This window comes from Quercus suber, unplaced genomic scaffold (genome assembly GCF_002906115.3).
Source record: "Quercus suber isolate HL8 unplaced genomic scaffold, Cork oak 2.0 scaffold_72, whole genome shotgun sequence".
Lineage (NCBI taxonomy): Eukaryota > Viridiplantae > Streptophyta > Magnoliopsida > Fagales > Fagaceae > Quercus > Quercus suber.
In genome coordinates this window covers 853,205-925,293 of record NW_027069537.1, presented here as the reverse complement: position 1 = coordinate 925,293, position 72,089 = coordinate 853,205, and the positions used below count along the sequence as shown (strand labels likewise).

The 72,089-nt window shown below is 32.1% G+C and overlaps 2 protein-coding genes across 2 annotated transcripts; one reads left to right on the top strand and one right to left on the bottom strand.

The window, feature by feature from the left end:
* Positions 1-24,693: 24,693 nt before the first annotated feature.
* Positions 24,694-25,311, top strand: LOC112008476 (uncharacterized). The gene has a single exon (XM_024040804.1). It carries the CDS (start codon positions 24,694-24,696, stop codon positions 25,309-25,311), a length of 618 nt encoding a protein of 205 aa, XP_023896572.1.
* A 38,769-nt stretch (positions 25,312-64,080) lies between these two features.
* LOC112008474 (uncharacterized) lies at positions 64,081-65,034 on the bottom strand. The gene has a single exon (XM_024040802.1). It carries the CDS (start codon positions 65,032-65,034, stop codon positions 64,081-64,083), a length of 954 nt encoding a protein of 317 aa, XP_023896570.1.
* Positions 65,035-72,089: the final 7,055 nt, after the last annotated feature.

Genomic DNA, 72,089 nt, shown 5'->3' with positions numbered 1-72,089 from the left:
CGCGAAATCAAGTCGCGACGTAACGGCCTGGCCAGACTGAAAAACGTCAGTTTTTGCCAAACAGGGCAAGTTGGCGACTTGATCTCGCGGCTTGGCCAAGTCGCGAAATCAAGTCGCGACGTAACGGCCTGGCCAGACTGGAACTTTTGTCCTGTAGCGTGACAGCTGGCGCGACCCTTCAGCTTCCTAGTATGCCTCTCACGTGACTGCCTTTCGCGGCTTGCCAGTCGTGAACTACCCGCGAGTCCTAGTCGCGAGACTTTGTTTTTCTTGCACACTTTTGAGCTTTTCTTCACATCTTCTCACACACTACCCTTACAATTTTTCCACCTAAATACAGGGTTACTAAGTGCTAAATTACAAGCAAATTGGTCACGGAATAAAGCCAATTAGACGGTTGATTAAATTCAACCTTACAACATCCAAATGTAATGAAATTTTACAGACCCACTCCCCTAGATGTCTAGTATATACCATAAAAATTTCAGAGCTAAAGCATAAAACCATGATTTATTAAAAATCATATAAAGCAGAATCCTGAAATCTGTCCTGACAAAAATTCATGCAACTTAGAAATTAAACCATTACTTTTATATTAATCCAAATGCTGTGAGATCACTTCCATTACAACTATATGTGTCTTAGGGTTCATAAAAACTACTCCAAGCATACTTATTCATAGAAAATGATTTAATACATGTTTTTCTTATTGTAAACATCAAATCTGTTACAGTGACAGCTTTAGCATATGTTCTTACCAAAATCATCAACTAATAGCAATTGACCTTCATTTCATTTGGGTATTTTTATGCCTATACTATACATATTTAATACCTTAATAAGCATCTAATAGACCACAATATCATCAAACTTTCAAATTACTAAAATAGAATCACAAGTTCAACTTTTAAAATCAGATTAGAGAATAAAGAAGGGAAAATAAACAAAACAATCACACCATCAAAATACCCACAATCAATTGAAGTTTTATTTACTTACCCACAAACTTTGAAACTGAAACCTTAGGGCTAATTGTTTAATTTCTTCTTTAAAGTGAGATATGTGGCTTCGGTGGGAGAGTGAGAGAGAGGTGTTGTCGTGTAAGATCAAAGAGAGAAGAAAAGAAAGAGCAAAAGAAATGAAGCAAGAATCTTCTAGTACAACAAAAGAAAAGATACGGGAATTGACTTTGGGGTGGGGGAACGTGTAATGCTATGGAAAGAAAATATCACAACCCACTTTTTCAGCTTTTGGCATTTATACTTTTCACCCCTTTATGAGCTTATATTTTTAGAAAGGCCCAAACAATAATATAACTTTACATATAAGCTCTTACCTTTATAAACTTCTTTCCATAATATTAAAAGAGCATATATGTTTTATAATATCACAATATCATAGCTTCATGCCCTTAAAAGTAATTAACATAATAACAAGTATATAAACCCATAAAATTAATTATGCAATTAGGTTGGAGTGTTACAGGTAGGCCACGGGTCAAGGCTTTCAAAGGGTGTAGTTTGGTGGTGGGGAGAAAAGGGGGTCTATTCTAGGTTCCCGCTTAAGCTTTTTTGAGAGAAATGTCCTGCTGGGATGGCATCTCACCCAAAAGAGGTAAATATGGGTTGGGACCACTTAATGCATGCCATAGAGGTATATGATGAGGTAACTTAATCTTTATCCAGATGGGTGAAGTAAAAACTGAGAGAGGTAAGAAACAAGATAAGTAATTTTGTTTAGGAATGGAGAGTGGTGCAATCAACTCATTCTGAGCAAAGGTAGTGGCTGGGCAACTGGTAGGCTAGTGGGCAGTCTTGGTAGATACCCATAAGGAGCCAAAAATAGTTGAGGGTAAAAATGGTAAATTCCACAATGGCAGATGGTATAAAAAGGGAGTAGTGTGAACAGTGAAGAGAATAGGAGGAAAGGTAGAAAGAAAAGAAAGAATAGAGGAAAATAATACACAGAGAAAAACCAGAGAGAGGAAAAATATGAATAGTAGGAATAGAGGCATGCATCAATAGACCACTTTTTTTTCTCCTTCTTGACAGATCCACTCTCTGAGGGATTGAGAATAGAAATTTAAACGATTTAGGTCATTTTTCCAAAGTGTGTAACTTCTATGGTAAGAGCCTTTCTTGAGGTTACCCATTAGGACTGTAATTGGTTTGGTTCAGTAGGTTTTTTTAGAGCTGGCCAACCAAAACCGAAAATTTTGATTTGTGAAGGCCTCAACCGACACCGACCGAAATGGTTGGAACTCAATTGGTTTCAGTTTCGATTGGTTTTTGGTCGGTTGTTGATTTTTTGTGCCTTGATTTTGGGTCGATTGGACCTTTGGTTTTTTCTCCAAAATTTTTCTGTTTGGGCTTTTTTTTAATTTTTTTATTTTTTTTAAATGCAGTATTCAAGCCAGTTTTTTTTTGGCCCTTTTTTGGCTTTTATGCTCTTTGTTATTAAGCCTTTTTTAGAAACCTATTTTAGGCCTTTTTTAGGAACCAATTTTGGCCTAGATTCGGGCCTTTTCTATTTTGGCCATTTTTAGGAATCTGTTTTGGCTCTTTTTAGGTCTTTTTACACATCGATAAAGCATTTTACAAACAAGAGAAAATCACAATCTACTTTTGCATTTTACATTTTTCATAACCTGCTTTTGCTCAACGACAAAAATCCAAAAATACTCATTGTAGCAAATTCCAAAAAAAAAAAAAAAAAATAATAATAACAACCTGTTACAAATTCAAAAATCCAAAAGTACACATACATCAGATTCATAAATCACAACATATCTAGATTCATAACCTGCTTTAGAGCTTCTATTATTCTCATTAAAATACACATATCACATATTCATAAATCTAAAAATAACTTGTCAACAGTATATAAGCTGTCAACAATACATTTGCACAACCTGTTAAGTAGTCAACACAGATTCATAAATCCAAAAATAACTATATAACCTGTCAACAATACATTTGCACAACCTGTCAACATAGATTCATAAATCCAAAAATAATCTAGAGCAAAAAATTGCTCTAATGCTCAAACTAATTCGTAACTTGTTACAGGTACCCATCAAATACAAACAAGATTAAAAAATAATTTGTACAAGTCAAAATAAAATAACTAGTGCAAATTTCATTACTTCATTAGTAATATATCAATGTCCACATATTGTCCATATGTCAATACCTATATAATAGCATTATAGTTAAAGACTCAAAATAAATTGGCCGTATGTCATTGCCTATTGCTTAATATCATATATTGTCTATGTATAGGCTACTGTCAAGCTCAAAATAAAAGGCCATTTCTATATGTAGACCACTGTCTATTAGTGTTTAATAGCAAAAAGTCCATGTATCAATATGTCAAGTTCACACATCAATATGTTATCAAAATAAAAACTAACAAAACCCAATATGTCATCATCAGTATTGCTCGTCCAAAGAGCAAAGTGCAATCTTCAATCATCAACTTCAATAGGTGTTAGTGTGGACATGTCTAGTTTCGATGTTAATGTAGCATCATTCACAAGTTTTACAAACAAAAAAAAATGAAAAAAAACATAAAAGTCACTTGTACAATAAAACAATAAATATGCCAAGAATCCAAACATTTAGTTTTTTTTTTTTTTTTTTTTTTAAAAAAAAAAAAAAAAATTAATAATAACAACCTGTTACAAATTCAAAAATCCAAAAGTACACATACAGCAGATTCATAAATCACAACATATCATAGATTCATAACCTGCTTTAGAGCTTCTATTATTCTCATTAAAATACACATATCACATATTCATAAATATAAAAATAACTTGTCAACAGTATATAAGCTGTCAACAATACATTTGCACAACCTGTTAAGTGGTCAACACAGATTCATAAATCCAAAAATAACTATATAACTTGTCAACAATACATTTGCACAACCTGTCAACATAGATTCATGAATCCAAAAATAATCTAGAGCAAAAAGTTGCTCTAATGCTCAAACTAATTCGTAACTTGTTACAGGTACCCATCAAATACAAACAAGATTAAAAAATAATTTGTACAAGTCAAAATAAAATAACTAGTGCAAATTTCATTACTTCATTAGTAATATGTCAATGTCCACATATTGTCCATATGTCAATACCTATATAATAGCATTATAGTTAAAGACTCAAAATAAATTGGCCGTATGTCATTGCCTATTGCCTAATATCATATATTGTCTATGTATAGGCTACTGTCAAGCTCAAAATAAAAGGCCATTTCTATATGTAGACCACTGTCTATTAGTGTCTAATAGCAAAAAGTCCATGTATCAATATGTCAAGTTCACACATCAATATGTTATCAAAATAAAAACTAACAAAACCCAATTTGTCATCATCAGCACTGCTCGTCCAAAGAGCAAAGAGCAATCTTCAATCATCAACTTCAATAGGTGTTAGTGTGGACTTGTCTAGTTTCGATGTTAATGTAGCATCATTCACAAGTTCTACAAACATAAAAAATGAAAAAAAACATAAAAGTCACTTGTACAATAAAACAATAAATATGCCAAGAATCCAAACATTTAGTTTTAAAATTTTTTTAAAAAAAAAAAAAGAAGAAAGAAATAGACATTCATATTTTTTTTTAATATAAAAAATAATAGTCATACCTCCATCAAGCTTTTCAAACTCTTCAACATCATCCATGACAGCTCGAATGCTAATTGGAGCTGATGAAGAACGGAGCCAATTTTGACCACAAATGAGGGCTTCCACCATAAGTGGAGAAAATGAACTCTGGAAGAGATCAAAAACACGACCAGTTGTATTAAATGCAGATTTTGAGGCCACAATGGATACTAGAATTGCAAGAACATGTTGTGCAATTCTTGAAAGCACACGGTTCATGGAGAATTAACCTTCTACCAAGCCAAAATATCAAACTTCTCATCCAAGACATCTTCACAACTCTCTGCCAAGTATTTGTCAACCTCTGATTTGATATTTGAAGAATCAATACCCTTCAAGTGCTTCTTAAATCCCATCATCTCTCATTGCCTTCACATCCACAACCAGACTAGAATCATCTCTCTCCATTGATCCACTTAGTTTTTGGCCTTGGGCTTGTGCTGTAGCACTCGCACTACTACTCTCCACCTGATTTTGAGTATAAGCATCATACAAACTCACCAAAACAACCTTATTCTTTTTGCCATATCAGTAGCCTTTTAGTTCTCATACAAAGTACTAAAACAATACTCAAGATACCACAACTTGTATCGAGGATCAAGAACTAACCCTACATACAACAAGTGATTTATATTATCAAAGTTCCCCCAATACTTTTCAAATTTGTTCTTCATGTAATTAGCCATTTTTTTCAACAAATAACCATCTTTTTCATACTCAAAGTCAATTGTGTTATGAATTGACATGAGCCCCAGAAAAAAAAAAAAAAAAAAAAAAAAAAAAAAAAAAAAAAAAAAAAAAAAAAAAAAAAAAAAAAAAAAAAAAAAAAATAACATAAAATTGCTTTTTTTTAAAAAAAAAAAAAGAAAAAAAAAAAAGAAACTTCATTTTGAAAAAAAAAAAAAAAAAAGAAAAAAAGAAAAGATTTTTCCAAATTTTGTATCGAACTACGTCTGGACTTGATCCTCTATAAGAGAGGTACGTAGGTAGCCTTTTCAAAGGACCAGTCACAATCACCCAAAAAGAAACTTCATTTCAAAAAAGATTTTTCAAAACTTTTTTTTCCAAATTACGTCTGGATCTGATCCCTTATGAGAGAGGTACGTAAGCAGCCTTNGAAGAAGAAGAAGAAGAAGAGAAGAAGAATTAATAGTGACATAATTAGCACCCGAAAACCACAAGGTTGCATCATAGAAAATTTAAGAAATTTCAAAAAGATCCTAATCTTTTCCCAATCCACATCATCCATTCCCAAAGCAACCTTATGTTTATCATTCCTTCTTCCTTTGCCTCCTCTCTAATTGTCCTAAAAGATAATTTAGATCTTTTTCTTCCATCTCTCAAAACCTTTTAAATACTCCTTGGCCTTCTCCAACATCAAATAGGTGTAGTTCCACCTAGTGGGCACATGTAAGCACAATTGACTTTTAAAGCCAACTTTCCTTCTCTGCACATAAATGTGCATTGTCTTTGTGGAGATGATCTCACATATTGCTTGGATTTCCTCACCTTCACTATTGTCTCATCTATTTCAGTTAACCCTTCATGAACAATTAAGTTCAAGATATGAGCACTACACCTAATATGCAAGTATTTATGCCTAAAATTGTTGCCTTCCTATGCTTAGTCTTTTCTTTAGTCTTTTCTTGAATAAAAGAAATGACCCACTATTAGACGCAACATTATCAACTATAATAGTTAGAATCTTGTCTATCCCCCAATCAAGCAAACATATCTCAACAATCTTCCCAAGTGTTTGACATTGTGATATCCTCCCCCCCTTCAATAGTAGTGAAATGACTCTAAACAAAAGATCTTTTTTTACCAGTATTACTTGCTTTTGGTGGGAGTGGGGGTTTGCCTTTGTGTACATGCACATTGGTTGCCCCTTGACCTGCTTTATTATCAAAAACTAACTTTGCAAAAAGCCAAAAAGCTTATTTGTTTTTGCTTGAAAACATAAATAAAGGAATTTACCAGCTCCACCAATAGCTTTTGTATGCCGGGTTCAATGTGGTGAGATTTGATGACATCATAAGGAGGGAAATAGAACTCTCACTACACAAAGTCTATTATTCGGAGTAGTAAATTGTATTTGGAGTTTATTGCAAAAAAAAGAAAAAAGAAAAAAAAAAGTTTATTGTATAAACCTATTACATCAAATTTTATTACAACACTCTGGATTATAATGACTCTAATGTTATTGCAATGATTATGAAATAAATGTTCAAAATGTCTCTTTAAAATATGATTTCAACCTAGTCGGGACCTACTATACTTAGATATTTTAGGTATTTTGTTACTATACTTATTTCGAAAAGCATCTTAGATATTTTGTTAGTATATTTACTTCTTTAGAATGGAATATTATTAGTATCGTTATGGCCTGTTATACTTGGATATTTTATTACTATATTTAATTCAAAATTCAATTTAGATATTTTGTTACTATTCTCAATTCTCTAAAATAGAATGTTCGTATCGTTCAAAAAGCTTCTTAGATATTTTGTTCCGATACTTACTTTTCCAAAATGGAATGTTAGTGTAGTTTAATTCAGCAACATTTATTTTAGTATCACAGAATTCTTCTAAATGTTACATCTCTACAAAGATCAAACATGTAATTCTTAGGTATTTTTAACATAAAATTATGTCTTGAAAATTGGCATAAAAAGTATTATTTAAGGTTTACAAAGTTGCACTTCCTTCAATCGCAATATTGAGGTAAGCACTTGAACAAGAAGTAGATTTTAGGTATTTTGAAAGTCTGCCTGTGTTCGTTTTTAATGTTTTTGAGCAAGATCTTAATGGCTTGTACTTTAACAGGCTTTGTCCTGAAACCGCTAGAGTTTCTTAGCTTAATGAATAGCCTATTTCAACCAAAATATATATATATATATATATTTATATATTGAGGTAAGCACCACAAAGTTCATCCAAAAAACCATTTGCACTTTCAAATATAACAACCAATTTTTTTTCTATGCTAAGCTGAATATGTATAAAAGTCAGCAATCCTTTCATGAAACAAAACTTTTGGGATTGCTTTAGTTGAGGGATACGAAAAGGTACGAAGAAACCGCTTTAACAAAAATGTTCAAAATTCCTCTTCAAAAACTGATTTCAAGCCTAATCACGACCTACCATGCTTAGATATTTTAGATATTTTGCTACTATATTCAAGTTCAAAAAACATCTTGCATATTTTCTTACTATACTTAGTTCTCCGGTGTAGAATATTCATATCATTCAAAAAGAATCTTAAAGATTTTGTTACTATACTTAGTTCTTTATAATGGAATATCTGTGAACTTTTATTTTAGTACCCTAGAATTCTTCTAAATGATTCATCTCTAGAAAGATCAAACATGTCACGCGGTTTGCATGTTTGTTGAAAAGAGTGGTGCTAGATTGCTCAAATCCTCCTCACATATGACAAAGTTAATGTATGAGCTAAAATTCCAATGTGGCCCAAGCCCTTATTAATGGTCAAGTATTTTGTTCTACTCAACTAATTTTTGTTTATTTTTGGATAAATGTGTCTGAAAAAATGTTAATACTTGATAGAGGATTGGTAAAGAACTGTGACATAATCAGTTTTTGCCTTGAGCTCCTCAAGTATGTGATAGCCCTAGAAGATGGGCTGCCTACCTCCCTTTCATTACTGAGCATTGTTGAGTATTATTTTTTGTTGAAGGAACAGTAGCGGTGCAAGATATCTCACTTTCCCAGCATATTAATTGATGATGAAGTGTATAAAAAAAAATTGATGATGAAGTGATCACAAGAGCCAAAAGTAGTATAGAACGAGTCCTAATCTGTGGTTTACTCGACCCACATGTTCTACAAAAATCAGTTAGTTGTAACCTTTTTTATTGGATAAATCATAATTGATGAAGAGGACACTTTCTGCAATTCCTCAACTTTGTTCTTCTAATGTGTGCTTCTATCAGATATCCATTTCATTGTCAGAACTCAATGTACATGTTGACCTTTAAAAGATCCTCATTTACAGATTCCTTTGCTCACCAATGTATTTGTTGATTAACAGATTCTTGTAACAGTTTTTTAGTATAACTTGGTCTACTAAAGGATTTCATTCTACCAAGTATCACTCAGCGCTAAATATATGCAAATCACCCAGTTATATGTCTCAAAATAAATACAATTGTTTTTGTACGCAATGTTGTTAAATATAGAAGTTTGGATAAGAAAAATACCCCTGTTTTGCTTTTTAAGACAACCATAAAAAATTCAGTTCACTTAGTTGCGCTAAAGGATTCTCTTGGGGATGGAGACTGGAGAGGAGTTCAGGGAGGAAAATAAAAGAATTAGAAGAGGGATTCCAGGGAAGAACATGTAAGAGCAATACCGAGCAAGTAATCCCTCTTTGCTCCCATTATTTCTTCCATCTCCCTCCCACCAACTACCTGTGTTGTCCCATCTCTCCTCTTTGATTACTTCACTTCCATGTACCTATCTCCTTTGCTATATTCAAATTGGTCGATATACCACCATAGAAGTCTCATTGAAAATACTATTTAAATTGATTATAGATCATGCATGTTATGCCTAGAATCAATATATTAAATATTTACACACAAAAATAAAAAAAATTCAAAGACCTAACATTTTTGCCAAAAAATCAAAAGCACACATTTGTGAGGCTGATAGATCAGTCCCTACTTTTGAATCGCATAACTCAGCTTGGTGGTTGAAAATCAAATACAACTCATTAGAACTCCACAAAATTTATTTAAACCAAAAAAAAGAAAAAAAGAAAGAGAGAGAGAGAGAGAGAGAGATTATATATTCGTAAAATAGAGAGAATGGCATGGGATTAGGCGAAAATGAACCAAATTATGACCAGTGAAACTTCAAACTTGAAATTTGAGAGAGAGAGAGAGAGAGAGAGAGAGAGAGAGAGAGAGAGGCATTCCTGTCTTGTGTTAGCTGAAAATACCAAAATGGAACCAAATCCCCCTTTCTTTATTATCTTTTTCTCTATCCCTCTTTCAATCTATTCTCACCTTAGAATCCATGTAAGACTTAAGAAGAAAAGAAGCCAAAGACATCCAAAATACCCATTTAATATCAATACCATAAAACTAAAAGACCCAAATTAGCAAACAATCAAAAATTGAAACCCTCACAGAAACATATACAAACACAGATTTAATATATATGTATATATGAAAACTTTGAAGAAACGAAAAAAAAAAAAAAAAAAAAAAAAAAAAAAGAAGAAAAAAAAAGAAAAAAAGAAAAAAAACTTACTGGTCGCTCTTTGTTCTTCCTTCTGTCTCCCAAGTTTTTATTTTTTATTTTTTGGGATAATTACAGCAAACCCACCTGAGGTTTGGTCCGTTTGCGTTTTGCCTACCCATGGTTCAAAACTTGTCACTTTGCCCACCTCTACTTCAATTCATTACCCCCCCGTTACCCACCTCACCCTCAGATGTTAGAAAAACACCTTTTTATTCCAAATTAGAACATAATACGGATCAAATAACACGAACTCACTCTCTTTTCCTCGTGAGCCCCAGAAATGCGAAAATCCCTGTAACTGAGTTGGGGTTTTGATTTTTCTGATCGTGCTTTTGTGTGAGGGTGAGGTTCTGACTTTGGGTTATCTTGAGGCATTGAATATTCGAAGATAGATCATCTGCAGGTACGACATTTTTGCTTTATGGTTCTAAGCTGGGGTTTTAAGTTTTGATGATAGCTTTGATTCACAGGAAGTTGATAATCGATGTCTTCTTTGAGTAGAAATTACTCAGGTTCAAGTGGGCATATGTGTACATATGAGACTTGTGTGCTGAGAACAAGTCTGACAATGGATAATTTTGGGAGAAGGTTTCTGGGTTGTAGCCGATATAAGGTAAGTTTAATTTTTACTTAATTTAGTTGATTCACGTGAGATTGAAATGTAATGTGTTCAATTCAATTTATTAACAGGTTGGTCTCAAGTGCCCTTTCTTTAAATGGATTGATAATCCCACTTGTATGCATGGGAATGAAGTTGCCCATTTGGTGCAACAAAAGCTGGATTTGCTGCGGAGTGAGTTGCAACTTGCACATGAAAGGGAAAGAGAAGCTACCCAGGCAGCAGTAGAAGTTACCCAAATGGTAAAATTTGCTCAAGATAGGGCAGCAAAAGCCACTGAGAGGGAGAGAAATTTTCGAGCTTCCTTTGTTCAAGCCAGGGAGATAGCAGTGAGAGCTTTAGAGCAAGAGCGAAAGTGCAAAATTGCACTAATTGTAATACCCCGATTTGATTTTATGATCATCACCGTCATCGGCAATATTAATATAGAGTTGAGGTACTATATGTGTGTGCTTAGTAAGATGGGAGTAGACAATTTTTGTGGTGTTACAAAATAGGTGAGAAGATTAAAGTTTTAGTGCATACAATTTAGTGAGGCAATTAAGATAATAAATAAATAAATAAAAGATGAAGGTATTTTATGGGCTTCTTGGAGACTAAAGAGATAAGCTTAAGTGGATTTTAAACTCTAGCCCACTACCCCACCAAGCCCACATTTCTGATGTGTTAAAATATAAGTTGGAGGAAAAGATAATTAGGATTTGGAATAAGAAGGGTTTCATCACTAAGGAGGCTAGAAGGTGTATTTTTCCTTGGAGTTAATTGAAGAGGCAACTAATTGTTCAGGTGTGATTTTTCATTTGTTAGAATCAAAGAATTTAAAAGAGTTAGTGATTTGCAAATTGTTAAAAAAGGGGTATTTTTCCTAGAATTGTTAATTACATTATTAAACCTTGGATTGCCCACTGCCCAGTATGTGGGTTCTTGAACAGATTCATGGAATTTCAATTTCCTAATTCAAGAACATGGCTGTAAAACTCCAATTGTGGTTAACATATATAGATATATTATAGGATGGCTTTAACGTTAGAATGGCTTTAAGCCTTTAACGTTGTTCCGTAGGGATATAAATATATATATAAACCAAGATTTGAGCCACGGGATATCAAGGATCTATGTTTATGGTATATGCCTTCCTTCGGATATGTACACATATTATATATTTGAAGTCAATGATTTTGCCACCGTGTGTACCCATGAACATAGTCATGGTTCAAAATATTATTAATGAATATGGCCTTCATGTTTTCATCGGAGTTATATAATTAAATCCTAGGGTCCCTATAGCTTGTATTCTAGAACAAGTCAAGATTATAAAGATTAAATAATGTATAAGAGTTTATTTTCCGTTGGGGGTATATATCAAATCATGAGTTTACAATATATTGGCCTGGAATATCAATTGTGGTTATAGAAATTTGTTTAAACTCTAGTAGTACAGATTAGTTTTGGGGAAATATTGTTGCGGTGGGACTTTGATAAGGAATAATAAATAGCTTAATTCAATGGTATATGTGAAAGTAGTTTTCACACCTGATTTTGTGTAGGACAGTAGGACAGAAAAGGGTTGTAAGGATTAGATTTCGTGATTACTGATTAAAGCATTCTTTTGTTTAGAGCTTACGGAAGATTAAAGCGTTCAGCTGTGTTCAGAAGTACTAGCAAGAGAGGTAAGTAATTATGCATAATATGCATAATTTTGTTCATTAGGTTCTTAGATGTCAAAGGTTTTCAAAAGTTATGTTTTTAAGCTTATGTCTTCTAAAGTCTATCAAAAGTATTTTTACAACTTTGAAAGAGAAATTTTGACTTTTAAATAATGTTTTAAAGAGAAACTTTGAATTTTAAATGAAGTTTTGAACATCTAAGTTTCATTTAAAAGATGATTTCTAATATAAACTATTTTCTGAAAATAATTGAGTTTCAAAGTAAGTTCTCTAAAAAGGTTCTTGTCTTTTAAGTTTGTTTAAAACTAAGTGATTTCAAAGTCATATTCTTATTTCCAAATGGTATTTAAGACATTTCTTTTAGCAAATTGGGTTTTCAAACTTACTCAAGAATTGTAAAAATATTTATAGAAACTCTTCAGTTCTTATTCATTCCCTAAGAGAGTCAAGCATCCTTTGATTTATGTTCTATTCAATATTGTGATCTTTGATATGCCTCTGTATTTGGAATAACTGTTAATTTCAAGTAAATTATTCTATTTTGTATAAACTTTACTTTTGTGATATGTGACTCATAATAAGTGATTTTAGAATTGATCAGATATATCAGATATATGTATAAATCCACTCACAGGATTGTATGTGAGAATATGTGTTGATCCCTCACCAGCAGGGGTTAGATGTTGGTATTCGCTCACAGGATTGTATGTGAGAATATGTGATGTGTATATGTGACACTGTGCTCTGATCAATTATATGTATGTGATGGCAAATGATTTTAAGATGTGATTACATATGTATTAAGTAATTCATTATATGTTTTGAATAATTATTTTTGATATCATTGAATGAGTTTGTGAAAAAAATCAATATACTCATGCTTTGCTTGACTTTATTCCGTTGTGTATTCTATATAATTACTTACTAGATGTGGCTCACCCCATCAATTACTATTTTTCAGATTGAAGTGTAGTTGGGAATATAGGATCTTCTAATCGCTTTGTAAGGTGCAAGGTTGAGCGTGGAAGTTGTAGGCGATTTCTATATTACTTGAAGACTTATAGAATTTTAGTTATCCTTATTTTGTAATTCATGATTTATATTTTGGAGATTATTTTCCAATTTGTGGAGTTTAGATTTTTGTAAGAGGTTATTTATTAAGAGCATTGTTTCTTTGGAGTTTTAAATTATTTTGGATTAATTTTACTTTTAGTTGTGCAAGATTAGCAAGTTAGTCATGCATCTAAATTCATGTTCCATGGATTTGGGTCGTGACACTAATTCTGTCATGGTTTTTTTCTTTTTTAATTTTAATTTTTAATCTTTATTTTAGTTATGTTGTTTTCATGTTTTGACTCAAGTGAGAATGTTGGAATGATGAGATTGAGTTTGCCTGATGGGTTCTAATATAAGCTAGTCCTCCATTGTATTGTAATAGAACTACGAAAGAATTTTTTGAGAATGAGAACTATATAAGGTGGTAGATGCTATTGGCTTGAAGCCACTTAATAATATAAGTCTTTTTAAGATAAAGTGTTATTTATGTTAGATGCTGCTGGTATTTTTGTTTAAAGTGAATTGGATACTTATGAGCTGTGAGCTGTGAGCTATTGGTGTTGGTGTTTTGTTGGATGTTGTGAGCTGTGTTGGTTTGTGCATAAAGTGCATTGTGTGAAGACAATTGTGTTGAAAGTGAATTTAAAGTGCATGACAATCTGTCAACTTGCAAGAAAAGACAACAAATGCACACATACACCTGCTATTCAACACATACACCCTACACACATAAACAAACTCATATAATAATAACTCATATAACAAACTGCAATAATCAGAATAATAATTTTGAACACCTATCATTAAGTTAGGAAATTGTATACATATTTTAAGGTGGCATTGAATAGTCTTTTATCAACCACCAGTAAATATAAGGCATTTGGTCCACCAAAATAGTTGCAGCTGCCCAATGTTTACAAAACTTCTAAAAATATAAAAAGTGTTTGAATAGCTATATAAAAAAGTGTCTTGCCATTGTTTGCCCCGCCATTGTCTACAAACTACATAAAACCCTAACACTATATAACCCTAATACATTATACATAGCAACAAAAGTCTCTTGACTTAGTCTTCATTTACTGCCCCTGCCCCTGCCTCTCCCACCATAACTGGCTTTTCCACATCTTGTTCTACATTTCTAAGCCCTAGCTACATCACCCTTTCCTCTTAAAGCAGCTCCTCTGGTAGTAGGTGGCCTTGTAGGCTACAAAGTACAAGAATTCACATGTTAGCTACCAATATCACAATTTTATGAATAAAACGTCAAACCTAACACTACAGTACTTGTGATGACGGTGCTTTATTGTCCTATGTTTCTACAAGGGTGTGTGGTATTGGTTGGCTTGAAGAGGACCAAAGAGCTCCTCTAACTGTGTACCTGAAGTCTGAAGAGTACCACTGACTTGGGTTCTGTGACCATGGAGTTGGTGGCCCTAACCATGGAGCTTGTGGCTGTGGAGCTGGAGCTTGTGGCTCTGACCTTGCTGCTTGGTTGGATAAGGATAAGGCCATAGTGTAAGGCTAATGTGTTGGCGGTGGCTGAGCTGAGGATTAGGTCTGTGATGAAGATGGGGCCTGGGATCCTTGTCTATGTGTAGAAGGCCTTCTACTTCCCTGTAACCAAATATGAGCATATTTTTACAGTGTCAGTTATTGGCATTTTGCATTTGAATAAAAAAAATTTGTAAAAACTTACAGATTTCCCTTTCTGCAATCTCTGCCTCCTCTCCCATGGTATCTCACCAGTAACATTGGCCTTGCATCCCCTTACATTGTGCCATTCCTTTTGACACATTCCACACCTCACTGGTCTGTTTGCTCTAGACACCTTATAAGGGTTCGGCTCATTAACATCTCTCTTCCTCTTTATGGGTGGCCTGCCTGGTGGCTTATAGACAATAGGTGCAACAGGCTTGGGTTGGCCATTTGACATCCACTCAGACTAGCCAGGCATAGGAGGTATGGGTCTCTTGTATGTCTCCACATAAGAATCATTGTAGTAGCATGGATGGGAGTAGTCTTCTGGTTTCTCACGATTCCCAAAAATAGCTGCAACTCCATGCTTGCAAGGGATTCCTGTCAAGTCCTATACTCTATTTATCAAGTCCACCACATGCCTTTCCCTCTCATTGTCAACCTCATACATAAACCTCCCAGAAGCCATTGTACAGAAACCCTTACACTCTAATTTTAACTGCTCCAACTTTTTTTGTATGTTTGGATACAGTTTGCCACCAAACTTTTCTATGCCAGTCTTCCTTATATACAGCTTGCTCATAAGCCTAACTCTGATCCACTTCAGCATTGATAAGAAGAGCTTGTCTTTAGCCTTCACAATCGTAGAGTTAAAACTCTTACTCAGATTATTTACCATACAATCTGTCAAAGCTTTTGAAGAAATGTGGGATCTGGTCCACTATGCAGGCTCTATATCAGCCAGGTACTTCCAATCTTCTTCATCCAAACTTTTAAGATGGTCCATCCCTTTCTCAAATTCCCTGGCTGATGTTGTGCCAGCATATCTCTATAGTACACTCTTCAACTTCATGCCCTTGTGGTTAATCTTGAAGTTGTTGTATATGTGCTACACATAATACATGAGCTCCACAGTTGGGAATAGAGTCTCCATTGTAGGTAGAAGGCTTTGTAATCAAGTAAGCAAGTAAGAATTCAATGTTAGTAAGTAAGCATGTAAAAAGGTAAGCATGTAATGAAGTCATGAACATGAGCTAGATGATAATACCTTTTGCCTGTCACTGATGAATACCAGATTGAGCTCTGCTCCAAGAACCAGATCCAGCTATCCTTATTCTCTTGCTCAACCACAGCCATTGCCATTGGGAATATATTGTAATTTCCATCATTGGAAGTGATAGACAATAATTGCCCACTAAACCTACCCCTTCAAATGGCATCCATCCAGCCCAACAAAGGGTTTACAACCACTTAGAAAGCGAACCTTCTGGGCATTATACCTAATGTACATCATTTTAAACTTAGGCTTTGCATTCTCATTTTCCATCTCTGTTTGCAGAATCACCCTACTTCCTACATCTGTCCTTAATATCATTTCTGCATAATCTCTAAATAGGCCATACTGAGCCTCTTCATTCCCAGTAATCAGCCCCCTAGTTGCGTTCCTTGATCTATACACCTGACTAATACTTAAATCAATTGAAATCTTCTGCATTACATGGTGCTTAACACCTGAGACCTCCCAATTAGAATTTTTACCAAAATCCTCAAAATACATCTTTGCCACATAAGCTGATGTAACTAGCCCATTTTTAAATGTTAGGGGGCAGGTACACTCAGGATAAAGTGTCTTGATCTCAAATGTGCACTCTCCAATCACTATTGAGGCATAACACCTTCATCTATAATTGTTCTTACAATGTACATAAATCTTCTTCTTCTCATTCAACTTCCACTTGACATCAATGTGATGCTGAATCACATACTCCCTCAAAGCCTTCCTAAACACCTGGGAGTTTGGGAAATTCATCCCTTTTGCCAACCTAACATTTTCCATATCAGTTCTCTCATTGAACTCCAAATTGCCAGGCCCCTGTTCATCATCAGAACCATCCACACTTGCAATATCATCCTCTAAAGCTGGTTTAACCCATTCTTCATCTAAATCTATGTTTGGACGAGGAATATTGCTTGGGCTAGGTGCATCTGTGTTTGGCTGAGGTGTATTAGTGTTTGGATGAGGTGTATTAGTGGTTGGAACAGTGTTAGGCTCATATGGCACTATGTGAGGTGGAGAAGACTTAACAAAAATGTCATCAGTAAAGTCTTCTCCTTCTAAACATTCATTCAACCAATCAAACTCCTCCTCCAAACCATCACCCCCTGTAGCAGCTCCTGCACCACCCCCTACACTAGCCCTTGCACCCCCTATAGCAACCCTTGCACCAGCTCCTATACCAACCCTTACACCATCTGGAATTTCAACTGCAAGTGGAGCATTACCACTCTCCACATATAGTATGATGGTGTCTCTTGGCCTTCCCTCATTAGGCTTGCACATGGGTACCACATCTTGATCATCTTGTATAAGCCTTAAGTCTTGCTCTAAGTTGCCCCTAGGACCTAAATAATGAACCTTACGTGGTTCATCAATCCCCAATTCCTCACATATACCTTTTATTTCAAAATAACTAAGCAAATCAGGATCCCTATACACTATTTCAACTTTCCCACCTAAATATTCTAAACTAGGGTTCCATAGAAAAGCACCCCCATAATGTACCTCCAATTTCACTTCCTCATCATCCATCTGCAATAACAAATTACCATTTGACACGTATACAATTAACAATTAAAGAATTGTAAACAACAAAAGAGTAAACAGTTGCATGTTTCTGTTTTGCTTTTGGGATGCAACACACACAGAGGGACCACATTTTTTGCTTTTCTTTTGATTCTGTTTTACTAAATAGCACATGCAAACACTAAAATTTAAAACTAATAGAAACTTGGGTCCACTATGAGACACAATGACCACGACAGACAAAATAGCCATAAACAAACACAAATCCAAAGAACAAGTGGTCACATTTTTCATAAACATCAACAAACACAACCAATATTCTCATTCCATTACATGTAACATTGACCATTGATTGATTACTCAAAAAACAATAAAACAACCACAAGCCCAAAGTAAAAACCCAAACAGTGACTGATTTCTTACCAGGATTTTAGTCCCTTGAACAACTCGTTGCTCGTCTAGGTTTACACTTGCAACACTATGTCAATATCAAATGTAGAATGGGGAATCTACAGGGATTTTCGCGTTTCTAGGGCTCGTGAGGAAAAGAGAGTGAGTTCGTGTACCTGTGATTCGTGTTACGTTCTAATTTGGAATACAAAGGTGTTTTTCTAACTTCTGAGGGTGGGCTGGGTAACGGGAGGGTAACAGATGGAAGTACAAGTGGGCAAAGTGACAAGTTTTGAACCACAGGTAGGCAAAGTGCAAATAGGCCAAACCTCAGGTAGGTTTACTGTAATTATCCCTTACTTTATATATATATATATATATATATATGTATGTATATAAATTTGATTTGAGTGAGCAGATCTATGTGTTTGTTTGGATCATGGCGTGTGCATCCACGTCTGGCGCTTTTGGGCTTCTTTTTATTTCATTTTATTTTTTTTTAAGTCTAGCGTCTCTTGCACTGTTCATGTAGGTAAATGCACAATAATTTCATTTATGAACAGTAATCAAACAATAATTTTTTATTATTTTCAGTTTTCAGCCAAATAAATGGTATCCAAACGCACACCTAGTCTAAAAAGAAAGTAAACAAAAAAGGAAAAAGAGAAAGGACACGGAGAGAGAAGATATTTCCCCTCTCTCTTGCTCTCATTCGCTCACTCCTTAATTGTTATCTTCAGCCAAACTCACCATTTAAGGTTACTGTAGACAGAGTTATTTGCTCTTTTTTTATATAGTTTTTTATTTATTTGATTTTTTTAGTTAGTAGATATGTGTTTGTGGCATTTGACGTGGGTAATATAGCAGGCATTTAGACAAAGTCAGGTTTCAAGCAACCCCTAGGAAGCACAAACACGAATACGAATATTGGTACGAGTATAGGTATGAAATGGTGACACGGCAATTTTTGAAAAAATAGGTCACAGGTATGATAGGATGCATCTATTAAATAATTATTATATATATATATATATATTTTATTCATATTTCTATATATTATTAAATTATATAATGTTAAACACACACACACACACACACATATATATATATATATATATCAAACTAAGAGTAATAATGGATAAAAAAAAAAAAAAACACGGCTAGAACATGCATGCAGAAATATTCGAGAAATGTCAAGTGCCTGACATGTGTCTGAGACAACTGCTTTGTCTGACAATGCTGGACATTGTTCCATAGTGCTTGCTTTCTTTTTTTTTGAGACGCTAGAGATTTCCTACATTGTTCCAATTAAACCTCACTAAATTGCAAATGTCACAATAAACACAATTAAATTTAAAAATAAAATCTTAATGGTAAAATAAATTCCTTCTAGCCTTTTAGTTCTACTAAATCCGCCCCTATACTCTCAGAAATATAGAAGGTCTGGATTCAAATCTAGGGAAGCATGTCTCCTTACTCTGATGAAAAAAACGAAAGAAAAACTAAAACAGAGCATCAAGACCTTCTATATGGTCTGTGCCAACTGACTGACAAGTACTGATGGATTGGGCTGCTGCTTGTTGGGTCTGGGTCCAGTGTAATCATAATTTTGGTAAGCGATTGCAAATAATAATTTTCAGTGTTTAAACACTAAAAACAGTGAGGAAAAAAAAAAAACATGTTTGATGAGAGTGTCTTTTTAAGAGTATTTAGTCACGATTCTCAATTTAGGGTGTTTAAACACTGCATTTAGAAAACTTTTCATACCAATTTTTAGTTTTCAAGTAACGTTGTTTAATGATATTTTTGTAAATATTTAGGATATTTTTGTAAATATTTAGAAAAGTGTGCCACCTACTTGAATAGACCTAACATCAACTTCAACTCTCTGTCCCTCTCTCACATTGACCAAGAACCTTCTCTCTTCTCTAATAAATATTAGTAAAATAATTGTAATATCAAAAAGTACCAAACACTTTTTTTGCATATAAATACTTTAAACACATGTTTTTACAGTACTTTATAAACCATAATTTTCACATTATTTTGAACACCAACAAAACATGTTTTTTGCATTATAAATACTTTAAACAAAAATTTTTACAATAATTTTTAAATCACAATTTTCACATTATTTTGAATACCAATACTTAAAATCTGCTGCCTAACAGAAAAGTTGCTAATGTGCTCAACCGCTAGCCAACTTAAGCAATTGCCTAAGGCCTTAAATGAAAGACGGCCCAATAAATGAAAGACGGCCCACTATGTAGCTTTTCTCCTTTTATGTTTGCTTGATTTTACTTTTTTTTTTTTTTAAATTTTTTTTTTAATTTTTATCTACTTAATTTATTGACTGAATAATTCTAAAGTCTAAACCCGTGTAAATGCTATGAGTGTACGTTTGTCCGTGTAAAAGAGAATCTGAACCAATTTTCAGTCTTTTATCTGGTCCCAGACTTGCATTATCTAACTCTTAGTACGTGTTTCTTATTCGTTTACTGATCACCTGCATATGATTCGATGACTTTCTTCTTTTGCTTTTTGATTACTTCGGTAAACTGGTAAAAAAGAGTGAAGCGGATAACTTTTCAAGTTCTCGTTTTTGGGGGGCATTTGGGAATGGTTGAAAATAGTTTTGGTTTAAATAATCTAGTTTTTAGTTTTATATCACTTTGGAATCACTTATTTATTTTTTAATTATAATTTTTTATGTTTCTTATTCGTTTACTGATCACCTGCATATGATTCGATGACTTTCTTCTTTTGCTTTTTGATTACTTCGGTAAACTGGTAAAAAAGAGTGAAGCGGATAACTTTTCAAGTTCTCGTTTTTGGGGGGCATTTGGGAATGGTTGAAAATAGTTTTGGTTTAAATAATCTAGTTTTTAGTTTTATATCACTTTGGAATCACTTATTTATTTTTTAATTATAATTTTTTAATTAAAAGTGTGTCAAAATATAACTATAATCAGCTTGTACTTTTAAAAAATGAGAAAAAAGTAAAATTTTAAAAAACTGTACATAAAAGTTAAAAAGTAAAAAACTAATTAATAATAGAATCCTAAACACACATTTGTCTTTTTAATAAATTAGTTTTTAGCTTTTTGTAATACATTTAACATAAAAGTTATAATTTTATTTTATAATACTATGCAAATAAATTACTGAAAATAAGCACTTGAGAAATGTAAAAAAAGAAAAAAAGAAAAAGAAGAAAAAGAAAAAAGGGTGATATAACTACCTTTTACCATTTTATTATTTTTTGTTTGCTTTTCTTAACTATTTAAACTAAGTTTGGCTCATTTTCTAATTTGGTCCATAGGTATTCCTAGTGTCGTTGGAAAGATAGAAAGTCTAATTTCCAATGCCTTCTTTTTAGCACAATTTAGCTCATCAGTGAGAAAGTTACAAGTTACAATCTCCAACCAATCTTGGGTTAAAAAAAAAAAAACCTAACTCAATCAAGTTGTAGAGAATTTCACATATTTCAAGAAATTATGTGATTTTTGGATCATTTTTGTGTGCAGTGTTGTTGCCTGATTTTGCACCAAAAACTGCCAATGAAACTTTTATATTTTTATGCATTTGATTGACTTGATGACCTTTTAAACCTCATTTTGGCTTAAATGAGGTACCATTGGAAAGTTTAGAGCCAATGCTCTTCAATGCTATATATTAAGACTGTACTTAAAGTACTCTTCCAATTTGAAAGTTACAAGAGTGTGAATGTAGGAACTCGAATACTTTTTGGTCAAAATTTCACTTTTTTTATTTTCATCAATTTGGGCAACTCATTCTAATTCCTCAACTCATAGCCCCTCATATCATAGGGTTATTTATTTATTTTTATTTTTTAATATAATTTTTTTTATGCTGTTTTCTAACGATGCCTCATTTTCATCAATTCAACATCATTTGACCTTGTTTTGCCCAAGGACAAGTTGAAGTTTTTTTGGCAATTAGTAGAATATCTAAATCGAAGGCAAGTTCGTACGTTTTCTTTGAAAATGATGTTTGTATCACTCCAATGAAATTATTAGATTCCGTGTCAAAGTTTGGTCAAATTTGTTTAAATTAGAATTTGGTCAAATCATGATAAATTAATCAACTTGACATCTGGTAACTGGTTAAGCTAAGCAGGTGTTTAATTTCAGTTAAACCCAGCTAATTGGTCAATGTCTAAGTTTGATTGTAAATTAGCGATTTCAATGTCTCTACATTTGATCAAAGTGAATTATGTCGGCCACTTTTGGTTCTGGATCTCCCAAAGCAGTTTTGAATAATTATTATAAAATCTGTTTGTTGTTTTGCAACTATTGAATTTGACATGAACTTACTTAGGAATCTAGAAGTGGTCAGCATCTGCTTAATTTTCTGGTATTGCCGAAGTTTTGGAATTTGAAAAGTTTTGATCCTAAAGATAAACCTCCCTAATTACGTTGCCTGTGCTAGAAACAAGAATGTGTTCCTCGATATGAGGCTATGAGTTAGTTGATTAGTCTAAAGTACGTGAATAAGAGATTTATAAAATTCTCCAGTTATATGTTTATAAAATAATAATGCATATTTTTTATGAAGTAATTTAGCTAGACTAAAAAGGAAAAGAAACAGATATTTACCCAATTTTTTTCAAAATTTATTTTTTCGTTTATTTTATTTATTTTGTTACAACTTTTTAAAATCTTTTTTTTTTTTTTTTTGCCTTGATATGATTATACAATTTATCTTTTACAGACATGAAAATAAATTTATTTAGATAAAAAAAACTAGCCAGGTAATAATTTTTTTTTAATTTTTTGAGAACGATCCAAGTAATTACTTAAAAAGTTATTATTATATTTAAAACGTTACCTAAGTTGAAAAATAATACTAATAACTTATTGATGAAGGGACTAGTTCGTATCTGACTTACTTTTGGGCTGGCCACTAACTAACTACAGCTAGACATAAAGCCGCCAAAAAAAATAAAAATAAAGAAAAGAAAAATAGAAGGACGACGTTTCGACTTTCGAAAGTCTAAGTCAACATTCCTTTTCCTGGCCAATAGAATCGTGCAAAATTGGATTGAATTATTTATTTATTGAATTTTGTATGTAGAACTAACAGTCCCCGTCTCAAATAAAAAAAAAAGCTAACAGTCCCACTTCAAAGAATAAAACTAACAGTCATAACTTAGGAAATATCTCAGGTAAGGTCCTCAGAGGTTCCTTGATTCACAAGTGAAAGTGACCAAGTTTTTCAAGTAACTATGACCATCATGAATTCCAAAGGGTAAGTTGACAGTTTTCAGGTCACGTGTGATCTGTTATCCATTTGATTCAATTTTTACTTTTCACCAATATACTTTGGGATCACAAGCAAAGCATTTTTTTCTTATAATTACCTAGCGTGTGGTGCACGTAAGAGTTAAGACAAGAGATTACACTTATCAAAACTCTAGAAACACACGAATGGAAAAATATGAGAGAGAATAAATGGCACTTTTGAATCTTGATCTTTAAAATTTGCGATTGTTTTTATCTAGATCTATTTAGATTGAGAGTTTATTTAATTTAATTCTTTCAAATGAGTAATTTGTCCATTCATGTTCACGAGTAATTTGACTGTTAACAACTTGATAAAGAGATGATTTAATTTGATTCTATTTTCAAAATGAGCTTGTCCATTCATGATTGCCAGTCGCGACTAATCTACCACTTGGTAAAAGTTTGAGAGAGAAACATGTCAACATACCCTATTAAAAAAAAGAAACATGTCAAAATAACGGCTCATATAATCCATAATAAATAACGCGTAGCTTAATTGGTTGACCTAGTCATAGCCTGAAAAATTTTCCGTACTTTGACTCCTGATTATTTCAACAAGAAACTGGATTCCCAACATTCCAACCAACGCCTATATATGCCCAAACAAAGCCCCATCAAGACCATACCTAACTGATCACATATCTATATATAACCTTAAACACTTCTTTCAACTTCATCCAAGCCTAAGTTTCAATCTCATTCTTTGTTCTCTAAAACCTTTTCTTATCTTCAATTTACATTCATTCTTATTCTTTTCCACCAAGCCTTACATAGTTTTCTAAACTCACAAAGATTGTATACCATGTCCATGGCTGATGTTAATCTTTAAAATTTGCGATTGTTTTTATCTAGATCTATTTAGATTGAGAGTTTATTTAATTTAATTCTTTCAAATGAGTAATTTGTCCATTCATGTTCACGAGTAATTTGACTGTTAACAACTTGATAAAGAGATGATTTAATTTGATTCTATTTTCAAAATGAGCTTGTCCATTCATGATTGCCAGTCGCGACTAATCTACCACTTGGTAAAAGTTTGAGAGAGAAACATGTCAACATACCCTATTAAAAAAAAGAAACATGTCAAAATAACGGCTCATATAATCCATAATAAATAACGCGTAGCTTAATTGGTTGACCTAGTCATAGCCTGAAAAATTTTCCGTACTTTGACTCCTGATTATTTCAACAAGAAACTGGATTCCCAACATTCCAACCAACGCCTATATATGCCCAAACAAAGCCCCATCAAGACCATACCTAACTGATCACATATCTATATATAACCTTAAACACTTCTTTCAACTTCATCCAAGCCTAAGTTTCAATCTCATTCTTTGTTCTCTAAAACCTTTTCTTATCTTCAATTTACATTCATTCTTATTCTTTTCCACCAAGCCTTACATAGTTTTCTAAACTCACAAAGATTGTATACCATGTCCATGGCTGATGTTCGTGTAAGTCCTAGGCCTGGAGGGTATCCACCAAATGAGGGTATGAAGAGGAGTATCATGTCCTTGGCTAATGAGGATCATCAATTTTTAGAGAGGCCAGAAGGGTATCCATCACCATCAGGTAAAGCAACGGAAGCCTCTACAAGCACAGAAAACCATGCATATTTGGGCTCATACAATGATATGTCCCTATTAGAAAGTGGTCTCCTTCAAACAGATATTGGGGATATGGATGAAAATTACTTTACTTTTCAAGACAAGCTTGGAAAACCAATTGATCCCAGGTTGCTATCTGTGTTGGAATATTTCAGAGAACTCATCGTTCTAAGAGAGGAAGTTTTCAAGAAAATATTTCCCGCAGGGCTTCAAGAGGAAATTGTGGAGTTGCTTAAGAAATTTGGTACAATTATATCCCAAGTAAAATCAGAAAAAATGAAAGTCCGGACCTTGCAAAGGAGTTTGAGCATTGACTCGCCAAGAACACCCTTTAGAAAAGGAGGGGAAGTACCATTGAAGCTCGAGTATTTCAAGGTTAAGACTGTGGTTTTAGATGACCCTGGACAAGGTCAACAAGGTAGCCAATGCAGCCAAAGCAAGTAGTTGTTGTGACAATAATTTTGGTGGTTGAAAAGAAGGCCACTTTACTTAGCAAATTATTGATTATTGAAGATTTGTTTATTTATTTATTTATTTACAAATTGTAAGTAAATAATGGAGTTCATAATTTTAATTTATTCAGTAAAAGAAATTTTATTTTTACTTAATTACTTTTCTGAATATTCTTATTTATTTTTCTGGGAGGATTGTATTATATTATATCTAACACGTGTCTAATTCAATCATGCACTGCGCCTAATTCGGGTGAATTCAATTATCTGCATATAAAGTGGAGGTTTATTGGAAGAGTACCAGAAGTTTATGTTATTAAAGAGGGTTCCTTCCCCTTTCCAATTAGACAAGTTTGTATTGTTTTATTACGGTCAAATTAAAATAAATAAGGACACTATATATATATATATATATATATTCGTAAAAAACAATAAATAAAAAAAATCCAAATATGTACAGATATGAATTTCTATTGGGCTACTAACAATAATATTTTGTTTTTTTGGTAAATTTTAGTAACATACCTTGAGATTTGGAATAATGTCAATAGGTCCAAAACATTTCAAAATACCAACCAATTTAGCCCCTAAACCGAAAAATAATTACAGAGTCCAAAAATAATAATAATAAAAAAAATTAATTAAAGAGCCCAAAAAATAATGGCTGATTGAGCCCTAGCCCACAAATAAATAAATATATGACTGCAAATTACAACCTATTAATCTAACACCCCCCTCAAACTCAAATGCTTTGAAGGAAACATATGAATATATACTAAATAGCGAACGCAAATGGAGGAATAAGAATTCGCAAAAAAAAAAAAAAAAAAAAAAAAAAAAAAAAAAAAAAAAAAAAAAAAAAAAAAAAAAAAAAAAAAAAAAAACCTTCAAGTTGAGAAGAAATAAGAAGCAGAAAATGACACGTTCATGAAAAAAACCAAAAAAAGAAGACAATTATGCAATTTTCTTTCTTCATGCAAATTATGAATAAAATTACTCCTTCATGCAACCAATTGTGAATAAAATGACAATATATCTCTATGTCTCTGGTGCGCTCATGAAATACAATGTTATGTGTTGTTACTAAGAACAATAATTGATAAATAAATTGAATTTATTATATTCAAAATATTATTTAAATAATGATAATTCACATAAATTATAATATACTATAAAATTAGAGAATAATGGAGAGATATTACCTAAATGATGCTTCAAATTAATCTTATAACATCAGAAACAAATTACCGTTAATTCATAAATGTTTTTAGATGGCGGGATTGAGGTGTGGACCATGTTACTGTCTTGAGATGATACACTCGTCTATGAGATTTCTAGTATAGTAGACTAAAACATTGTGCGTGCCATCTCTAGGATACAACAACCCATCCACCTTCGCTAATTATTCTTATAAAATTACGTTACTTGTAGGGTAGAAGCTCTCAATAGTACTTTCTTATTACCCAAAAAAAATTATAGTGTAGTAGGGATATATACTTTTTCAAGTGAAGAAAACTGACAAATAAAATATATCATAGTTTTCAATTGCATGAAAATATATTGGTATAAAAAGTTGCTTTTCCATATTTTTCAACGTAACTGGACATATGGGGTTGTATATAGGCCGGCTCTATAAGAGCAAGTGAGGACGTTGCCTAAGGCACTTCATAGAAAAGGCCTCTAAATTTTAACTAATAGAATAATTTTTTTTTTTATTAACAAAGTATTCATTAAGCCCAATTATTAGCTAATAAATAAAATAATATTTTTTATCAAATAAAAAAAAGAAAAAAAAAAAGAGAAAAATGTTACATTCACAATATTTTTCACAACAAATTCTAAGTGTTAAGTTGTTACTGGCTGTTATTAGTAGGGGAAAAAAAGTAATTTTAGTGGTGGGATCAAATTAGGACCAGTAACAACTTAATACTTAGGATTTGTTGTGAAAATATTGTGAATATAACACTTTTCACAAAAAAAAAGAAAAAAGAGAGCACTACACAAAGAATTTCGCAACATTTTTCATAATAGTTGAGTTGATAAATTTTTACTAATTTTCATTTAGATTTACCACTAATATCACTTTTTTATTTATCACTACCAATCTGCCACATCAACAACTATGAAAAGTTTTGTCAATTTTTTGTGTTTTTAGATTTCCTAAGAGAAAAAAAAATTCTACATGGTTAATTAATAATTTTGCATCTAAAAGAAGATAATAGAATTTAAGTAATATTAATTTTTTTTTTCTAAAAAAAAATCATATTTAAATATGGACAAAGTTTAGCTATAAATTTGGTTGTAGCCTAAAACTATAATTTTACTCAATATCTTTTTATTAGAGATGAATTTTGATAAATTTACTGTTGGATTACATCTTCTTCTTATATCTTTCATACTTGCAAAATTTTTAGAAAATTAAAGATCAATAGTTATGTCATCAATAAATTGTTTAAATTGCAAGTTTTTGTAATTTAAAGTTATGCATATAATATAAACTTATAGATCATATAATAAATAATATCCAATTGATATAAAATTTGATATGTATATTAAGAGCATAAAGAACATGCAGTTTAACGGTTAGATTTTCAAAATATGTAGTAATAATAATATTTATTTTATTGAGTATATAACCAATTTTATAGTTAAACTTTGTCCTTAAAATATATAAAAAAGTCGCAAATCAATTTTCACTTAAGGTCTCCAAATGCATCAAGCTGCCCCTGGCTGTATATATAAAAAAAATATGTTCCATTAGTCATTACATACCAAGTTTAATGACATTAACATTAGACATAACTTCTTTCCATATATTATTTGACTCATCAAATCAAAGATAAAAAGCTAACGATGATGTCCTTTGACTATCCTATAAATGGATGGTAAAAGGCAATTAAATTGAATCAAATACGCATTATATAAAAACGGTAACTAAATAGCTGTACAACTCAGAAAAACGTTTGACATTTACAAGCCAATTAAAGCATAGGTTAAAACCAATTAATTAAAAATGAATAAATATTAAATTAATTAAATCAAATATTAATTAATGTTTAAATATTGTATTTCATATAAAAATATTCCAACAATCCCCCACTTATTTTTATAAAAATCATAGATACATAATTTTGAGTTAAGATAGAATATTATGCATAATCAGGGTGCCAATGGCTTAAACCCTTATTTAGTGTTTTAGCAATGTAGTTCCAAAGTCAATAGTGAGCTAAGTCTTGAACTATGACTTTTTATGTGGAAGCAAGGCATTACATTGTACACATAATATCCCAGTACTCTGCCATGAGCTTCTAAGCCAGCACATTTACGGCCTTGTACTTGATCCTAGCTTTCACGAGCAATTTAGAGAATCAGCCATATTCTTAAAGGAAGCGGCCCCACTTCCATGCTCAATTAGGCGTATCTAACAAAGGATGCTCTCGTAACTCTAACATCCCACTCATAAGAGTTATAGATCACATTAAGAGTTTTTTACTATCAAGCACATCCTACATTAATATGAGATACATGCACTTACATCATAGCAAGGGACAAGAGTAATTGTACTCAAAATTTAGTGCATGTTATACAAACTACTCTATGATTCATTCTTCCCTTTGAACCTAGTTCTTGGGGTCTCCAGTCCCTAAGTAGGGTATCTTCATAGGTAATTTATTTTCTTTGGAATTTAGCCTCATTCCCCTCGATGTACATCTAGACCTTTGACTCTAAATAGAGATTTTATCATTTCATTTACATAATAACTCAAAAGTCTTGGGAAACAACACTTTATTTTTTATAACAATATTATAATAAATAGTGCTAATATAAGATACTAAGATAGATTCATCTTTTCTCAAACCCATAAACATAAGCTATTTGCTTCTTCACTAGCTTAAGTTTAATTAGCTTTTTGATAGTATCATCATATACATGGCTAGTGGTAATCACATTCATTTATTTATTTTTTTCATCACTATATATTCAATATAGTTGTTTGCTATAATGTATGTGTTTATAGTATAGTAGAAACCACTTTATACATGATATATCATTTTTTTTATATTACTCTTGCTCTTGGTGATTACTTAAGCACAAAATTTATCTCATTAAATCTTATCCACTAGCCCAAAATACTAGTTGAATAGTTGTTTAAAAACTTAAATTATTTTCCACAATTTCTCAACTCATATATGTATGGCAAGAGATGTAGATTTTATTAGCACCTACATAGGATTAGTAGTCACTAATTACTAGGAACCATTTTTTGGAACAAAAAAATGTTCATAATTTCACAAGAATAAGGGACTTAATATTTTTGTAAAACTTGGCATTATTATACCACAATTGCATAATTAGAATGCCTACTTATTCTCATTTTATTTTTGGCACAAATACAAGTGTCTACCTTACACAATGACATCATTGTATCTTTCATAATATACAATAGGAATACCAACTTGATATGACACCATTGTTCTTACTTAACAATGGGAGTGCCCTTTTTACAATAAGGATAAACTTTTTCACACTTAGGCCAAAACATAATTTTTTTATTTTAATTCTCAAGAGAATTCACATGAATCAAAATTATCATCATCATTTTATGAGTCCCAAATAATATTTCTCAAAACACCTTTTTTTTTTCTCAATCTCATATTCCTTAATTTCAATACCCCCACTATTTGAGAAAATTTAAATAAAAACGTGCCATATAAAATTTTGGTGAAACTATATTATTAGTCCCTGAAGTTTACCCTGTGTGCGCAATTAGTCCCTCAAGTTTGAAGCGAGTACAATTAGTCCTTTAAGTTTTAAAACTGAGTTGTATTGGTTTTTTTACTAATTACTGTTAACGGTGTTATTTACGTGGCTAACGTAACAATAACTTAGCATTTTTTTTTAAATGATGTGGCATGTTTTTAATTAAAAATTAAAAAAATAGTTTCCAAGTTAGATGAAATTGAAAAATCATATTGACTGGATTAAAAACAAATCTAATATTTTAAATTCCTATCAACGATCAATCCACCATCATCAAGCGTAGCCACTACAGACCATGCACCATCATCAGCCATTAATAAAAACCCAAATCATCAAGCACCATCATCAAACTCTCCCTTAACCCACTGATTAAACAAAGAATAAAAACCATCAAAACCCCAAAAATCATCAAAACCATCAAAAAAGGAGGCAGGTTTGAAGTTGAGGGAATCGAGGATGTAGGAGACCATGAGGCCGATGGTTAGGGTGGTGAGCATGGTAGTTCTGCCAAGGTCGAGGAGGAAGGCGGCGCAGGGGATGAAGGTGATGGCGAAGGATGTTGCTCCAGCGCAGGGGTCGAAGGATGTTGCTTCAATGTTAGGATTCTCCTTCTTGTAATGAAAGTTGCGAAAACAAACAAGTAAAATCACTTAAAGTAAGTCTTGGCTAAAATGATAACAAGCCCAATGAATTTGTGGTGGGGGAGATGGACTATTAGTTAGTGGAGTGGTTTTCCAGATTTGATTTTTTTTTTTTCATTATAAAAAAAGAGCTTGTGATGGAAATTCCATTTGAGTTCTAGTGGCTGTCAATCTCTCGCTTCCCCTTCTCTCTCTGTCGTGCCTTTGTTAAACAAATATTAGATTTGTTTTTAATCCAGTCAATATGATTTTTCAATTTCATCTAAGGTGGAAACTATTTTTTTTTTTAATTTTTAATTAAAAACATGCCACATCATTAAAAAAAATGACAAGTCATTATTCTGTTAGTCACATAAGTAACATCGTTAATAGCAGTTAGTAAAAGGATCAATACGACTCAGTTTTAAAACTTAAGGGACTAATTGTGCTTGCTTCAAACTTGAGGGACCAATTGCGCACATAGGGTAAACTTTAGGGACCAATAGTGTAGTTTCGCCTATTATATACAAAAGTCAAGCCACATGTGTGAAGATGTGTGTTGTCTTGTTCGTGTCCTAATCGTTGGAGAAAAAAGAAAAAGCCGAAGAAATTAGGGGAAAAAGATACCATTTTCTATTGTTTGGTTCACAAGGTTGAGAGAAAATTGTGGGTCCGATTTTTTTTTTTTGGTTAATCAGGTACTTGTATAAACAACAAAAGGCAATTACAAAATGGCCACAGAGGCCAAAGTATTGGCAACACGCCTATAGTAATACAACCCATTCCTATCAGCTTCAAGCAAAACATTTAAATCATCAGAGGGAGAGATATCAAACACAACAAAATTCTCCATCAAGGAACAACCCCTCTTAGCCAAAAAGTCAGCACATTTATTTGCCTCTCTAAACACATGCCCCACCTGAACTTGCTTCAACCTGGCCATAAGACACCTACAATCACACAGTAAAGTAGCAAAGCTTCTGTTAGGACAGTTTGTGCTTTTGAGCATCTCCACAATCACCTTGGCATCAAGCTCTACTTCTAGCTAGTTTATTCCCAATTGAATGGCCAAATTCAAATCATCATGCAATGCCCTCGCTCACCAAAATGTTGTTTTTTCACGTTAAGGAGAAAATGGGAAGGAGAATGGAAGTTTAAATCAAGCGAATTAATCACCTGCCACAAATATTTTAAGTATTTTACACACACACACGCTCTCTCTCTCTCTCTCTCTCTCTCTCTCTCTCTCTCTCTCTCTCTCTCTCTCTCTCTCTCTCTCTCTCTCTCTTAATGTCACCTGCACCTATTCTGTTGGTGGATGCCACTTAGGCTTTCTCTTTTTGTTTATTATTATATTTTATTATAATATTATAATTTGTCAATTAAATGAATTTATTAGTTAAAAAAATTATTTTTATTCAATATATAGAGGGACATAATAGTAAACTCATACAAATAACATTTTCTATTATCTTATCTTTCTTCTCAATTAAACAATTTTTTTTTTTTTTTTCATTTCTCTACTTTTCCACCCCCAACCAAACATAAATGAAGGAAACTAAAATTTCTTTTGTCCTCACACATTTTCATCCCCTTACAGTTTCCCACTTTTCCTAGAAGAGAAGTAATTCCGCCATTTGGAAAGAAGTCCTAGAGAGTTAAAAAATCTATCATGTATCCACCCTTTCACATGGGGTGGATCCCATAATTGTGTGGTTCACCCAAGTGTGAAAGTTGATATATGTAATACCACCTCCAAAGAAAGAGAGTGAGGGGAGTGCAATTTTTGAAGAATTGCATGAGAGAGGGCAAGCAGAAAAGATAAACACAAAGAGCAAGTGGAAACTGTGAGAGATATACAATGAGGGAGAGATCAGTGAGTGAAAAAGAAAATGATAGGTTTTTTCTTTGCTCAAGTTGTATTTCTAATTTATTGTTAACTCAAGTTTGGCATAAACTTGAATATTGTAATCTCTATTTTATATAGTGAAATTATTCGAAATTTGTCCCGAAGTTTTTCTCTTCAAGGAGAAAGGGTTTTTTCACATAATATTTGGTGTTCCTATGTATTTTGTTTCCACTGTGCTTGTTGAAATTTATTTTGATTTATATAGAATTTTTTCTAATAGAACCGACATTTCATAATGAAAATTAAAGACAAATTGTCCTTTTTCTTGTTTTAAACCAGTAATATCTAAATTCAAGTTTGTATTTTCATTCAAAATAAGTCTTGACATAGCATTTTTCAAGAAAATCCAGACTTTTACAATTTCATGCTTTCCAAGTTGCATGCCTATTGAAGGATTCACACTTTAAAATCTTCATTCTTTTTGCATTCTTTTTTTTTTTTTTTTTTTTTTTTTTGGGATATTTTTTCACCAATAACAGATTTCTATAAATCTGTTTACTTTAAAAGTGCTGCACATAGAGTTTTAGACAACCTTAAATCCTCAAAAGATAAGAAAGCAAGAGATTTATCCACAACACACTCCAAAATCTCTAAAAGAAAAGAAATTGTCTTTATGCGCATCTTCAACCATTGATCCGGAGTGTGAAGACTAATTAAACCAGAAAGTGATTCTTTGGTGGTAGAAAACCAGTTGAGAAAAAAAGAGAGGAAATTAGTAGACAAAAATACACGGGTTGTGAGTGAGTCATTAATGTGGGCATGTGAGGCATTAATGTTAGGTTTTCTTGATAGTTTGAGGAAAAAAAGAAGAAGAAGAAGAAGAAGACATGTCTCATCTTTTTAATTTGTAGAGCATAGAGCAGAGAATAATATTTGGGGTAGAAGCATTTTTTTAATAATTCAATAATTGGAGGAGGGGTGGTTTTGAACTGTGAATGTTAGGATTGAAACGCGAAGAGGTATGAACCAAATGAGCTACAAGTCTCTTAGCATTGAAGTAGAAGATTGATTATTAGGGAATATTTCAATCCCAACACCAAAAAAAAAAGAAAAAAAAGAAAAAGAAATAAAAATATCTCACCATGACATGGTATCTATATAATAAGGTAGCTCAACTCTCAATTATCAAGCATATTATATATATATATATATATAAAGTGTTGTGAAAACATTGTCGATGTAACATTTTTTTTTTATATATATTTCAATCGGAAAATTTCTTATGGCTGAATGATGGATTTAGATTCAAATTTTATCTTAAAAAATTATAAAAATAAAAATAAGAAAACTAAATGATGTTGATGGGCCAAAATATTGGTTTTTGTTCAAACAAATGTCTAGGCCCTCCTGAATAAGGCAAGTGTTTACGAGGGTCATATAAATCAAATCCACAAAAAACTTTTCTGTAAAATTGCAATCTTAAAAGAAATTAACCTAGAAAACAAAACAATCCTAATGGATAATCTTCAATAGAACAAGTAAGTGCAACTTGCAATAAGTGCAACTTGCAATACAGCTAACTTCTATTTAATAAAGGAAAGAAAAAACCTATCAAATTGTCAGAACCAAACCCCTATAGAACAAGTACTTTATCCGTGGGAAAATTTAATGAATGCGCTCAGGATATTAATTTAGCAAATATTTATAAAAACTTTTTTATGGTAAAAGAAAATTAAAGTATCTAATTTTTTTTTTTTTCAGTTTTTTATATTTTCCATAAAAATGATATAAAAACATTCTTAAATTGGTCCATTAACAAATACCTTACGGGCACCATTATTTACAGGACCCTTTATTATCTATTTAAATGAAAGGCAGTAGTCATCTCCTTGATCTTGCTGTTTATCCAATGCTTTATGTAGAGCTACTGGACTTAGTATTAGAACCTTGACCGCCATGGTTGCCTGCTTGGTCGTGTTGTTCAACACTTCCATTTATGATTAGAGTCCGCATCTTGAAACGCTCAAGCTTCAATTTCAGTTCATCTCCCTTTTTAATTGGAGGTGTTCGTGGCGATCCAATGCTTAAACTCCTTTGAATGCTTTGAACTTTCATTTGATGATATATAGAATAAGTACTATGATATATATGAGTAAGCGCTTTGTGGAAAAGGATATGAGAACGGAAAGAAATAATGTTGTAGTAGTTGGTGGACTAATGATGTTATGACTTGGATGTTTGGCCTTAGCAATATATATAGAGGAGCCAAAAGCTGGGTTTTTCTTGTTTGTTTTATTTAATGTTGAAAACTAAAAACTCAAAAAACGAGTTTTTCCAAACTATATGACTTGGTCTTTTGGAATTTAGCAACTTGTTAATAACCTATCCATATCAATGGATTGCTAAGCTACATGCATGAAGCTTCCTCTCATTTGAAGATTTATGCGTATGTATAGCTGTAACTTAATTTATGACTAGATCAACAGACGTGTTATCCACGATGTTAATAAGTGCACGTTTGGATTGCATTGAAAAGGAAAGCAAATGCGCGTCTGTTTTTTTGTGTGAGTCTCGTGCATTGTTTATAGGACCTGCAAATACTTTTATCAGCAAAAACAACTTTAATACTGGGTTTCACGGTATTATTTGCACATTTAAAAATTATTTTGCTACAGTGTTTTCAGTTTTCAGTTTTCAGGAATAAGCGGTATCCAAACAGACCCTAAGACTAGGTCAGGCTTGGAGTTTCTAATTGTCTGATTAAGTGAAAATATTAATGAGTTAATTCACTTATTATACTGATCAATAAGTAAATTAACAAATTGAATGGAAACAAAAAAAGAAAATTAATAATATATTATCTTTACCAACCGTAACTTTTCTATTCATCAAGATATGTATTAATGTATACTCATGTTAGTTGAGCACTTAAGCTATAGCCTGACTTCAACGGCTTAACCTAGAGCACTAATTGTTTCAACAAGTGAAAGCCATTACAGAGTCCTTAATTCAAACTAACATCACTCGAATTTAATACCTATCCCACATAAAGACTAACCATTAGACCATAACTCTATATGGTAAGATTGAAAATGAGTTATTGCATTGTACATTACATATTTAACCCAATCAGCCAAATAAATCATATGCATTGCACATGATGTGACATGTGTTGTCATTTTATTGGTGATTAGAGCCCAAGACTCCATACATATTTGGAGCCAAACTTTTTGCACTTCTTAGACTAACAATTTTTTTCACACTCTTTTACTTTAAAAAAAAAAAAAACACGAAAAATTTTTTATATGACATTGTTCTGCTAAATATTATATGACATATATGTACATGTTGAAAAAATTTTCACTTGTGTAAAACAAGACGAAATTTCAAAATTTTCCTTTTAGAGATTATGATAGAAATGATAATCTTGTGAATACTAAGTAAAAATGTCTGGCAACATTACTTGTATAGAGCATTAATCATGAAAGCAACCTCCATCTATATGAAAGTTATTTTCCTTTCAACTACACACAAAACTCAAAGGTTTTACATATATTGTACGTAGGTTTCGACTAGATTTGAGCTCCAGTCTTTGGGCTTTGTAAGTTTTTGTTTTTGTTCTTTTTGTTTTTTGTTTGAAGTTGTACTATTAAGTTTGGAACCGAAATCCTTTTTCTCACATATTGTACTCCACTCTACATTAATAAAAAGATGATATGTGTCTTTTTGCTTTTCTTTTCAAACTAATGCCTAAGAGCATTCACATCAAATGTGTTAAAATAGCTAAAATGCCATTTTAATACCTAAAATCTTTATAAAAAAAAAATACACTACATCAATAATACAAAAGTCAAATTTTTTAATACCTAGCTATAGTGAAGTGTCATCTTTGATACCTTACTATAGCTAGATGGTAAACACAAAAATTATTATTTAAATGAAAGTTAGAGAGAGAGGGACTTAAGTGGTAAAAGAAAGAATAGTTAAACGAAATAATAAAAAATAGAGTTTTTAATGTTGGATGTATTTAAAATGGTGTTTTAAAATAGATAAAATAATTTTTTTAAGTTGTAAAAAGTTAAAAATTTTAAAACCTTCGATGTGAATGGTTTTAGAGAGCCATGTTAATCCTCGATCAGTCACAAACAACTACCACCTCTCTCTATTTGCCACCTGCCCACCTCCGATTTTCACTCTTATTTTCAACCGCTAGCAGCTGCACCACCAAAGAAAAGAAGCATTCTCCAGTTAAATTAATCTTTGCATTCCAACGGTTGAAGTTGTAAGTAAAGGCAATTCTTCTCTTTTGGTGACTTTGGCGTTTGTTGAGGGCAAATCTCTCAATTTCTTCTCTTTTGAATTTCACTAGGAAAAGATGAATATGATAAGTATTTTTGATGAATATGTTAAGCTGATCTTGGGCTGGGTTTTGCGTTTACATTGGGTAGGATTGGACTTCAATTAAGTTAACTTATTGGAGATTTTAGAAGGATCCAATAAGTTTTTTTCAAAAATTTTGGACTTTGACTTGAGCCTTTTTCTAATTTTTTTTTAATAAAAAAATAAAATTATTGGGTCACTACTACTTTAGTCTAATACAAAAACTTAGTATGATGAAAAGAGAGTCCAAATCTTCTATCTCACTTTTCTTACTCTACTATATACTCCACAAATAAAAACATACCACATGTCCATCTAATTTATTAAATGCTAAATTTATGCCTTATATTATTTCAATTTTCTAAAATAAATAAATAACTCATCATATTTAGGTAATTGAAATAATATAAGGCATAAATTTAGCATTTAATAAATTAGATGGATATGTGACATGTTTTTATTTGTAGAGTATATAATGGAAAAAGAAGAGTGGGACAGAAGATTTGACATCTTCTTTTTCCCTAAAAATTTAGACCACACATTGGCCCCACTTTTTAGATATTATTTTTCTTGACACTCCACCTTTATAAATTCATTTTGGACTATGAACATGAATTTCGTTAGGAAAAGATGAATATGAGAAGCAAGTCTAGGCAGGACTTGCGCTGAGTTTTACAGTTGCCACTGGGTAAGCGTGAAATTAAATTAAGTTAATTTATTGGAGATGAATGATCTAATAAGTTTTTTTTCTAAAATTTTGCACTCTGACTTGAGCTCTTTTCTACTCTCTCTCTCTCTCTCTCTTTTTTTTAATTTTATTTTAATATATATATATAAAGAAAATTATTGGGTTACTACTACTTTAGCCCAACACAAAAACCTAGCATTAGTTTTTTTTTTACTCTCCTTTTCCTTAAAAATTTAGACCACACATTGGCCCCACTTTTCATATTTTCTTTTCCTTAACACTCCAACTCTATATATTCTTTTTGGACTATGAACATGAATTCCATTAGTAAAGGATGAATATGATAAGCAGGTCTAGGCTGGGCTAGCGTTGGTTTTTTGGTTGCAATTGGGTAGGTGTGTGAAAAAAAAAAAAAAATTATTTTGACTTATATATTATGTATTGATACTTTTACATTTGATAAATTTGGATACCAATGTTATATACATACATATATATATATTTATTTATTTATTTATTTATTTGATTTATTTGATTTGTTATGTCAAATATTAAAATAGTCAATAGTTGCATGTGTTCTAATTTTATAATCAGTATACAAAATATATATATATATATATATTCCATAAATTTTACATATTGTTTGTGTATCTTATGATACACGATACAACATGATACATAAAAAAGAAAAAAATGATTCACGGTACAATTAGTGTTTTGACAACTATGTCTCTCATATAATTTGGCAATTAGAGAGGAAGAATGTAGAGAGAAGAAACAGGGTTTAGCTCTAGGGTTTTAGGATTCTCTCTAACTCTTCAACATGAGAATCGGGGTTACAAATTTCATGGGAAATGTGGCTTATATAGAGAGAGGCTAAAGGCTTATATTGTAAAGAAGTTCATAATTGAATTCTCTCAAGTTCAATCATACTTGAAAGTTCAAAATGGGTATGAAACATCCTTGAACGTTTAGACCCCCAAATACAAAAATACCAACACAAGCTATATAACAAACAACTTATGTGCGGAAAATGATAAATAGCTTATATCGGAATAGAGACACAATCTAAACCATAAATAATCACACACACAACAGTAATTAAATGGTAAAGATAAAGGGAAGAGAAATGCAAACACAAGGACAACACTCGATGTGTTATCGAAGAGGAAACCGAAGCCCTCGGCGTAAAACCTCTCCGCCGCCCTCCAAGCGGTCAATAATCCACTAGAAAATGTAGTTGGGATACATGAACAGCAATAGACCCTCCAAGCCTAATCTACCCAGGTACCTAAACCCTCCAAGCTTCCTGCTCCAACGAGGTTGCGTCAATCTAAACCATAAATAATCACACACACAACAGTAATTAAATGGTAAAGATAAAGGGAAGAGAAATGCAAACACAAGGACAACACTCGATGTGTTATCGAAGAGGAAACCGAAGCCCTCGGCGTAAAACCTCTCCGCCGCCCTCCAAGCGGTCAATAATCCACTAGAAAATGTAGTTGGGATACATGAACAGCAATAGACCCTCCAAGCCTAATCTACCCAGGTACCTAAACCCTCCAAGCTTCCTGCTCCAACGAGGTTGCGTCGAACCTTTTTTTTTTCTAGCTTACCGGATTCCGCTATAGACCATAGCATTAACCAATCACCATTGGTTTCTTTCCAAACTGCTTCCCTAAGCATCAAATGGACATTCTCATAGACGTGAGTGTAGTGAGATAAGGGTTTGGTAAATAACTTCTCAAGGGTATGACAATGGAGAGGAAGAGAGTAGAGGAATTTGTAGAGTCTCTTTAGATGAAAATTGGGGATGAGGCAATCTTGTTTTTCTCTAGGGTTTTCTCTCACAAAATTCTCTCTGGAACCTCTCTCAAAATGATGGGTATAAGAGTGTATATATAGTAGGGTGAGAAGGGAATGCAAAACGTCAATTTTTGCCAAACAAGGCAAGTTGGCGACTTGGTCTCGCGGCTTGCCCAAGTCGCGAGTTCAAGTCGCGACGTAACGGCCTGGCTAGTCTGGAACTTTTGTCCTGTAGCGTGACAGCTGGCGCGACCTTTCAGCTTCCCAATGTGCCTCTCAAGTGCCAGATTTTGGCGGCTTGCCAGTCGCAATCCACCCGCGAGCCCTAGCCGCGAACTTCTGTTTTTCTTACACACTCTTGAGCTTTTCTTCACATCTTCTCACACACTACCCTTACAATTTTTTCACCTAAATACAGGGTTGCTAAGTGCTAAATTACAAGCAAATTGGTCACGGAATAAAGCCAATTAAATGGTTGATTAAATTCAACCTTACAATACTCATGCTTAAGCCAATGAGAGATGAGAGAAAGGTGAAATTGCTGTCTTAATTAAATTTCAAAAGGTGAACTCACTTGGCAAATCGCCCGGCCCTCTAAAGAAACTCTAAACTGCATCTTTTAATCTCTTTCAACCTATTACAATTTAACTCATTATTGGGGAGAGAACTCTTTTAGAAAACTCTAATTGAGTAGTTAATATAACATATAGTGAAACAATTTAACCCAAAAATGTTAAAGCTTATAAGTTTATGCTCAATTATGTTATACTAGTATATAACCTTGTGTATATGCATGAATATAATTAAAAAGAATCACAATTATACATTATTTTGAGAAGATATTCAAATTATACATAGTATTAGTTTACACTTTTTTAAAATCATACATTTCTAAAAATGTTATTGTTTCTCATTATATATATATGATTTAGAATTTAATTGGATTTATACTCTTCTGTTTCTTTTACCCAATAATTCACTTGCCACAAAAATTTAAAAAATAAATGGACATGTGACGGAAAATTAGACTCCAATAGAAATCTAATTTAGAATCTAATTGGATTTGAGATCTTTGATTTTTACACTCAATAATTCACTTGGTACAAAATTAAAAATTAAATGGAACATGTAGCTCAAAATTGAGAATCAAATTAAAATTTAATTGGATTTTCTCTAAGTTTTGGCTATTAATATATATTAGTATGTAATCTATGCTTATGTATGAGAATGCTGAATTATGGTAGTGCTATTAATGTTAGCTTACGTTATTAAACATATAGGATATAATTTGACCAGAACAATTGGAATTACAAAAATAGTTTTTCTTGCATTTTTCATAATATTAGTTGCCCCAAGTTTCTCATTACATTACTATTACGTATATAATTTTGAAAATTACTATCGGATACTACATATACAATATCAATTCACAATTACCATATGTGAAATTCTACTAAATAAAACACAAATAAAATAATAAATTGGTCAAATAGTATCTCCTAAATTGAATGTGGATAGGTGTATGAGATAGTTCACCTCAATTACAGTTTGTTATGTTCAATATCTTTGCATACAAAATATTTGAATAGAAATTGTACAAAAAATATGCTCGTTAGTTCATAGAAAAAATAAAAGCAAAAATTTAAGGGTATGATTGGTAATTGTTTTCCCCCTTATTTTCTATTTTCGAAAATAATTTTCTACTTTTGAGACTAAAAAACTTATTTAGCAACTCAAAATGGAAATAAAATAAAAATTGTTCTCAAAACTCAGTTTGTGAAAGTAGCTGAAAATATACAAAAGACTGTTTTCAGTTTCTAATTTTCAAAAGACAATGGAAACAATATTTAATTTAATCAATGTATCTCATTTAATGAGTTAGCATTAGAGTTCAAATCCTAGTAACAACATATTTTAGTATTTTCTATTTTTTTCTTCAAAAAAACTATTTTTTTAATTTCAACTAACCAAACACGTTTTTTATTTCAAAAATACAAGAATTTTTTTTTTTTCATTTAGATTCCCAAAAACAAGTTTTTGAAAATAGAAAACAAAAATTGTTAATGTAAGGGCACGATTTGCTCCAAAGCCCAAGTGGATGGTTAATGATCCAATGAGTCCAAAACAATGAATTTGTTAGAGAGTAGGCTTGAAACTGAACTTTTAATGAGTTAGGTGGATAAGGATCATAGTAGGTTAGTTATTAATGAAAAGAATAATAATAATAATAATAATAGTTTTGAACAAGAAAATTTCTCGTAGGTCAAGTCTGAGGAAGGTCTATTTTTATATATTTCTCTTAGACTTATACAAAAATTACAGTTCTTGGGTACATAGTCCTCTTTCTCTAGTTTTTCTAATGATCCCCTTTGTAATGGGGTTCTTCTCTTTTATATTCCCTCACCTTCTTTCATCCCAGCCCTCCACGTGTAGGTCAGATTGCTAATCTCCTTAATACTTGTCCCATCAATACCTTCCTAAAATCTTTGGACTAGCTGTAAGGTTGAAAGTTATTATTCATGTATCACTTTCACATTAATGTGGTCAGGGAGTTAGATGTAGAGCATTCAATATGATGGTAGTAGCTTTCTTCTCAGATATTTCCCAACTCTCTTTTGTCTCATCCCTCTTTGATGTTTATCCTTCCAAGTATGATTGTTTGTTGCCTTGTTTTTGATGGATGGTCGGACCTTGACCTCCATTTTGCTTAGCTGAGGAAGCATTTCTCCTCGGACAACGTCTCCTGCTCATTGTGACCAGACTTTTTCCACGACCTAATATCTATCTGCCTTCATTAATTTGTACCAATCTGTCCTTAGGTTATTTGACGTCCTTGGGCGTGGCCCACAACCCATAGCCTAATACCTATATCTGAGCCCTTCATCCCTATAGTCACCAAATTTAAACTAAACAATTTAATTTGTATGGAAAGCTAACAAAAGCAAAATTCAATTTTGATTCTAATTGAATTTTCCCTAAACTTTGATATATATATACACACACACCAAGTTAGTAATGGATTGTACATAGTTATGGTATATTACACAAATGACTTACAAATTTGAATTGTTTTTAGTTATATGATTAGGTATTTTTATAGTTTATTTATATTGGATTCCTCATTTTCTACACTTAATTAACTCATTTGCACAAAAATTAAAAAAACTTAAATTATATGGGACACATGGGGAAAGATTAAACTATAATTTTTTTTTGGGTTGAAATCCAGTTTTTACATTAAATTAACTCACTTGACAAAAAAATTTAAAAATTAGATTAGATGGGACACATGGCGTAAAATTAAATTCTATTTTACCTATTAATATTTAATATATAAGTAATGCTATAACCACAAACCATTTTACAACATTTGTACAAAATGTTGATGTGGTCAACCTTTTATTAGTTTTTATCTAGGCCAACCATTAATATCATTTTTTCATTTACCAATAATCACTCACACCTTAGCAGTTTGTTATTTTTTTTGTAAAATAGTTTGTATCTCTAGCATTATTATATATATATATATATATATATCATCTACTCAATTTATTATTATTACTCAATGTAGGACTTTACTCATAAATTTATACCCAATACCCACAATAATACAAAGTACATTGAAATTAAAGATCAAACAATAAAAATACATTGAATCAAGTGTGACACAAGTGCAACTTGCAAACAGATACTTCTCTTTAACAAGAAAAACAAAAATCTATCAAATACATTGAATTAAGTATTTTGTTCTATTAATTTCCGTGAAATGCAGTAGTTATTTTCATGATCTCTCTGTTAACCCAATGCTTTATGCGGAGCTAGTATTAGTTTTGAGTCCAAATCTTCTGTCCCACTTTTCCTGCTCCACTCTATACTCCACCAATAAATACTTACCACATGTTCACCTAATTAATTAAATATTATCATTATTAACTTATTAATCCTACAGTTATTAATTAATAGTATCACGTGGCAAGTATTTATTGGTGGAGTATAGAGTAGAGCAGGAAAAGTGGGACAGAAGATTTGGACTCATTAGTTTTAGCACCTTGACCGCCTTGGGTGCCTTGGTAACGTTGTTCATCAGTTCCATTTATAATTATAGACATTATCTTGAAAACAATGAAAAGCTCATTTCTTAGTTCCTCTGTACCTTTGGTTGCCTTTGTCACTTTGGTCAACACTTCCATCTAACATTACAGTCCGCGCGTCTCTTGGAAAATTCAAGTTTTTGTTCCTTTTTATATGGAGGTGTTCGTGGCGATCCAATGCTAAAACTCCTTTGGAGGCTTAGAACTTTCTCAATGCTCAAACTCCTTTGGAGGCTTTGAACTTCCATTCGGTACCGGTGTGAGTTCACTTCAGTGGCAGTTTCAGAATTTTTATTTTTATTTTTATTTATTTATTTATTTATTTTTTTATTTTTATGTGTGTGTGTGGTTATTATGAAACTTAAATTATACAAAATCTAATAAAAAGAAAACTTTATATATTGACCAAAAAAAGAAAAAAGAAAAAAAGCAAATACATAGAATCTTACAATTCCCTTCTATGAGTTTTCTTATTTTGAAATCGTTACATGATAGTTTCATTATTAATATTACAAATTACATCTCTTTTAAAATTTTAGTTCGATAAATTTTTCTTGGAGTTTTTATTTTTGTTTGTAAGGGCCTAATATATTGTTAAGGGGATCAAAGTTTAAGCACAAAATTTGGCTACAATTTTAGTTGTAGTTTTAGGCTACAACTCTCACTAAACAAATTAATATAACTATAATTTTGAAAATCTAACAATTTAATTGCATATTCTTTATATTTTTAAAATACATGTTAAATTTTATACCAATCAAATGCTATTTACTATTCAATTTATAAACTTATTATATATATATATATATATATAATTTTAGACTACAGAATCTAAATTCAAACATTTCATTGATGGCATAGATGTTGATTTTTGAGCTTATTGAAATTTTGCATGTATGAAGAGCATAAGAAGAATTATAATCCAATGTTGGATTTGTCAAAATTCACACCCAAGTTTGTTGTAAAACTTTATCCAAAGTTTAGTTATGTTGGGCCTTAAAAACTTTTGGATGGTCACAAATTTATTTTATCGGTAAAAAAATCATATAATTTTTAAAATTTATACATAATAATTATTATTTTTTTCCAGGTCGGGTGATCTGTGGCTTCAATGTAGAGCCACCCCTGGTTCACCTGGGGTACGGGTTTGTTAGCCAAGTCATTGATCTTTCTTCGAGGAACACCGTTTCCGAATAGTGACATATCATTTTTTGGTTACTGCTGAATAAGTTTGAATTCCCCGTACTTGGTGCCGGAGTGTTTGTTAAGACTTAAGACCATCATTCTATCATCTGATCAGAGATACCCTTCAGGAGGCATCACCTCATGCAGATTAGCCATGGAGCTTATAATCTTACTCTTTAGAGGGAAGAGGTTCATGTTAAAAAAATCAAAAATCAAAAAACGAGTTTTTTCAAGCTATGACTTGGTCTTTGGAATTAAGCAACTTGTCAATGATCTATGACCTATCCATATCAATGGATCACTAAGCTACATGCATGCAGCTTCAAAAAAAAAAAAAAAAAAAGGAATGGAAACAAAAAAGAAAGTTAATGAATGAAATATCAACGAAATGTTCATAGTGGTGAGTGGTGACTCTAATAACTTTTCTATTCATCAAGAAACTAATGTGTAATAATAATAATAAATAATGTATAAGGGGACTGAGCTGGGATGGGGTGCTTTAGCCTGACCTACCTGACGTCAAGCACAAATTTTTTCGAGCAGTGAAAGGCAATAGTTCTCAAGTCAAACTAGCACTATCATTCCGTCGCGCCTGAAGCTTGAATTCAAAATATATACCACAGAAAGACCCAGACCATTGGAGTCCACGACCCAATATAGTCCTTAAGTCAAGCTAAAATGGGTATTTGTCCATTTCGCTCAAAATATGTAGTAAAATATTCTTGTTTTAAAACTATCTAGTAAAATGCCCATGTTTTGAAACTCGATTTTTAGAAAATCGAGTTTAAAACAAGGACATTTTACTAGATAATTTCAAAACAAAATCATTTTGTTAGAAAGTTTTGGCAAAAGGGGCAAATGCCCATTTTGGCCCCTTAATTCACGTTAAGCACTACTTGTTTCAAGCAGTGAAAGGCAATAGTCCTTATGTCAAACTAGCATTATCAGTTTATCACAAGTTTATCACTTTGTCACACTTGAAACTCTGAATTAAAACCTATCTCACATGTTAGAATTTAGACCTTTGGAAAACACAGGTTGTTTAACCTAATATAGCAATCAAGTTGTTACTTAGGTTAGTTATTCAGATTTAGGTTAAAGATTTATCACATGAAATAAAATACATCGGAAAAGTAAATAACGTAAGATGTGATGACCTAAAAAAACCAATGAAACAACTCGTTTCAAGGTAAAAACTTGAGGGGAATGATCCCAATAGAAAAATCCACTATATCAAGTTAAGATTTATAATCAAGAGTACCAATTCATAGTAAATCTAACACAATTGCCAAACTAAGCTCTGAACTCCATTGACTTCCGTGATTTGGATCTTGTTCTCACATGAACCACATGTTCATGCTTTCATCCTCAGTATACTTGATAGCTGAAGGCTTGGCAGCAACTTTACTCCACCGGTACTAACAATATGAATTTGATCTCCGGTAACTGCTTGAAGAGTTAGAAGGTTACAAAACCTCACAAATCTCATAGGAGTGACTCTAAGACTTGAAAAATGTGTATTAGGGTTTTGCTTTTGTACCTAGCAGTGTTGGACACAAACCTTAAACATTTCGCTGGCTATTAGGTCTTATTTAAAATTTTGCAAATTCGTGTCTTAATCAGTCGAGTTTGACAAATTCTCAATTCTTCTTTCTGTAACTTGTATATTCTAAAATCTTGACTTGTATCAGCTTGAGTAATATCTAAAACACTTCTAAGACTCTAAGATCTTATACTAGACATGTTTTTGTTCACGGTTTGCCAACATACAATAGAATTAGAACCTAAACATTTAAGACTAAATATTTAAAACCTAATACCACATAAAGACTTTAACCATTGGATTTGGATCACGACTCTATATATATATATATGGTAAGATTAATAATGATTTATCCTAGAGTTTTTTATTCGTCATAACTAAGAACCTTCCTTTAAATGCAAGGAAAAATATAGCCAATTAATAATAGTTTTTAAAATTAGTTGGGTTCAAGTTACATCTTATATAACTTTAAATAATATTACACTACTTAATAACTTTTTATTAGATTAATATTTCAAAATGTTCATCGTTAGATTACATGTTTTCTATGTTCTTAACATGCATGCCAAGTTTTGTGTCAATTGGATTCCATTTCCTATTCCATTTAGGAACCCATATTTTATGCATAATTTTAAATACAAAAACTTGAAATTTAAACATGTGATCCATGACATAGTAACTGATCTCAAATCTTTCTACAAGCATGTGGAGTATAAGAAGGAATTTTAATCCAACAATGTTTTTGTTAAAATTCACATCCAATAAAAAAAAAAAAAATTTAGTAGTGTAATATAACTTAGAGTTACACCTAGGGATAGCAAAGGGGAGAGGCGGGGCTGAAGGATGAGATCTTCTCCCCCACCTTGCATGGTTTTGACTTGCCTCATCCTTACCCCACCCTGTATGATGGGGAAAGCTTCCTTATCTCATCCCCGTATTGTAAAATTCTACTTCGTGTTAATTTGCTCCATAAATATTACAATATTTTGAAAAAATAAAATATGTTTCTTTAATATAAATATACTTGAAATTACAACTAAATTTATTATATCAAATCAAAATAATATTTAGCAAGAACTGTATAATATTATCCAACTTGTTAGGACATATGTGATTCATTTGTTAGGAATATATGTCACTATTTTATGTAATTGGTTAATCTTTTGACAAAACGCACTTTACTTGTAATTGGGTAGATCTAGGATGTGTTTAATACTCCAAGAATCGTTGTTTCAAGATTAAGTATTAAAACCATGCAAGTCTGTCTAAGATTCAAGCTGAGAAAGTGCCTGTCATTAAAGCTCGATAGCTAGCATCTATCGAGTTTGAAAAGCTGTTCCAGCCCCGTGGCTCGACAGCAGCTCGACAGATAGCTATCTGTCGAGGTTTAAGTAAAATAGATTTTTCTATTTTGTTTTCTTCCAATTTATGATTGTATGTTTGGACTTTCTTTTCTTACAACCCTAGACATGTAAAAAGATTATTTAAAGGGCCGTCAAAAGTGGACACAAGTTGCACAACTGTTGAGCAAAGTTTGTTCAAGCAAATTATGACCGGAGACAGAATTTTCCCTAGTTCATCTTTCTTGTGAAGAAGTTGCTATGTTTGTGCACCATTGGGTTTTGTGATCATCTTCTTGATCTTTATCGTGTGATGAACTGAAGAACTTTGTAGCCAACAACCTTCTCTAGTTGGTGATTGAAGTCACGTACTGGGATCTGCGCAATTGGTTAGTCACGTACTGGGAGCTGTGCATTACATGGAGAGATTGTCACTACAGAACAAGTCCAATTGGGTATTGGAGTAATGGTTCAACTATAGATTGGTATAAGGTACTGGGATTCATTTACTTGTAATTGCTTGTTGTGATAATAGTAGATTCTCAGAAGTGGTGACCTTAAAATCACCCATTGGGGTTTTTGCCGTGTAGGTTTTCCCTGTTCCTAAACAAATTACCGTGTCAATTTATTTTCTGCTGCATACTTAGTTTAATTGGTGATTTGTTTGTGCTACCACGCTTATTGTATGTTAATTTGATTAATTAATAAACTTGATTATTTAATCAATTAAATCATCACGAGGGGTCTATACATATTTGGCCTATCTCAACTGTTTCACAAGACAATATCATAACAAAAACATAAATCTTAATATGCATGCATTTAAATAAACTAGTATTGATTTATTTGTTTAAATAGTAAGGATTTAGGATATAAAAATTTACAGTTATAGCCCTTATCAACAATAAGCGAGATGGGGCGGGGTTGAATTAATTTCTAAACCCATCCCTGCGCCGTCCCATAATAGAGGTTAAAATCTTACCTCATCCCCGCCCCACCACCTATGTGAGGCAAGAAAAACTTGCGTGGGACGAAGCATAGAGGTAGAGGTTAAGGAGGGGCAGGGCAAAAGTTTTAGTTGAGCACTGTAACTTAAAGCCATTCCTTTTAAAATATTTTGTAAAAATATTAGTTAAGCACTTGAGCTATAGCCCGATTTGAATCTCACATCAAGCACTAAGAGCCCGTTTGGTTTAGACATGACTCAATTTTCATAATTCAGTAATCGTAACTCATAACTCAAACTCAAAAGCCATAACTCATAACTCAAATCCCACTATCACTCAAAAACTCAAAAATTTTGTTTGGTAACAAAAGCTAGTCCCATATCTCAGCTTTTAAGTCCACTTTTTGCCAAATGATGGAGCCCACCGATCAATCTTTTTTAACTGTCTTCTTCTCTTACTTGCGTGACTCTACACAAAGAACATGAAACCCACACCCAAACCCAATTTTATTGTCACCACCAATGGCAAACCAGATTCCACTACCATCAACACCACCAACAACCACACAAAAAATCCAAAAGAATAATGCACAGGAAACCCATAACCACAATCAAAACCAAAAATCCGAACCCACCAATAGCCCTCACCCATAACCACAACCTCCCAAAAAAAATCCAAATGAATGCACAGGCAACCTCCACCATAGCCCAAGCCTCAACAACCATAACCAAAAATCCAAACCCACCAACACATAAATGCACAGGAAATCCAAACCACAAACGTATTAAACCCAAACTCAAAATCCTTAGATTGGATATCCAAATCACGAAATTAGACATGGAGATGAACCAATCTGGCAAAAGGGATGAGAGAGTTAAAAAAAAAAATTGAGAGAGAAACTGATTGGGCAATGGGAGGAGAGAGAGAGAGAGAGAGAGAGAGAGAGAATGAAGGCCTGATCTGGGCTGAGCTTGAACTAATCTCACAATAGCTTGTGGTGGTGGCTCGAGATGGTGACGATTGGTGTGGTGGTGGTGGCTTGTGGAGGAGCAATGAAGATTTAGTGAGAAGAGAGAACTTTGGTTAAAAGAAAAAAAATGAAGAAGGAGAAGAGACAGAGAGCAGAATGGGTTGGAGTGAGAATGCCAAACTGATTTTTGGAGAAAGACCTTATGTGATGGGACAAGTCATGCGGGTGGGTCCCATTATTTGCTTAATTTTACAAAAATGCCATTGAAACTCAATTGTAAAAAATTGAAAACATCAAAAATTTGTTTTTAGTTTCCATAACTCACACTCATTTTTTTTTTCTTAGTATTGAGTTATGGAAATTGAGTTAAGAAACTGATCTAAACAAACAAAGTTAGTGTGGGGCCCACAAAATTTGGAAAATAAGTTATGAGTAAGCGCTTTGTGGATGATATATAGAATATGTACTATGTGATATATATGAGTAAGCGCTTTGTGGAAAAGGATATGAGAACGGAAAGAAATAATGTTGAGGTAGTTGGTGGACTAATGATGTTATGACTTGGATGTTTGGCCTTGGCAATATATATATATATATATATAGGGGAGCCAAAACCTGGGTTTTTCTTGTTTGTTTTATTTAATGCTGAAAAATAAAAAATCAAAAAACGAGTTTTTCCAAGCTATATGACTTGGCCTTTTGGAACTGAGCAACTTGTTAGTGACCTATCCATATCAATGGATCGCTAAGCTACATGCATGAAGCTTCCACTCATTTGAAGCTGTAAGCGTACCGCGTATGTATAGCTGTAATTTAATTTATGACTAGATCAACAGACGTGTTATCCAAGATGTTAAAATTAGTAGGTCAGGCTTGGAGTTTCTAATTATCTGATTAAGTGAAAATATTAATGAGTTAATTCACTTATTGTACAGATTAATAAGTAAATTAACAAAACGAATGGAAACAATAAAAGAAAGTTTTTTTTTTTTTTTTTTTTTAGTGAAAGTTAATTAATAATAACTTATCAAAATGTTTACATTTACCAACCGTAAAGTTTCTATTCACCAAGATGTATATTAATGTATACTCATGTTAGTTGAGCACTTGAGCTATAGCCTGACCTCAACGGCTCAACCTCACATTGAGCACTAATTGTTTCAACAAGTGAAAGCCTATCCCACATAAAGACTCTAACCATTAGACCATAACTCTATATGGTAAGATTGAAAATGAGTTCACTAAAGTTTTTATGAACATGTTTAGAGTTTTGAGCTTCAACAACCAATAAGAAAATGAAATTAGTTCTTATTATATACAATGCACATTACATATTTAACCCAATCAGCTAAGTCATATGCATTGTAAATGATGTGACATGTGTTGTCTTTTTATTGGTAATTAGAGCCCAAGACTCCAAACATATTTGGAGCAAAACTTTTTATACTTTTTTGATTATTTTTTTTTTCACACACTCTTTTACTTAAAAAAAAAAAAAACGTGAAAAGAAAAATCATCTTTAGTTTTAATGTCAAAATTAAATTTTAAAAATAATTTGAGAGTAATATTTGAAAACCCAAACCAAACTGCACTAAGTCTTTTGTTATTTATAATTTTTTTAAAATAAATATGGTAGAGCCTCAATCCATACTATTTCCTCTTCTAACAAATTAGCTTTTTGTGCAACTATACTACTGCATAAACCTCCCTCAGTCTTAATTTTGATGTCTGGTATTGGTTGTTGTTTTACCAAACTGGGTCCTACTAATTGCTTTCAGATTAGGGTTACAATAAAGTTTGGTCCGAATTGTTCTCGTTATCAATTTTGTCCTTGAAGTTATATTCGTTGTCAATATAACCTTCGTGTGCAACTCTATTGGCATTGTTCTGTTAAATATTATATGACAAAAAATTTTCACTTGAGTAAAACAAGAGGAAATTTCAAATTTTCCTTTTAGTGAGTACGATAGAAATGATAATCTTGTGAATAGTAAGTAAAAATGTCTGGCAACATTACCTGTATAGAGCATTAATCATGAAAGCAACCTTCATCTCTGTACGAAAGCTATCTTCCTTTCAACTACACACAAAACTCAAAGGATTTCTCACATATTGTGCTCTACTCTACATTAATAAACAGATGATATGTGTCTTTTTCTTTTCTTTTCAAACTAATGAGAAAGCCTAAAGCTAATGCCTAAGAGTATTCACATCAAATGTGTTAAAATAGCTAAAATGTCATTTTAATACCAAAAATCTTTATTAAAAAAAAAAAAAATCAACTACATGAAAAGTACAAAATTCAAAACTTTTAATACCTTACTGTAGCTAGATGGTAAACACAGAAATTATTATTTAAATGAAATTTAGAGAGAGAGAGACTTGAGTAGTAAAAGAAAGAATATTTAAATGAAATGATAAAAAAAAAATGAAGTTTTTAATGTTGGATGTATTTAAAATGGTGTTTTAAAATATATAAAATAATTTTTTTAAGTTATTAAAAGTTAAAATTTTTAAAACCTTCGATGTTAATGGTTTTAGAGAGGCATGTTAATCCTCGGTCACAAACACCTACCACCTATCTCTATTTGCCACCGGCCCACCTCCCATTTTCACTCTTATTTTCAACTGCTAGCTACTGCAACACGGCCACCACACCACCAAAGAAAAGAAGCATTCTCCAGTTAAATTAATCTTTGCATTCCAATGGTTGAAGTTGCAGGTAAAGGTAATTTCTTCTCTTTCGGTGACTTTGGGGTTTGTTGAGGGCAAATCTCTCAAATTCTTCTCTTTTGAATTTCACTAGGAAAAGATGAATATGATAAGTTGATCTTGGGCTGGGTTTTGCGTTTACGTTGGGTAGGTGTGGACTTAAATTAAGTTAACTTGTTAGAGATTTTAGAAGGATCCAATAATTTCTTTTCTAAAATTTTGGGATTTGACTTGAGCCTTTTTCTAATTTTTTTAATAAAAAAAATAAAATTATTGGGTCCCTACTACTTTAGTACAATACAAAAACCTAGTATGAGTTTTTTTCCTCTCTTTTTCCCTAAAAATTTAGACCACACATTGGCCCCACTTTTCATATTTTCTTTTCCTTGACACTCCAACTCTATATTTTCTTTTTGGACCATGAACATGAATTCCATTAGGAAAAGATGAATATTATAAGCAGGTCTAGGCTGGCCCTGCGTTGGGTTTTTTTGGTTGCAATTGGGTAGGTGTGTGAAAAAAATTTATTTTGACTTATATATTATGTATTGATACTTTTACATTTGATAAATTTGGATATCAATGTTATAAATATATTTTTATTTGATTTATTTGGTTTGTTTTGTCAAATAATAAAACAGTCAATAGTTGCATGTGTTCTAATTTTATAATCAATATACAATATATATATATATATATATATATTGTAAATTTTACATATTGTTTGTGTATCTTATGATACATGATACAACACAATACATAAAAAAGAAAAAATGATTTACGATACGATTAGTGTTTTTACAACTGTGTCTCTCATTTAAATTGGCAATTAGAGAGGGAGAATGTAGAGAGAAGAAACGGGGTTTAGCTCTAGGGTTTTAGCTAGGATTTTCTCTAACTCTTCAACATGAGAATTGGGGTTGCAAATTTCATGAGAAATGAGGCTTATATAGAAAGAGGCTAAAGGCTTATATTGTAAAGAAGTTCATAACTAAATTCTCTCAAGTTCAATCATATTCGTGCTTAAGTCAATGAGAGATGAGAGAAAGGTGAAATTGCTGTCTTAATTGAATTTCAAAAGGTGAACTCACTTGGCAAATTGCCCGGCCCTTTGAATTGTGCTTGTGAAAAATTCCTTTGCATGCAACTCCAAACTACAACTTTGATCTCTTTCAACCCATTACAATTTAACTCACTATTGGGGAGAGAACTCTTTGAGAAAACTCAAATTGAATAGTTAATATACTCATTCAGTCCCAATTTGTTTGTCTTGTTTGAAAAGTCAAAATTTTTAAGGAAATATCATTTATTGTCTTATCTGCCTTATAAAAATGTATAAGTTTTCAAAACTACCATTAAGTAAATTATCAGCTTTTAAAAAAAAAGGAAGTTATTTTTAATGAGACAACTAAAAAGGTATCCTAATTAGATTGATTTTTTAAAATATTTGTTAGTTTTCTTTTCAAATAATTTTGAAAATAAAGTAGGGGTATAATATGAACATTAGTAAATTAATAACTTCTATTTTTAAAAACAGGACAATATTTTGGGACATCCTATAAAATGGAATAGAGGACAAACAAACTGCGACAAATGGAGTAACATATAGTAATACAATTTAACCCAAAAATGTTAAAACTTATAAGTTTAGGCTCAATTATGTTATACTAGTATATAGTCCTGTGCATATAGTCCTGTGCATATGCATGAATATAATTAAAAACAATTACAACTATACATTTTTTTAGAAGAGATTCAAATTATACATAATATTAGCTTACACTTTTTAAAAATCATACATTTCTAAAATATTTTATTGTTTCTCATTATATATATATATATATATGATTTAGAATTTAATTGAATTTATACTCTTCTGTTTTTTTATTCAATAATTCACTTACCATAAAAATTTAAAAATAAGTGAACACGTGGCGAAAAATTAGACTCTAATTGAAATATAATTTATAATCTAATTGGATTTGAGCTTTTTTATTTTTACACTTAATAATTCACTCAGTACAAATTTAAAAATTAAATGGAACATGTAGCACAAAATTGAGAATCAAATTAAAATCTAATTGGATTTTCTCTAAATTTTGGCTATTAATATATACTGGTATGTAATCCATACTTACGCATAAGAATGCTGAATTGTAATGGTACTATTGATGTTAACTTGAGTTATTAAATATATAGGACATAGTTTGACTAGGACATTTGGAATTACTAAAATAGTTTTTTCTTGCAATTTTTATAATACCGGTTGCACCAAGTTTCTCATTATATTGTTATTATGTATATAATTTTGAAAATCACTATTGGATACTACATATACAATATCAATTCACAATTACTATTTGTAAAATTCTACTAAATGTAACACAAATAAAATAATATATTGGTCAAATAGTATCTTCTAAATTGAATATGGATAGATGTATGAGATTGTTCAGCTCAATTACAGCTTGTTATATTCTATATCTTTGCATACAAAATATTTGAATAGAACCTATACAAAAAATATGCTCGTTAGTTCATAGAAAAAACAAAAGCAAAAATCTAAGGGTATGTTTGACAACTGTTTTTTACCCTTATTTTCTGTTTCCAAAAACCATTTTCTTTTTTTGAGACTGAAAAACATATTTTGCAACCCAAAATGGGCAGAAAACAAAAATTATTCTCAAAACTCAATTTGTGAAGGAAACTGAAAACATGCAAAAGACTGTTTTCAGTTTTTAATTCTCAAAAGTCAATAAAAACACGCATTTAATTTAATGAATCTGTCTCATTTAATGAGTTAGCATTATAGTTCAAATCCTAGTAACATCATATTTTAGTATTTTCTATTTTTTTTCTTCAATTTTTTTTTTTTTTAATTTCAACTAACCAAACATGTTTTTTATTTCAAAAATACAAGAAAATTATTTTTTCTTCATATTCCCAAAAACAAGTTTTTGAAAATAGAAAACAAAAACTGTTACCAAACATAACCTAAACAATTTAATTTGTATGGAAAGCTAACAAAAGAAAAATTCAATTTTGATTCTAATTGAATTTTCTCTAAACTTTGATTTGAAATATATATATATATATATATATAACTAAGTTAGTAATGGACTATACATAGTTATGGTATGTTACACAAATGACTTACAAATTTGAATTGTTTTTAGTTATATGATTAGGTATTTTATGGTTTATTTATATTAGACTCCTCGTTTTCTATACTAAATTAACTCATTTGATACAAAAATTAAAAAGCTTAGATTATATGGGACACGTGGGGCAAGATTAAACTATAATTAATTTTTTTTTTTTTTTTTGGGTTGAAATCTAATTTTTACATTGAATTAACTCACTCAACACAAAAATTTCAAACTTAGATTAGATGGGATACGTGGCTTAAAATTAGACTCTAATTAAATTCCAATTGGATATTCTCTTAGTTTTACCTATATATATCATCCACTTTTCACATTATTGTTAGTACATTTTAAATTAAATATGTTGAAACTCAAAATAACTGAAGATGAATAAAGAGATGAGTTATAATTTGTTAAAGAAAGAGTTACTTGTATGAAGTTAGATTAAATAAATTAAGAGAAGTTTTCTAAATTAATAAATAACATGTAGGTTATGTGAAGGGTTGGAAGACTATATATACGGTTATGCTATGGACTAATTTCATATCAAGAGTGAATCAAGAAAATAGTTAAAAGCAAAGAGTGTTGTGTGAGAGAGTGAATTTAATAATATTCCTAAATACTTGAGAAATTTCGGGCCAAAAAAAGGTATTCTTTTGGTAGAGCTTTGGGCTTAAACACTTTGTGCAGAAGCTGTTCTAGCCATACAACATTTGTTGGGTTGTTGTATCCTGGGGGAGACAAGTCAGAGAAGGTCTATACGGGTTACAAAGATTAGCCAACCAAGGGCTTGAATCTCCTTAAAGAGAGCGAGTACCGCGCCTCAGTCCAAATAATGTTGTGTAATTTCTCTCTTTAAATTAATAATATTCAACGTACTATTCAGTTTCTCTTAGTGTTGTTTCCATTATTATTGTGTTTGCACCAACAATTATTATTATTCAACGTAAAACTTTACTCATACATTTATATACCCAATACCTACAATAATACAAAGTACATTGAAATTAAAGATCAAACAATAAAAATACATTGAATCAAGTGTGACACAAGTGCAACTTGCAATACAGATATTTCTCTTTAACAAGAAAAACAAAAATCTATCAAATACATTGAATCAAGTATTTTGTTCTATTGATTTGCATGAAATGCAGTAGCTATTTTCATGATCTCTCTGTTAACCCAATGCTTTATGTAGGGCTAGTATTAGTTTTAGCACCTTGATCGCCTTGGGTGCCTTGGTAACGTTGTTCATCACTTCCATTTATAATTATAGACTTTATCTTGAAAAGCTTCTTAGTTCCTCTCTAGCTTGGTTGCCTTCGTCACTTTGTTCAACTCTTCCATCTAACATTACAGTCCGCGCGTCTCTTGAAAAGTTCAAAGTTTTGTTCCAGTTTTTCTTCCTTTTTATACGGCGATCAAATGCTAAAACTCCTTTGGAGGCTTCGAACTTCCATTTGGTGTGAGTACACCTCAGTAGCAGCTCTAGATTTTTTTTTTTTTTTTGGTGGTTATTATGAAACTTAAATTATACAAAATTTAATAAAAAGAAAATTTTATATATTGACCCAAAAAAAAAAAAAAAACATGCAAATACATAGAATCTTACAATTCCCTTCTATGAGTTTTCTTATTTTGAAATCGTTGCTTGATAGTCTCATTATTAACACTACAAATTACATCTCTTTTAAAATTTTAGTTCAATAAATTTTTCTTGGAACTTTTATTTTTGTTTGTAAGGACCTAATATATTGTTAAGAGGATGAAAGTTTGTGAACAAAATTTGGCTACAATTTTAGTTGTAGTTTTAGGCTACAACTCTTACTAGACAAATTAACATGACTATAATTTTGAAAATCTAACAATTTAATTGTATGTTTATTATATTTTTAAAATAAAAGTCAAATTTCATGCCAATTGGATACTATTTACTATTTAATCCATAAATTTATATATATATATATATATATAATTTTAGACTACAAAATCTAAATTCAAACATTTCATTGATGGCATAGATGTTGATCTTTAATCTTATTGAATTTTTGAATGTATGGAGAATATAAGAAGAATTATAATCCAAAGGTGGATTTGTTAAAATTCACATCCATTAAAAAAATATTAAGTGGAGTTGTAGTCTTAATTTACAATTAAGTTTGTTGTGAAACTTTGTCCAAAGTTTAATTTCGTTGGGCCTTAAAAAATTTTGGATGGCCACAAATTTATTTTAACGGTAAAAAAATTATATAATTTTTAAATTTTATATATAATAATTTTTTTTCCAGGTCAGTGATCTGTGACCAACATGGCTTCAATGTGGAGCCACCCCTGGTTCACCTAGGGAATGGGTTTGTTAGCTAAGTCATTAATTATTCTTTGAGGAACACCTTTTCCTAATAGTGACGTATCATTTTTTGGTTATTGCAGAATAAGGTTGAATTCTCGGTGCTTGGTGCCAGAGTGTTTACTAAGACTTAAGACCATTATTCTATCATCTAATCAGAGATACCCTTCAGGAGGCATCACTTCGTGAGGATTAGCCATGGAGCTTATACTCTTACTCTTTAGAGGGAAGAGGTTTGTTGGGTTCTAAGACTTTAGATTTAAATGTATTAGAACTTCATTTTGTAATATTGGCAAACCATGATCAAAACGTTTAGTCTTGTTTTTAGACCTGCTCAAAGTATGTTTATGTGTAAAGTTGGAATCGAGTAAATTGCTGGATTTACTGATATGATTTATATGTGTTAACCTAGATCTACATAATTTACCTAAGTTAATCACTTGGCTAAATAACTAGGTTAATCTGGTTATGTTTAAGGGGTCTAAAAACGCACAAGTGATATCAGAGCGAGTTAGCTCTAGTGTTTAGATCCTTTGATCTAAGAGTTGATCCTTGACCCCTGTTATCTTGGAACACAGTCACTCTCTTGTTATCCCACCTTACTTTGATGAGAATAATTATACTTATTGGAAAGTAAGGATGAAAGTATTCCTGAAATCTATTGCTGAGAGAGTTTGGAATTCTGTTGAATATGGATGGGAGAAGCCCACTACTCCTATTAGTGAGTGACAAACTTATCAAAAAGAAGCAGTCGCTTTTAATAGCAAAGCTATGAATGTTATTTTTAATGCTCTTTCTATGGAGGATTTCAAAAGAATCTCTATTGTTGAGGTTGCTCACATTGCATGGAATATTCTCCAAACTGTGCATGAAGGCACAAAGGCAGTTAAGATCAATAAGTTGCAACAATTAACAACTAGATTTGAAAGCATTAACATGTCTGATGATGAAAGTTCTGATAAATTCCATGCTAAGCTTAATGACATTGTTAATTCTGCTTATAATTTGGGTGAAATCTATGATCAACCTAAAATTATTAAGAAGATTCTTCGATCTTTGACTGAGAATTTTAGACCTAAAGTGATTGTCATCACTGAAAGTAAGGATGTGGACTTCATTTCTGTTGATGAACTTATAGGATCTCTTCAGTCCTATGAGTTGGACCTACCTAAGACAAGTAAATCCAAATCAATGGCTCTTAAGTTTGTTGATGATATTGATGTGAATGGATTTGATGATGAATTCTCTACTACAGAGATTGCTTACCTTGCCAAGAACTTTAGAAACTTTCTTAGGCTTAGGAATAACAACAGAAGGGCAAGAGGTAAAAACAATGTTGAACCTAGAAATTTTAGGAAGAATGATCCCATTAAGGTGAATAACACTGAAAAACCTAAAGAGAAAGTAGGTCAACCTTCTAATAATTCTATGGGTCAATAATGTTTTGGTTGTCAAGGGTATGGTTATGTGAAATCAGAATGTCCTAAATTCTTGAGGTCTAAGGGTTATAGCTTTACCCTTAGTGATGATGAAGTTTTTGACAATGAGTCTAGTAGTGATGAGGATGGAAACTTCATTATTTTCGCAGCTATTGCTGTAGGTTGTTGAAGAGAACCCTTTTGATTGGGAACTCTCTGAGGATGCAGATTTACAAGAAGCCTATAATAAACTTTGCAAAGTTGTTGCAAAGGATGCTATGAGTGTTAATTTAGACTTAAAGAAAATTGCATCTCTTGAACTTGATAAGAAAAATTTGCTTGTGAAATTGTTTGATGCTAATGAATTGTTAAATAATGTGAAGACTAAGAACATGTTTTTGTTTAATAAAGTTAAGAATTTGAAACTTGAATTATCTGTTGCTAGAGAACAAACAAATAGGTCTGCTAGTTCCAAACTTGATCATATACTGAGTGTTCAAAAGTCTCCCTCAGACAAAACTGGCTTAGGTTTTGTAGAAAGCATCTCTGTGCCTGAAACTCATTCCACAAACTTTGTTTCTTCTTCCGAGCCTCCGGTGAGTAAGATTGTCAAATCAACTGGAGTTACGCCTCCTAGAAAGATTAGGGTTGATCTTCAAGGGTCTAATCCTAAGGCTCCTAACCCTCCTAAGGCCAAGTTGCATGATAGACCTGCATCGGTTTGTAATTTTTGTAGAAAGTCTGGGCACATTCATCCAAATTTTTTCAAGTTGTAAGCTGCTTTTAAGCAAGCAAATAAACCAAAAATACTTGTGTCTCAAGTATAAGATCCTGTGATACTTATTGGTGAGTTGGTAAATACTTTAAACTTTTATTCCAATCCTGGAGTTGCTTAGAATTCTAATTAAAGAACAACTTCAATGCTAGAGTTGCATCTAAAAAGTTTTGGATGTAAAAGGCTCAATCTAATTAAGTCCTTCTGACATGGTCCTTGTGCTTCATCGCTCTAGTCTTTTTTACCATTCCTCTTTGTTGTTTTTGTTTTTGTTTTTGTTTGTTTGTTTTTTTTTTTTTCTAGGATTTGCATTGCATAACATTCATGCATTTTATTCTAGGTTGTTTTTGTTATTACTTTTAAAAAAATAAAAAAAAACAAAAAAAAAGGAGGAAAAGGGAAGTAAATTTGTTTTGTGTTATTTTTCTTGGATTTGAAATCAACGTTGGCCATATTATCTTTACATAACATGTTTATGTACCTTATTTAACTTTGATGAGCTTATTTATTGCACTTTACTAGTTTGAACTTTGTAGTGCATGTTGTGTGAGAAGATGTTTATAGTTTTTTATCACTTTGTCTTAATCTTGAAGTCACATGCCTTTGACTGTTGAACTTGAACTTAATGAGAAATGCATAAATAACCATCTCATCACTATTTACTAGCCAATCATGAACACCTTAGTACATATCATCTGATTTTGTGCTCGAGAAAGTGTAGCATATGCACAAAAAGAACATAAGGTGTAGCCTTAGTTTAAATGCTAAAATTGGTGCGTACATTATTGGACTATAATTAATTCAATCAAATAAAATTGGTGTGTACATTATGAGGCAAATCAAGAAACTTACATGATTGCAAACTTGTTTTCTAGGAGATGTGGGAGTTATATGATGTAACTCTTTAGATGATAATCTCTTTTAAATGTATGTAATGAATTTTGTAGAAATTGTGATTGCTTATTATTCACATATCATCTCACATGTGTTTTAAGCTTTTACTAGTTGCACACATTACACAAGTTACTCTTTGCTAAACTTTATATATGTTATTGTGTTTAATTTTGTTTTGGTCATCCAAGTTTGAAAATTCCTTGATTTTAATGCAAAATATGTTTGAAGTTTGAGAATTTATATAAAATTGATTGAATATCTTATTTTCGGGAGATCTGGGTTCAATAGAAGTGTTTGTGAAAAGCATTTCATCTCATATTCATGCATTCTATTCATAAAATACTATGCTTTGAGCTGTTTCTGCATAAAACTATTCTGTTTTTCAAAAAATTGATTTTTCCAAATGTTCGATTGATCGAACCTGCTTCTTGACCGATTGAAATTGCAATTAAAATTTTGGTTTGAATCTATCTGGTTCGATCTCTGCTAGATCGATCGAATGTAATTTTCGATCGTTATTGGATCGATTGAATGTAATTTTCGATCAATCAAAAATCGTTCAGAGAGGGTTTTTTTTTTTTTTTTTTTTAAACATAAGCTTTTCACATGATAAACACTATTCAAACTTTTTCAAAAAGCTTTTCCTCTCTCTCTTCAATCGGTCAGATTCAAAGTCACTATTTTTGTCTTTTTTCCTCAAATATTTTCAAGGGTTTTTGTCTTCATACACCAGTAAGACCCTTTTACCCTTCCTTTTTCATTTATTTTCATTTTTCATGTATTTTTTCATGCATTTAAGGATATTTTTGAACCTATGAAAATTGGGGTTTTCGGTGTTTTTGATAATTTCTTTCAAAATTTATCATTGGGTTTTTTTTTTTTTTTTTTTTGTGGGATGATATGCAACTGATCTTTGTGGTTTAAATTTTTTTTTTTTTTTTTTTTTTTTTTTTTTTTTTTTTTTTTTTTTTTTTTTTTTTTTTTTTTTTTTTTTTTTTTTTTTTTTTTTTTTTTTTTTTTTTTTCTGTGGGATGATATGCAACTGATCTTTGTGGTTTAATTTGATCCATTTGTTGAATTGGGAAAATTTTAATTTTTTAGGGCTTGAAACCATGGTTTTCAGACTCGGATCGTTCATTGAACCATAAAAAGGAGAGATTCAAGGTTTTTAAGGTCGAACTGAGATTGAACCAGGGTCGAACCGTGATGAAGACATAATTAATTTAATAATTATTTTAAATATATATAAAAACATTAAATTAATAAAAAATAGAAAAATTAACTAAAATAGTCTAATTTACTTTGAAGACAGTCAACACACATACACAAATGCATTCACAAGCTGAGAAAAAGGAAAGGCTTAGTAAATTACTAGTTGCCCCAAAGATCTTTTGAATTTCATTGCATGTTACTACGGTGAAGATAAAACTATGTATATATATATGTGTATAAAAAATATACATTGAAAGGAAGCAGTATTAATACATTATTCATCATCATTACAGGAAGTTTAGAACTTCCAAAATATTTGCAGACTCATGAAAACTAAAATGAGTTCTCCAAAGAAAAAGGCAGGCTGCTTAACACAGAATATAACCATTTAAAGAACACTGCATTATATAGGCAACTGCTGATGTTCTGAGGCATTGTTCTATAGCCCTAGCTAGTTTGAAGTATCTATTACTGTTTCTATTACAAAAGCACAAGAAGACCTTACTCTTACTAATTAACAATACTAACACAAAGGTAAAACATGCATAACTAATAATTAATTAAGCAAACATAGATGGAGTACTGTATTGGTACTAGTACTGCTTCTATTACCAAAATTCACACCCAAATGTAGTCCAAACTAGCCCATGTAATCCATAAAACTTAAAAGTACAAAATAAAAATACATAAACAAGCCTCCAAGTTACAGTACACAACTACACATTGTTTCTTACAAAAATACATAAAACTTATTTCTAAAAAACAACAATAAAACTTCAAACTCCAAGTTACACACTGTGTCTTACAAAAAGACATAGAAATTATCTCTAAAATACAAAATAAAACTTCAAAGTTCAAACAGAATTATTATGATGATAAATTATCAATGTCATGAAAGTTAGCATGCTCATCATCATTCCCTGAAAATCCAGGAGAAGGGCCAATAGGTTGTCCAAATGTTCCCAACTCAATTCCTTCAACCTCACTGCTATCATCTATAGATTCAACACACAAGTTTGAACAAAATAAAAAGAAAAATCATTATAATGTTTACACAAGTTTGAAAAAAATAAAAGAAAAATCATTATAGGTTATCAAATTGTTTACATATATATAAACTAACCTTCAATATTAGAAGAAGGCTCTGCTGGATATACACCATCTTCATAAATTGCATTCTCCAACTCTTCATAATTAAGATATGGGTCTTCCTCTTCCACATATACCCAAAAATCAGTTTTGTCGATACTTGCATAATCAATGGGATCAAAATTAAACTTTTTGTTGTAAAGCCTGCATCATAAAATGTCATGCTCATTATTGGAATTTGAACATAATTAGTAACTAGCAATTGCATTATATAAATGACTTCTTAAAAATTAATATAATGACAAGATATAACATTTAGTTACCTATGTTTCAATCGCAAGTTATGATGAACAAACATAAGATCATTGAGCCTTTGATGCTCCAACCTATTTCTCCTCTTAGAATGTATTTGATCAAATAAACTCCAACAACGCTCACAGCTAGAAGAGGCGAAAGTTTGGCTAAGGATTCTAATTGCCAATTTTTGCAAGTTTGGAGTATCAGCACCCCACAACTTCCACCATTCATCTGACTTTCATAACATAACGTAATCTAATATTAATCAACATAAACAAACAAACTTTCAATTGAATAATCACTTCAGTTATTCTAATTATAGTGACAAAACTAACTTTCAACATGAACAAAAAAACTAAGATTTGTTTATAGTATTAAAGTAAACTAATTACTTCTCACCTGGATGAGTGGTCGTGCTTGTTGACAATGCGAGATCTCTATCAAAGCTCCCAATACGGTCTTGAAAATATTGAGTTTCCTTAATTATCTTTTCTTTGTCACCATCATATTTTGTCCTAATGTAGTCCAAAACAGCCATATTTACTACTGGTTTCCGACAAAAATTCTCCTCATCATATTGAAAAGCGGGATTTAACCAATATGCAGCAGCATGAAGATCTTTACGCAAATGTTTGTCCCAACGGTTTTTTATAATTGAGATGTATGGCTTGTACAAGTGCTTCTTCATTCAGAAGATCTTCTTGATTCCCAACCGTGCTCTATGCATGCCCTCATACACATATCTTATTGCAGGCCTTTGATCAGAATCAACAATCCGTAACAAATGAATAAGTGGAGATGAAATCTTGACAAGAACATTAATATCATCCCAAAAAGAATTATCCAAAATGATAAAAACTACTTCTTTTGCCTTTGACTCTCTTGCCAATCTATTGTTCACAAAGAACTTGCTAGTCACTAAGGCTTGCAAGTCATGCTTATGCACATGAAGGCTTTCAAATGAAAGGAAAGTAGTAGCAAATCTTTTTGCTCCCATGCGTACAATATCTATCCAACCAGGTCTCTTCCTCAACCAAGCAATCAAAGCCACATGATTATAAACAAAAACTGTGACTTTGGTTGCACAGCTTTTGAGTCTCTCCACATGAGGCATGTCTCCCATATCCTGCAGCACAAGATTCGAGTAATGTGCTGCACAAGGAGACCAACTAATAGTTTTATACTTTTCACACAACAATTTACCAGCAGATACATAATTGGAAGCATTATCAGTAACCATGTGAACTATATTTTTTAGACCAACCCATGTAACTACTTCATTAAACAATTTAAACAAGTTTCTGGTATTCTTCACAATATCTGAGGCATCAAATGATTTTACAAATACCATTCCCTTAGGACAATAAACAAGGAAATTAATCAATGACCTATGTCTAGTATCTATCCAACCATCAACCATAAGTGTACATCCAACTTCTGCCCAATGCCTACGTTGTGACTCAACCAACAATTGAACCTCTTTCTTTTGATCCCTCAACAAAGGGACCCGTACGGCATGATAAGATGGACCTTTGTAACCAGGACCAGCAGCAGCTATGGCATCAATCATCTTTTGGTAGTACGCTGAATTCACTACATTAAAAGGAAGGCAATTGTCATACAAAAACCTTGCAATAGCCATATCAGCTTACCTTAACCTTTCTTTGCTTTGGAACACACTTTTAAGACCAGGTTGAGCTCCTGGAGTAGTTCCTAGAGCAAAGTAATTATCCACTGGGTTTGTACCCTTTTTTTTTTATACCTAAAACAGGTTTTTTAGACTAAATACTTCTTGAACATCTTCATCTTCTTGTATATCACTATTTGTGGAAGGCACACTAAACATTTCTTCTAGATGTTGTTTCTCAGCTTTTTTCTTCAACTCAAACTCCTTCAAATATTCCAACATTTGGTATCTCACATCATGAGAAACCTTTTTACACGATCCAATATCACATTTTATCCCCGCAAGGTGTCTTTTCATCCTATTAATACCCCCACCTTTATATGTTTGCCTACAATACACACATGTAAAAGTATTCCGTCCCTTCTCATCCTTACCAAGGCTAAAATGTTCCCAAGCCGAATCAACATTTTCCCTTACTCTTGAGCTAGACTCCACTACATTGGAATCAATTTCATGTGATGGAGTAGACCCGGTCTCTGTTTCCATTTTAATCTAAAAGACTAAACAACCAATCAAACACGCATAGACCCATCAATTTTTGAAATACAGATAGTCAAAGAATCACAACTTCATACACAGTCAAATTAACAAACTAATATACACAAAGTCATAGAGTCAAAGAATTACAAGGGAACTCAGCATTAAAAAGAAACAATTAAAGTGTACAATGTAGCCACAATCAATAATATAGCATACAAGGGAACTCAGCATTAAACCCAAATTCATTAACAAAGACCTAAACCGAGCTAAGAATATAATCAAATAAACGAGTACACTTAAAGAATATAATCAAATCCACAGATAAATCTCCGTAAGCTTAAATACATATCCCTACAATTCCCTCTCTATAGTTGATCAAGCTGAATTCACACTAAAGTTCTCATAATTTCCTATAATTTCCTTTTCCTTTCTTTTTCTGCTCTAACCATAAATGCTTAAATCCAATCACATTAAAAAACCAAGCACAATTTAAAGTAACAAAATTGAGTGTACAAAAAACAACCTTAAAAAACAATCAAAGTACACACACAATCCAATCAAAATCTACAGCTTGTACCTCTAGAACACAGCATAAAACAAAATATAGGAAATTTCATTACCTAAATCCAAAGCTTTCTATAAGCTCTAAAACATTTTGCATACAAATACATAAAAAATTAACATCTTTTTCCTGATAAATACAGATCCAGTAATATCAACCTAAGAGAAATATCCAACACATAATTCAAAACAGAAAGCTAAAAAAAGAAAAAAAAAATTGTACCAAACGACGGCAACGAGGGAGAGCTGCGACGACTGAACGATGAGCGTGAGCTGTGACGGCTGAGCTGCGATAAGCGTGAGAGAAATGAGGGAGCTACGACGGCTGGGCGGCGGTGCGTGAGCTGCGATCTAGGCTGAGCTGCAACGACGAAGAGGATCGTAGCGGCGACGAGGGAGAGGCAGAAACGAGAGAGTGATTGAGAGATTTAAGAGATATTAGGTTTCGTTTCAGCCTTCAGGGTGATTAAATCAGAATGCCCAAAATGACGTCGTATTAGGGAAAAGAAAAAAAAACAGAGACTAAACGACGCTGTTTTAGGCTAAAATAGGGCACCTGTTTGAACCGTGAGAACCGGTCACGATTCATAAAACTGGCCGGTCGGACCGCGGTTCGGACGGTTCCATGCTTTTTTCACATGGAACGGTTCGTAACCTTAAATGGACCGTGAATGTGAACGGTTCACGGGTTTCCCGGTCGGACCGTACGGTCTGGTCCAAGTTTAAAAACCATGCTTAAAACTACCCGAATTGGGGTATGGGTTGTTTTTGTAACTTTGAGCACTTTGTCTAGTTTGTGTTTTGTCATGGATTGTCAAAGGGAGAGTTTGTTGGATTCTAAGACTTTAGGTTTAAATGTATTAGAACTTTATTTTGTAATGTTGGCAAACCATGATCAAAATGTTTAGTCTTGTTTTTAGACTTGCTCAAAGTATGTTTATGTGTAAAGTTGGAATCGAGTAAACTGCAGGATTTACTATGTAAATTTGCCTGGCTCGATCGATCGAAAATTGGACTCAATCGATCGAAGCTCGTGCACATTGTTTTTTTTGTAGAATTTCCAACTCAGCCTAAGCCCGTTTGACGTGTAGGGTTTTATGTTTTATCTTAAGTATAAAAGGAAAAACCCTAGCCATGTTTTATGATTGTTGCAGTTGTTGTTTATGTTGTGTATGTGAATCTCTTGTGAGATTTAGAGGTGTTTGCCTTCACATATACTTAGGGTTATCAAGAATCAAGATTATGTCGAGAGCTTGATGGTCGATTCAGTTGTTGCATAAAGAGCTTAAAGAAAACACAAGTGGGAGTACTTCTGGTTATTGTGAATCCAAGAAGAAAGTAGTCCGTGGACTCGGAGCTGTCACATGGTCGTAGTAATAAGTTTCCTACTCTAGGTAGCAATAGGATATTAGTGGTCTAAGTCACTATTGTGTAAATTTCAATTCTTTTATAGTTAATCTGTTTTACCTTGATGATAGCTAGGTTAAATCCTCTCTAGGTTTTTTACCGGATTATTTTTTCTGGGTTATCATATCGTTGTGTTCTTTATTTTTCGCACTGTGTCAATGATATGATTTATATGTGTTAACCTAGACGTGCGTAATTTACCTAAGTTAATCACTTGGCTAAATAACTAGGTTAATATGATTGTGTTTAAGGGGTCTAAAACCGCACAAGGTTCATGTTAAAAAAAATCAAAAATAAAAAAACGAGTTTTTTCAAGCTATGACTTGGTCTTTGGAATTAAGCAACTTGTCAATGACCTATGACCTATCCATATCAATGGATCACTAAACTACATGCATGCAGCTTCCTCTCATATGAATTAAAGCTGTAATAGCACGTGTAATTTATGACTAGATCAACAGACGTGTTATCCAAGATGTTAAACTTAAAACTAGTAGGTTAGGCTTGGTGTTTCTAATTATCAAATTAAGTAATATTTTGAAAAAACTAACGAGTTAATTAATTCACTTGCACTGATAATTAATAAAGTAAATTAACAAAAATAAGGGTGTTTCACCAAAAAAAAAGAAAAAAAAAAAAGAAAAGAAAAGAAAAGGGAAACAAAAAAGAAAGTTAATGAATGAAATGTCAACGAAATGTTCATAGTGGTGAGTGGTGACTCTAATAACTTTTCTATTCATCAAGAAACTAGTGTGTAATAATAATAATAATAAATAATGTATAAGGGGACTGAGCTGGGATGGGGTGCTTTGGCCTGACCTCAACCTGACATCAAGGACAAATTTTTTCGAGCAGTGAAACGCAAAAGTTCTCAAGTCAAACTAGCAGTATCATTCCCTCGTGCCTGAAGCTCGAATTCAAAACCTATACCACAAATAGACCCTAACCATTGGAGTCCACGACCCAATATAGTCCTCAAATCACATTAAGCACTAATTGTTTCAAGCAGTGAAAGGCAATAGTCCTAATTATGTCAAACTAGGGAACAAATTGCCAAATGTCCTTTTTGGGCAAAAATAGCAGCTCTTTGCCCTCTTTCCTAAACTAATTAGGGAAATGCTCATCTTTTGAAACTCAATTTGTAATTAATTAAGTTAGGCCCTATAGCGGCATTTTTAATGAGCCTATAGTGACGTTTTCAAGACTTATAGTGGCGTTTTGTAACTCGACTTTTATGAAATCGAGTTATAGGTAAAAAAAAAATTGCCTATAACTCGATTTCATAGAGGTCGAGTTACAAAACGCCACTATAGGTCCTTAAATCGTCACTATAGGTCCTTAAAAACGCCACTATAAGGCTCAAGAATTTTTTTTTTACTCGATTTATCACAAATCGAGTTATAAAAGAGGGGCATTTCCCTAATTAGTTTGGAAAATGGGGCAAAGAGCTGCTATTTTTGCCCGAAAAGGGCATTTGGCAATTTTGTTCGTCAAACTAGTATTATCAGTTTATCACTAGTTTATCACTTTGTCACACTCGAAACTCTGAATTAAAACTTATCTAGCTCACATGTTAGAATTTGGACCTCTGGAAAACACAGGTTGTTTAATCTAATATATTAGTTAAATTGTTACTTAGGTTAGTTATTTAGATTTAGGTTAAACATTTATCACATATAATAAAATATAGCGGAAAAGTAAATATTGCAAGATGTGATGACCAAAGGAAACCAATGAAACAACTCATTTCAAGGTAAAAACCTTGGGGGGAACTATTCAAATAGAAAAATCCACTATATCAAGTTAAGATTTACAATAAAAAATACCAATTTGTAGTAAATCTAACAAAATTGCCAAACTAAGCTCTGAACTCCATTGACTTCCTTGATTTGGATCTTGTTCTCACATGAACCAAATGTTCATGATTTGATCCTCAATATACTTGATAGCTGAAGGCCTGGCAACAACTTTACTCCATCGGTACTAATAATATAGATTTGATCTCTGATAGGTGCTTGTAGAGTTAGAAGGTTATAAAACCTCACAAATCTCACAAGAGTGACTCTCAAGACTTGAAAAACGTGTATTGAGGTTTTGCTTTTATACCTAACAGTGTTGGACTCAAACCCTAAACGTTTCGCAAGTTGTTGGGCCTTATTTAAAAATAGTCGCTAATCCGTGCGATGCATGGAAAACTTATAAAAATGAGATCTTAAAAAATAGTGTTAATTTTTCTATTAAATACGTCCACTTTGTTCTTCTTCTTCTTCTTCTTCTTTTTTATTTTTATTTTTATTTTTTTTTAATTTTTAATTTCACATCCACTTTGTTCTAATAATAATTTTTTTAAAATCTTATTTTTAAGAAGCCAAAAAATAAATTAAACCAAAATGACACATAATTTAATTTTCACCAAACTTTCATGAGTCTGAACTAAAAGCAGCCAATACGCCACAAAGAGAAATGAAGTTTAGAAAAACATGTTGTCATCCAAATATATTATATAGTAGTTGCAAAACCGTGCAATCCATGGGAAAGATTTTGAGTATAAAATATTATTTAATCTTATTTTATTTACAATAGTCGTCCTATCATAATTGCACAATATATTTAGAAATATGAGGTAACTACAAATTTTAGTAATTGAACGTACATAATAAATTATTTTTTTTAAAAAAACCTACATAATAAATTAAGTACTATTCGTTCGTAAAATAAATCTATTCAGCCAATATTGTAACTCTTTTGTGATCAACGTTAAGTGAGCACAGTTTTTAGTAATTGTTTTTTTTTTAAATGTATATAAATGTTTTACAGATATAACTTCCATAATTTTTTTAAAGAAGATCTAAACAATTTTTTTTTTTTCATTTTTCTTTAATTACACATTAGGATCCCAATCTGAAAAATCCCTAACCTCAATATGAAACATTCAATTACTAAATGAAAAAGATCAAGTAGACAAAAAATTAAATAAAATTAGAATATGAAATACAAAAGAAAGAAAAGCTATGAAAAAAAATTCACATACTTTAACGACAAAGAATTAATTTGTAGAAACAAAAGAATGAGCAAAGACAATTTTGACGTGGTGTGCCATATATATATATATATATATAACATAATTTTACAATATGTTCACATGTAGTTGAGTAGTTTTAATTTCACAAATTATTCTACAATTTTTTTATTATAATTTCGATACCAAAAATTATGAATATTTAATCATCGATAATATATGAACCCATTATTTTTACTTCATCTTTCACATTTTACCGAGATATAATTGTTGCAAAAAGCTAGGAAAACTGTATGGCTCGAAACTTTTTTGCGTGAGTTAGCCAGTCGGTCAGTACAAAATGATAAGAGAAATTTATTTATTTTTATTTAAAAAAAGTTTGATTTTGAAATGAAGCTCACGTTGGTGGGTTGTCAGTGGCATTAATGATTACATCACCACACAAAAAACTAAGGTTGTGTTTGTTTCGGGTGAAAACTATTTTTGGAAATGCTTTTCTGTAAATGCGGGTGTTTGGTTGCGCATGAAAAATATATTTTTCGAAAATGCTTTTCAATTGACCGTGAGTCAAGGTGAAAATCACTTCCGTTTTTATTTTACCTTCAAATATCATTTTCCAGAAAACAGAGAGAGAGAGAGAGAGAGAGAGAGAGAGAGAGAGAGAGAGAGAGAGAGAGCATGAGCTGCAAGCTCGAACTGCCGCCCCAAGCCCAGAGCAACTGCATGAGCACCCCTCAACGCGATGGTGAGAGAGAGCCCATCGCCAGCGACCCACGAGCATTCGATTTCGTCGGTGACCTAGAGCCTTTGCGCCACGAACCCATGAACCTAGAGCTGTTAACCTTCGACCCAGACTCATCGCCTTTGACCTTCGACCTAGACCCATCGCCATGAACCCACAAACCCATCGCCTTCGACCTTCGACCCAGACCCATCACCACGAGCCCACGAACACAGAGCCTTCGACCCAGACCCATCGCCTTCGACCTACCGATCTTCAACCCAGAGCCTTCGACTTCGCCGGAAACCCATGAACCGATCTCTCTCTGTGTGTGATTTTGATTTCTATGTGATTTTGATTTTTGTTGTTGTGGTGGTGTGGGTGGTGGTGTTTTGGTGGTTTTCCTGTTGTGTGGTGATGGGTTTTGTATGGGTGGCGGTGGAAAATAGCATTTTCAAAATGTTACCAAAAACATGAAAATATTTTCTAGAACAATTTTCATAATGCAACAAAACTTTTGAAAATATTTTCATTTCTTGAAAATAGCATTTCCAAAAAATAAATATTTTCAGGAAAATATTTTACGGGGACCAAACATAGCCTAAAAAGCAAGATTGAATAGAAACCAAGAGACAAATTGAAAAAGAAGCAAAAGAAAGAAACATTTTTTATAATATGTGGGAGCCGAAGAAGAAAGAAGAAGGTGGAGGAGGAACGTGGTGTGGCGTGGCGACAACTACAATGAAAACGTGTTGATGATGACGGCAACGCGAGCAAGAGCTAGTCAGTAAGTTACAAAGAATGGAGAGAGATAGTTTTATA

Bases quoted from the DNA above. Each gene is read 5' to 3' on its own strand.
- LOC112008476 (XM_024040804.1), top strand. From the start codon at position 24,694: ATGTCCATGGCTGATGTTCGTGTAAGTCCTAGGCCTGGAGGGTATCCA.
- LOC112008474 (XM_024040802.1), bottom strand. From the start codon at position 65,034: ATGGCTATTGCAAGGTTTTTGTATGACAATTGCCTTCCTTTTAATGTA.